At 41.7% G+C, this 62500-nt stretch overlaps 6 protein-coding genes and 1 long non-coding RNA gene across 10 annotated transcripts in view; 5 read left to right on the top strand and 2 right to left on the bottom strand.

The window, feature by feature from the left end:
- The window catches only part of si:zfos-169g10.2, a 10122-nt gene extending 2664 nt beyond the window's left edge, over positions 1-7458 (top strand). Inside the window, exon 2 of the mRNA XM_009302079.5 lies at positions 5127-7458. Within this exon, the coding sequence (XP_009300354.2) occupies positions 5161-6453 (1293 nt within the window). The 5' untranslated portion in view covers positions 5127-5160 and the 3' untranslated portion in view covers positions 6454-7458. The remainder of the gene's footprint in view (positions 1-5126) is intronic.
- Positions 7459-9167: 1709 nt separating this feature from the next.
- Positions 9168-17282, bottom strand: LOC100535353 (protein CutA homolog). 3 transcript variants are annotated; one of them, XM_073953482.1, is made up of 7 exons: positions 17242-17282; positions 16221-16265; positions 15332-15480; positions 14858-14917; positions 14348-14393; positions 12542-12591; positions 9168-9398 (listed from the first exon to the last, which is right to left on the bottom strand). In XM_073953482.1, the coding sequence occupies exons 2-7, from the start codon at positions 16257-16259 to the stop codon at positions 9299-9301; spliced, it is 444 nt and encodes a 147-aa protein (XP_073809583.1). In that variant the 5' UTR covers positions 16260-16265; positions 17242-17282; the 3' UTR covers positions 9168-9298. The 3 variants fall into 3 exon arrangements, with proteins under 3 accessions (XP_073809583.1, XP_073809584.1, XP_073809585.1); XM_073953483.1 differs by having other exon boundaries at positions 17066-17259; XM_073953484.1 differs by lacking the exon at positions 12542-12591.
- Positions 17283-18422: 1140 nt separating this feature from the next.
- On the top strand, positions 18423-23590 carry LOC108190355 (uncharacterized). Its single transcript, XR_012407490.1, has 3 exons — positions 18423-18655; positions 18761-18894; positions 22290-23590. It is a non-coding gene; the product is annotated as an uncharacterized lncRNA (long non-coding RNA).
- Positions 23591-28369: 4779 nt separating this feature from the next.
- cacng2b (calcium channel, voltage-dependent, gamma subunit 2b) lies at positions 28370-42293 on the top strand. The gene is given in 4 exon segments (NM_001199730.2): positions 28370-29382; positions 38514-38597; positions 40242-40382; positions 41350-42293. Coding segments are annotated over 4 exon segments (966 nt in total). The 5' UTR covers positions 28370-29171; the 3' UTR covers positions 41880-42293.
- Positions 42294-42682: 389 nt separating this feature from the next.
- On the bottom strand, positions 42683-45107 carry ift27 (intraflagellar transport 27 homolog (Chlamydomonas)). Its single transcript, NM_001008588.1, is given in 7 exon segments — positions 42683-42871; positions 43397-43506; positions 43695-43812; positions 43899-43958; positions 44053-44112; positions 44812-44891; positions 44987-45107. Coding segments are annotated over 7 exon segments (561 nt in total). The 5' UTR covers positions 45021-45107; the 3' UTR covers positions 42683-42772.
- A 971-nt stretch (positions 45108-46078) lies between these two features.
- On the top strand, positions 46079-50416 carry syngr1b (synaptogyrin 1b). The gene is made up of 4 exons (XM_002662241.8): positions 46079-46462; positions 48093-48330; positions 48512-48657; positions 49166-50416. The coding sequence occupies exons 1-4, from the start codon at positions 46382-46384 to the stop codon at positions 49280-49282; spliced, it is 582 nt and encodes a 193-aa protein (XP_002662287.4). The 5' UTR covers positions 46079-46381; the 3' UTR covers positions 49283-50416.
- tab1 (TGF-beta activated kinase 1/MAP3K7 binding protein 1) lies at positions 49343-59576 on the top strand. Of its 2 annotated transcripts, none has more exons than XM_073953474.1 (11): positions 49343-50578; positions 52377-52507; positions 52597-52747; positions 52894-52980; positions 54046-54175; positions 54654-54770; positions 54944-55055; positions 55313-55457; positions 57734-57947; positions 58244-58397; positions 59044-59576. In XM_073953474.1, exons 1-11 carry the CDS (start codon positions 50546-50548, stop codon positions 59267-59269), a joined length of 1500 nt encoding a protein of 499 aa, XP_073809575.1. In that variant the 5' UTR covers positions 49343-50545; the 3' UTR covers positions 59270-59576. The 2 variants fall into 2 exon arrangements, with proteins under 2 accessions (XP_073809575.1, XP_073809574.1); XM_073953473.1 differs by having other exon boundaries at positions 50522-50578; positions 58690-59576.
- The last annotated feature ends 2924 nt before the right edge of the window (positions 59577-62500 follow it).

Below are 62500 nucleotides of genomic sequence, written 5' to 3'. Positions count from 1 at the left end.
GAGTTTGCATGTTCTCCCCGTGTTGGCGTTGGTTTCCTCCGGGTGCTCCGAACAGTCCAAACACATGCGCTACAGGGGAACTGGTGAACTGAATTGGTCGTAGTGTATGAGTGTGTGTGAATGAATGTGTATGGGTGTTACCCAGTACTGGGTTGCAGCTAAAAGGGCATTCGCGGTGTAAAACATATGCTGGAAGAGTTGGTGGTTCATTCCACTGATAAATAAAGGAACTAACTGAAGGGAAATGAATGAATGAATGAGCTGGTTTTGTTGGAGACATGTTGAAACTTACAGGACGAGCCCTTTAGCTTCTGTATAAATGATTGTGAAGTTGAATGTAAGTCCTCCATCACATCAAGAACCTCTCTTTATCAAGATCAGAACTATGCAGCGAGAGTGTAAATAAAAGCAGATTTGAGTGTGACGCTGCTGGTGTGTGTGTTCATACAGATGATCCTCCTGGGCGAATAAACCCCAGTCTACATGAAGCCTGATGATGGTAATCGTGTGTGTTTTGGTCAATCTTTCATGCGTCAGACTGTGTTTTTCCCCAGTTTTGCGCAGCTAAAGTCGCCCCGGCTTCACCTCCTCCATCCATTATGATCTAAACGCTCTTAACATGATTCACTCTGGAGTTCTGTGCATTATTTCCTCTGCTGACATTTACAGACAAGACGAAACGCAGAGATGCTAAAGGCCTCGACTGATGACGCGCGCTTTAAATGCGTGTGCGGCGATTAACACACACACACACACACACACACACACACACACACACACACACACACTTAAAGCTTGTAGCTGTAGATTTTGTTGTTGATTTACAAAGAGCAGTAACCACACACACTTCTACACACACACACACACACACGTGCACATACACATACAGAGAGAGACACACACACAGATTATAGCAGGGTGTCTCTCTCGTCCCTTGGTCACCGTGAATATGTATTGGACAGCATCTAAATAAACCATAAAAGAATAAAGAAAAACAGAATACACACACACACGCACACACACACACACACACACACGCACACACACATGCATACAAGCTAAGGATTGTGTGTGTGAGAGAGATTAGAGCTGTTCATTATCTGAACACAAAGGCGCTTCAGCAGGACAATGACTGAAGACAGCACACACACACACACACACACACACACACACACACATTATTGGCAAAAACTAACACAAACACAAACCACACAAATACAACTAAACACAAACACACACCACACACTAATACACACACACATACTCAAATGCACACACACACACACATTATCAGCAATAACTGGAGTTATACGCAAGCACACACACACACACACAAACACACACACACACACACACACATTATAAGCAACAACTGGAGTTATATGCAATCACACACACACAAACACACGCACGCACACACATTGTCAGCAATAACTGGAGTTATACGCAAGTACACACACACACACACACAAACACACACACACACACACACACATTATAAGCAACAACTGGAGTTATATGCAATCAAACACACACAAACACACACACGCACACACATTATCAGCAATAACTGGAGTTATACGCAAGTACACACACACACACACACACAAACACACACACACACACATTATAAGCAACAACTGGAGTTTTATGCAAACACACACAAACACATACACAAACAAAAACTCTCTCACAAACACACACACACACACAAATTATCAGCAACCACTGGAGCCACACACACTTTTTCGCAAAAATCCAGGTCTCACACAAACACACACCACTCACAAATACACACACACATATATATAAGCTACAAACATACACACACTGACACACACACACAAATACAACAACTGTTTAATGGCTGTGTGTGTATGTGTGTGTGGTATGTGTGAGTGTGTGTGTGTGTGTGTGTGTGTGTGTGTGTGTGTGTGTGTGTGTGTGTGTGTGTGTGTGTGTGTGAGTGAGGAGTGTTTGATGATGGCAGTTTTATTGCAGCACTTCTCCTCCATCAGTCAAAGTGAATCGAGCGTCTGCAGTGTGAACACACACACACACACACACACACACACAGCTGCGCAGGTTAATGTGGATTAATGGCGCCTCCGGGAACAAAAGCCTGATCTCAGTCAGTCTGCAGACGCTCAAAAAGCCTTTCAGTAACCCGGCTCATACAGCTGCCATCACTAAACACATTCAGCGCGTCTGCAGCGCTCAGCGCTCGCTTCATTATTATTATTATTACACGTCTACCCCAACACAACACACACTTCACCCGCAGCACAGAAATCAACACACTTCATCTGGGGGAGAATGAAGTGCATCTTTAATTGAGGATATTCGGCTCCCTCATTCACATGCAGATGTGTGTTTAGTGTGTGTTACCAGCAGGATCCAACATTCAAGCTGAAGTCAGATTACATCACCCATACACTCCTGCACACACACTCACACACTACGGACAACTTAGCCTACCCAATTCCCCTATAGCGCATGTGTTTGGACTGTGGGGGAAGCCGGAGCACCCAGAGAAAACCCACACCAACACGGGGAGAACATGCAAACTCCACACAGAAACACCAACTGACCCAGCCGAGACTCGAACCAGAGACCTTCTTGCTGTGAGGAGATTGTGCTGCCCACTCCACCACTGTGACGCCCTTTTCTGACATAAACTTTCTTAAAATAAAATTTTTAAAATAAACAATTGTTTATAAGTTTTCAAATCTATAATAAACTAAAGCAGCCCAATTTTGCGGGAAAACTGTGGATTTGGCAACCCAAATGGAGAGATTTGAGTGTTAGCAACACAATTAGTCCAGCAGAAGAGGACAATAATGATCTGCTGCCTGTGATTTCTGATCAGATCTGCAGCTGATCAACAGATGTGCGCAAATATAAAGAAAAATAAAAGTGTTTTCTTCCTGAGCTCCTAATAAAGTGGTTTTTACCTGGAGCCACGAGCTCCTGCTGACCGACTGTACCGCGTTAATTATCCTCCATTAGTGCTGGAGCAGAGATGAGGCTCAGAAACAACGTCAACAAACCCGAACAAACACAATCACAGGCTAGTCTCCATCCCCGCCGCTCATTTCCGCCCGGTCGGGGTCCGGGGCCGCCCTCACGGGGACGTGCTTCAGTTCCTCAGCGCACAATCTATAACACAAGTTCACCATCCAGAACGTAAATAACACTGTCAGTAAACATGAGGACGGCTCACTTTTACTCTAGTAAATACAGAAATTAACATTACATCAAGAAAGCAGATGAGTGCAAATCACATATTTAACATACACGTTCATATGTGGATTACAGAGATATAAAATATAGCATGCTTTAAATACTGTGAAAAATATTGATGTTTTTAATCATTACAGTTAAATATGTATGCTTTTTTCCTGTTTAATTCTGCTTTAGAACTGAATTACGGGAACTTGATATTTCTTTCAACAACTTTTAACCTTGAAAAGTTGTAAAATGTGACATTTATTGTTATTTTTAATAGATAAAATGCAAATTTTAAGATGAAATGATTTGGTGGCAGGACTTATAGCTGCATAGCACCACAGTTATAGAAGTCCCTGCCATTAGATATTCCCCAGGTGGACTATCTCCAATTTTGAATCCTGGGTTAAAATCTTTCTGTTCTTGCTTTTAATGATTTTCTGGTTTAATTTCTGTATTTCATAATGTGCCTGTGACTTATTGTAAGGTGTCCTTGAGTGCTTTGAAGGCACCTATAAATAAAATGTATTATTATTATTATTTATTTAATATTATTTTATATTATTATTATTTGTTATTATTGGTGTTCAATATTACATCTAAAAAACCTTGTAATCAACTTTTAGTACATTTCTGTTATTTTACAGACTAATTTCTCTTCATATTATCATGAATGAATTTTAGTTTAAATTAATAAATATATTTGACCAACAGTTTGAGTCTTAATTTCCTTCATTAATTTTCCTTTGGCTTAGTCCCTTTACTCATCAGGGGTTACCACAGCGCAATAAACCACTAACTCATCCAGCAAATATTCAACCCAGCAGATGCCCCTCCAGTTCCAACCCAGTACTTGGAAACACCCAAACACACTCGTTCTCACACACACTCATACTCTACAGCCAATTTAGTTGATCGATTCCCCTGTAGCACCGGGACTTCTTGCTGTGAGGCCACAGTGCTAACCACTTAGCCGTGCCACCCCAAATCTGCTTATATTGAAGACAAAAACAGCAGGTTCTGGAATGTTCCACTCTATGATGTAATAGTCTGGACAAGCCCCGCCCCCAAGAAAGATCGACTTCTACTCCTCTGTTTGTTTAGCTTGTTAATATGCAAATCTGTCAGCCAATTAGAGCAGAAAGCATTTACTTCTGAGTCTACAATTGGCCACGCCCAATCAAACAGAGTGTTCTGGTGAAGTGCACTTAGCACTGTGGCCTCACAGCAAGAATGTCGCTGGTTTGAGTCTCGGCTGGGTCAGTTGGTGTTTCTGTGTGGAGTTTGCATGTTCTCCCCGTGTTGGCCCGGGTTTCCTCCGGGTGCTCCGGTTTCCCCCACAGTCCAAACACATGCGCTATAGGGGAACTGATCAACTACACTGGCCGTAGTGTATGAGTGTGTGTGTGAATGAGTGTGTATGTGTGTTTCCCAGTACTGGGTTGCGGCTGGAAGGATGTCTGCAGCATAAAACATATGCTGGAATAGTTGGCGGTTCATTCCCCTGATAAATAAGTGACAAAGCCAAAGGAAAATGAATGAATAAATGAATGAATATGTCAAACCTGTAACCCACATGTTTAAAATCAACCCACGGCATGTGGTTTAAATAGCCAAATTCTGCAGCAAAACTGTGGATTTGGCAACCCAATTGGAGACATTTGAGTGTTTCTACAGAAGAAACACAATTAGTCAAACTCCACACAGACACATCAACTGACCCAGCTGGACCTCGAACCAGCAACCTTCATGTTGTGAGGCCACAGTAATAACCACTGTCTTGATTTTACTTTACTAAAATAAACTTAGTGTGTGTGTGTGTGTGTGTGTGTGTGTGTGTGTGTGTGTGTGTGTGTGTGCAAACTCATTGACTAACCAGTGTTCTGTCTCTCTCGTAGATCAGATGGGCAGCAGCTGAGCGCTCTTACAGTGATGGAGATCATCAGAATAACATCCGCACTCTCACATCCATCCACAACTCAACCGTCGATGTGTACGAACACCTCCTCTTCGTCCTTCAACCAAACGTTTATTTCTCCGACAGACAACTGGAGACCTCTGGATTACTCTCCAGGCATCGCTGGGATCCTCATCCCTCTGGTGTACATCACCGTTTGCGTTGTCGGTCTGGTCGGGAACACTCTAGTAATCCACATCGTGCTGCGATATTCCCAAGCGGAGTCTGTGACAAATATCTACATCCTCAATCTAGCTATCGCTGACGAACTCTTCATGTTAGGTCTGCCATTCCTCGCTGTACAGAACGGCCTTCTCTCCTGGCCCTTCGGATCTCTGATGTGTCGTCTGGTCATGACTGTCGACGCAATTAACCAATTTACTAGCATCTTCTGTCTGACCGTGATGAGCATCGACCGATATCTTGCTGTAGTGCATCCCCTCCGATCCTCTAGGTGGCGCCAGCCACGTGTGGCTAAAACTGTGAATTGCACAATATGGGCGATTTCGTTTGTAGTAGTCCTACCAGTGGTGATGTTCGCCGGCGTTCTGCAGGATGACGGAAATTGTAGTATTGTATGGCCGGAGCCTGCCGAAGTCTGGAAAGCGTCGTTTATTATCTATACGGCGACAGTGGGATTCTTCGGCCCGCTTACCGTAATCTGTCTCTGCTATTTGTTAATTGTAGTCAAAGTGCGCAGCTCTGGACGAAGAGTCCGCGCAACGTCCATTCGCCGCAGGAAATCAGAACGCAAAATAACGCGAATGGTCGTAATCGTGGTAGCTGTGTTTGTATTCTGCTGGCTGCCGTTCTACGTTTTAAACATCGTAAACCTGCTGGTTCTGCTACCAGGCGAGTTCAGAGGCCTGTATTACTTTGTCGTAGTTCTTTCATATGCAAACAGTTGCGCAAATCCCATCCTATATGGATTCCTTTCGGATAACTTTAAAAGAGGATTTCGCAAAGCCTTGTGTCGATCGTCTAGACGTGTGGAGAACCAGGATCTGCAGCAGGGAACGGGAATGGTGGCGCTCCCGCTGGAGGAGATCCGAAGGGAGATGGAGGTAAAGGAGCATCTGAAGGCGATGGATGTTGAGGAGCGCGAGGAAAGCGAACTTCGAAATGGTAAAAACGTGGATGAACGATGCGATGGTGCCGTCAGCTCGACCTCTGAACCCGCAGCTGTTCTCAATGGAGCTCGGAGACACAAACACCTGCCGGAGAACGGCGAGGATAAACGCTCCGTCCTGGAGATCAGCTGCTTGTGATAAATATTCATTGATGACTGCTGATGGCAGATCGTCTGGCCGTGTTGGCTGCCAGATAACCTCAGTCTGCTTTATCCGCCACATTTTTCACTCTAAAGTGACGAAGCCATTGTGGCTTAAATATGTGGAAACTTTCGGTGTCACCCGTATGATACTATAAAATACTACAGCAATTGATTGTGTATTTGAACCCTGCTATAGTCAAGTATCTGTTGTGGTGATTGTATAGTTACTATGGTAACACAACGAACGACTATTGTAATTAATCTGTTTTATTCAACATTTACTACAGTAACAAAATATAAACAAATGACCTACAACTATAGGGTGCATTATACTACAATACACCACAGTTAGTACTATATATATATATATATATATGACAGTATTTATTAGTTTATCAGTTCACTATAGTCAATACAAAGTGTTGTAAATACTACTAATACTGCTACTAGTCGTTATACTATAATATGCAGTATGATACACTATAGAATGGTTCAAAAACACTGCGTTTTTTCATGTGGGTATTAATATTTAGCCAAACAAAGCAGCTTGTTTTGCTGTTTGATGTTGCAAACTTGTATTTTTCATTTCATATTAGTTTAAGTTTAATGTATTGTCATGAACACACTGGATGTAAGTTTCAGCGTTTACCGCCGTTTGTTATTTCTAGTCATTAGCATGTAGCGGCTAATGAATCTGAACAATTATGGAAACGAGCATAATAAGGTGGATATAGATGTCTGCGATATCAGCTGAGCTCCAGGGACCAGTCGAGAAGACATGAGTGGTAAAACGTTCAGAAGTTGTGTGAAGTATTTGTGAATGTACGACTGAGAAATCGGCCAGATTCTTATTTTATTCCTGTTGCTCACATTAATTCAGCACCAGTTTCCATCAGAGTCTGTTTCATCAGAATCCTCAGTCTGGTTTTCTACATAATTGTTTTTTTAATGAGTCTGCTGTACATCAATGATTTATTAAAAGTCAAAATACTGTAGTAAATTATAGTGTTTTTTAACCATACCTGTAATATACTGTATAATGCTTACAACTCTTCGTTAATGAATGCTACAGCATGCTATATTAACTGTAGTGAACTGATGAACTAATCAATACTGCAGTAAACAGTGGTGTATTGTAGTATACAATGTAGTATGCAGTTGTGGAAAACTACAGGATTTGGTCATTTGATTTCATTAGTGTTGTGTTACCATAACAACTATAGAATCACTGCAACAGATCAATTACCAATGAAGTTGTTACCATAGCAACTGTAGAATCGCCGCAACAGATCAATTACTATAAAAGTTGTTACCATAGCAACTATAGAATTGTTGCAACAGATTAATTACTATAGGTGTTTTTACCATAGCAACTATAGTATCACCACAACAGATCAATTACTATAGATGTGTTACCATAGCAACTATAGAATCACCGCAACAGATCAATTACTGTTTTGTTACCATAACACCTATAAAATCACAACAAATCAATTACTATAGAAGTTGTTACCAAAGCAACTATAGAATTGCGCAACAGATCAATTACAATAGATGTTGTTACCATAGCAACTTTAGAATCACTACAAATCAATTACTATAGATGTTGTGTTACCATAGCAACTATAGAATCACCACAACAAACTAATTACTATAGAAGTTGTTACCATAGCAACTACAGAATTGCCACAACAAATCAATTACTATAGATGTTACCATAACAACTATAGAATCACCACAACAGATCAATTATTATAAACGTTGTTACCATAGCAACTATAGAATCACCATAACAAATTAATTACTATAGAAGTTGTTACCATAGCAACTATAGAATCACCACAACAGATCAATTACTAGATGTTTTGTTACCATGGTCACTGTACAATCACCACAATCAATGAATAGAAGTAAATTATTATTGTGTGGTTCAAAGCCACTACAGTATTTACTACCCATTACTATAGTATTCTTAATGTGGGTTGGACAGTGTTATGAGATCCAGTGTAACATATCAACCCTCCATTCTTCAGCTGAAGGGCAGAAACCGCAGATGGTCACAGTGGTCAGTGTGTGTGTGTGTGTGTGTGTGTGTGTGTGTGTGTGTGTGTGTGTGTGTTGACATTTGAGGGCTCAAAGGGCGTTCAGTGCCACAGATGCAGTGGTGCATCTCATATTAAAATCTATCATTCATTTTTCCTCATTCTGTGCTCTTGTGTATAATTGACCATCAGCACAGACGGGTGATTTTCTCCTCCATTACTGTTGTAATTCACATCTCTCACAAGAATGAATGTTCTCTTTCAGAGTAAAGTCATTTTTCACTCATCTCACACACTAATTTAGTGTTTGTAATTGGCCATGTGGCTATAATCTCCATCTTAAAGGGCCAGTACACCAAAAAATGAAAATTCTGTCAGCATTTCTTCATCCTCAACTTCTTCTAAAGCTGTTTGTGTTTCTTCTGTTGAAACTCTGGATGCCACTAGTTTTTTTCCAGAATATCTTGTCTTGTTTTTAAAAATAGAAACAATCTCATGAACACTTGAGGGGGAGTTTGTAGGTGGACTGTGTCTGTAACATCAGTACTGTGTTATATTTAGTGGCCTCAACTAAACAAGAGGCTTCCTTTGAGTGGAAACACCCACAGAACTGAAGCGCTCGCACTCCACACCCTGTAATCTTCACAATAAGACAAAAACACACACGTTCTGCTGAGTGTGACGCTTTAATGCAGTGTAAATTATAACAATCTGCTCATCCAGAACATAACCTTGTCCTGATATTCTTCTGCAGCAAAGTAAACAGTAGCATTGAGGAAAAAACACTGGAGAGTGGAGTCACTCCGGCACGACGTCTCCAATCCACTTCAGATACGGAGGATTTCCCTGATCAATGGGCAAACTGATGACCTCGGCCACTTCATAGGGATGATTGGAGCTACATACACACACACACACACACACACACACACACACACACACACACACACACACACACACACACACACACACACACACACACATTCGTTATTCTGGTGTTGTTAAAAGTACAGCTATGTTTCTATCCAAAGATAATTAGATTTATCTGCATAATGTGTATAATTCGTTTCTGAAGTGTTTGTTTAGCACAGCCAGATATCTGTAGATCCCCCTCAGAGTGATACCAATTCAAGAAGAGGAGGTGTTGCAAACTGTAACATTGCATAACACATTTCTGAATAAAGCAGTGTTTCCATCTAATGAGAAACAAGAGAGTGTCGTGTCCTGCAGCTGAGAAGCCTTTTCAAGTGCATTTTCAGGATTGTCACACATTTTGGCATTTCTATTAAGCATGTGTAGTGCAATTCTCCAAAATGCTCATATAAAATAAAAACACAGCTAAAGTCAGTCAAAATCACTGTTATTTTTTTTGTTATAAAACTCTCATTATATTAACAGTAACTTAATATTCACATCATAGTCTTATTCATCTCTGTAGACAGTGGCTGTTCTAGCTTAAATAGCACCCTGGGCGAATTACCCCATGTACACCCCTCAACACTGATTTGAGTTATCTTAGTTACCGCTCACAATCGTTTGACCCAATCACATGCGCTGGGAGAGGAAGGGTAAATGTGAGAAGCAAAGGGCATAGCAAAAGACTTGCTCTGTTGATAGTAGTGTTGGGTGATGTTGACCAATTTGGCATCGTACGAAGTCTAATGTGAAACATCACGATGGACGAGGGCATCATCATCATCGGGGATGGGGGTTGTTAAATACCAATTTATTCATGAGGAAAAAATTAATAGCAGTCTACCATTTTCACAACCTGACCCACATGGTGTTTGCTTTACCCATAACCAAACCATAAATAAATAAAGTTACACACAGATTACCACCTGTCAATCACTTTTCCCGCGGGACTCTGCATGAACAGAGTGATCTGTGTCAGTGTATTGGCTTTTCCCACAGCTGCTGGAGGACACGAGAGTTGGGCTGGAGTTCACTGCAATATGTATTGTGATTGATGATAACTTCCTTATTTTATTATTATTATAAGGAAATAATAACAAGTTAAGATGCTAGGCCTCGACCGTTTTGGTCAAATATGCGCCTGAAGTTTTATCTATGCGACCTAAAAAAATATAGTTGGAAGCATTTGGGCGAGTGCACACATTTTCACTGTTTTCACGGCAGAATCGTCACGGCGTGCGCGGATTTAGGAGACATGTATGCAGAATGCATTATTGCACCTAAAAATGCCAAACGGGAACAGATAAACAGCTGTTATGCGGAAAAAAAGCCTGCAATGCTTGCTCCGCCTTTGTGCTCTTCTTATTGGCCCACTGCTCTAGAACTGCGAATGGATTGGGTAATATCAGCTGTCAATCAATCATTCAATGCCTTCTGCCTTCAGATGACAGGAGCTACAACCGCCAAAATGTGAAGCGCAGAAGATGAGAGAATGAAAACAACACTGACAGATTTTGTTACACACACACACACACTCATACACTATGGCCAGTTTAGTTCATCAATTCCCCTATAGCGCATGTGTTTGGACTGTGGTGGAAACCAGAGGAAACCCACGCCAACACGGGGAGAACATGCAAACTCCACACAGAAACACCAACTGACCCAGCTGGGACTCAAACCAGCGCCCTTCTTGCTGAGATTCCACAGTGATAACCCCTGAGCCACCATGCTGCTCCCATTTTATCACTCATATTCCATTATGATGATGCATTACACACAGATATGGAATATTAAGTAAGGGGCGGGGTTTAATTCAAGTTTCTCTGTGCTTCATTTGCAGCACACTTGTAGGGGCGTGGCTAAACATATTTCGCCCAAACTGATGTCATTAGAGAAGTTAGGTTATGTCAGTGAAAACAGCACTGTGCTAAAAGAAAGCCCTATGTTAACAGTGTCCAGAAGCGTCATTGACTCGGAAGCATCTAGGATGGAGCATCACACAGTGGAGATGTGTACTGTGCTCAGATGGAGCAGTGTTTCAGGTGTTTTTTGGGAGAAATGGATGCTGTGAGCTCCGGACCAAAGGAGAAAAGGATCATCCAGACTGTTACCAACCAAAAGACTTGTTACCGAATCTAAAAGCCCGGCTCTGTCATGATATGGGGTTGTGTTGGTGTCCTCGGCAAAGGTAACCTGCCCTTCTGTGATGCTCCAGTAATGCTGTACAGCACAGAGAGGTTTTGGAGCACAATATGCTGCCAATTTAACCGGGGATACCCATGCAGAGTTCAACACGACAATGCAGGACCACATTCAGCTCACATTACAGAGTCCTGCTGAGGTGGACTGATTTGGGGTTGGGTTACTATAGCAGCGATTCCTTAATGAATTAACTAATAAGTCGAATTTCCGGTTTTATGTTGAAGGAAATAAATGAAATATGCAATAATAACCTCGAACTGCTACTTGCATATCATTTCTATCCCCATTTAAATGTCAAATAAATGTAGTCAAAGACTCACAGTCATATCTATTGATCATGTGACCACAGTGGCCAGTCAGGGGTGTTTGAGAACCTGCACTGGACGGTGAGCAGGGAATGGATGTGTTTCAATGTGGGCTCTGATTGGTATTGCAGACAACACTACATTATTCAACACTGCTGTGTTTCAGACGGAGTGTGTCGCTTCTGTCACGAGCAGCACAAACAGAATCACAAAACTGATGGAGAGTTTCACTGGAGGACCAACAGGTTACATCACCAGCCTCAAACACTGCCTTCAGTTCAGTGTGTGTGTGTGTGTGTGTGTGTGTGTGTGTTTTTCTGTCTGTCTGTGTATATTTGTTTATGTGTGTGTCTGTATGTGTGCCAGTCTGAGCATCATTCATAACTTTCTTTCCTCATCTGTCTGTAGGCATTTAAGGGAATTATTAATGTTTGTGGAAAATCTCTTAACTTGTGCATTTTATATGACAAACATGAAAACATCAGCTCATACTAGACTACTGGAGACCCAACATGTTTCTGTGCTTGACCTGTGTGTGTGTGTGTGTGTGTGTGTGTGTGTGTGTGTGTGTGTGTGTGTGTGTGTGTGTGTGTGTGTGAGAGAGAGAGAGAGTTACCGGACATATTCAGCGAGTTCAGGAATCTTTGAACTTCTTGTCTTGATCATCTGAGAAAAATGTTCAACACACTTATTACAGAACACAGATTATGTTGACATGTGTACATGTAGTTTCTGTGTGGAGTTTGCATGTTCTCCCCGTGTTGGTGTGGGTTTCCTCCGGGTGCTCCGGTTTCCCCCACAGTCCAAACACATGCGCTATAACTGATCAACTACACTGGCACTAGTGTATGAGTGTGTGTGTGAATGAGTGTGTATGGGTGTTTCCCATACACTGGATTGCAGATGGAATGGCATCCGCTGCGTAATACATGCTGGATAAGTTGGTGGTTCATTCCACTGTGGCGACCCCAGATTAATAAAGGGACTAAGCTGACAAGAAAATGAATTAATGACTGAATGAATGTGCTTCAAAATATTGAAACACTCAGTATTATTCTCATTGTGTGTGTGATTATTAAACACCCGGGTCAGACCAGCAGGGCTTTGGAAAAGGAAGAATTCAGTAAACCGGGACTGAGAGGAAAATTTAGGAAGAAAATCTGAGTTTTTACATGTTTCCATTGTCAGAACATTAAATAAAAATAATAACATTAAAATCGAGCAAAGCGTCTTCTAACTGTACAAAGATCATGTGAAATCATGTTAATAACACACAGTTAAAACCACAAGCTTACATAAAATCTACAAAAAGGAACAAAACCATTTTTAAAAAGATGTCTTGTGCATTGTGCATGTTTGCTAAATGCCAGAATAATGAGAGAACTTATTATTAATGTCTAGACAGTCAGAAGTTTACACACATTACCTTGCTATTTTTTAGCTTTACCTCCTGGCAGAATTGCTGTAACCGAGTCAGATTTGTAGGCTGTCTTGCTCGCAGAAGCTTTTTCAGCTCTGCCCACACATTCTCTATAGGATTGAGATCAGGGCTTTGTGATGGCCACTCCAAAACATTCACTCTGTTGTCCTTAAAGCACATGTGAACTCATTTGGCAGTATGCTTAGGCTCATGATCTGTTTGGAAGAGTCATGTGGCCAAGTTGTGGCCAAGTTGTAATGTCCTGGCTGATGTGTTGAGATGTTGCTTCAGTATTTCTCCATAATGTTCTGTCTTCATGATGCCATCTATGCTGTGAAGTGGACCAGTCCCTCCTGCAGCAAAACAGCCCCACAACATGATGCTGCCGCCCCCATACTGCACAGTTGGGATGGTGTTCTAGGCTTGTTCCCCTTTGTCCTCCAGATGTAACACTGCTCATTATGGCCAAACAGTTCAATCTCAGCTCCATCAGAGCACAGGACATGTCTCCACACATCAGTCTTTTCCCAGTGTCATTCAGCTAATGGTAATCTGGCTTTGTTGTTGATTCTGGCTTGTTGATTTCCCCATGTTGTCACACAGGGAAGCAGTGTGTTTGAGCTTTTCCTTCAATACTATTCTACAGTTGTGCCTCACATTAACTCAAATGTTGTCAATCAGCCAATCAGAAACTTCCAAACCCCTGACATCATCATCTGAGCTTTATTAGAGGCAGAATAATCTTACTGTGTGTAAACTTGACTATCAAGAAGAGTTAGAACAATTCCTCAAACAATCTCTGTCATTATTCTGCTATTGAGCAGAACAGAAACACACGTGATCATCCTCACTTACCTAAAAGAGGAAAAGTTTACTCACATTAACATCGGACTTTATTAAAAGGTGCCATTTTATAGTGTGTGTAAACTTCTTTCAACTGTAAATGTGTGTGTGTGTGTGTGTGTGTGTGTGTGTGTGTGTGTGTGTGTGTGTGTCGCTCACCAGCAGAACTTCATTGTCCTCCTCGATCTTTCCCTGCCACTCGTACCTGCAGCACATACACACACACACACACATTAGACCTGCATCATATTACTGTATATCACACACAGACAAAAAAAGACACACACATCATATCTCTCACATACACACTCATCTACTGACAGACACACGCACCTTGCACAAACAAATCAGATGCATGACTTCATGCACACACATCTGACTTTCTGACCCGCACACAAACCGGCCACTTTATTAGGTACACTTTACTAGTACCAGGTCGAACCCACTTTTACCTTCTGCCTTAATCCTTTGTGGCATAGATTCAACAGGGTACTGGAAATATTCCTCAGAGATTTTGCTCTTGACTATGTCTAGATGCCTGAATGCATTGAGCTGCTGCCATGTGATTGGCTGATTAGAAATTTGCATTAACGAGCAGTTAGACATGTGTACCTAATAAAATGGCCAGTGAGTGTATAAACACACACACAAACAAACACACACACTCACACAGATGTGATCTGCGGGACGATGTTCACACACGCCGCCAGCTTCTTCTCCACGATTCCTCTGAGGAGAGAACAACATCTTATTCATAAATCAAGACAGAAACTGAAGACACTGAATATTTGGAGACGCACCAAACACACACAGCGGAGTCACGTTCACACAACAACATAAACACATGACGCTCAACACTGCTGCTTATTACTCTATAATGTTCAATATCTGCAGATAGTTATTCAATTTAATTATGTCTTGTGCTCTTTTGTTGAAATTTACCACTTTAAAATGCTTTGATTACGTATTATTACTATTATATCAAACATCCTGAAAGTATTTCTCCACAGTGATCATCTGAAAACACTGACATCTGCCTGAACACTACTCTTTCAGTCTGTATCTGCAAACGTGTGTGTGTGTGTGTGTGTGTGTGTGTATATGTGTGTGTTTTGTACTTTGAGTTTTTGTCATTTTCTCTACCTGGCGAGCTGTTTGGCCACGGTGTCGTTGGGGCAGGTGACGAACGCTGCTGAATGAGTGCCGGAAGAATATGTTTGAGACGCCATCGAGAACATCCGCAATCCAGACCAGCGCAACACTGACACCATCAGAAGAGCAGACAACACCGTCTGAACACACACACACACACACACACACACCATCAGGTATAGCAGACAACATCATCTGAACACACACACACACAAACACACACACACACATATATATGCTTCCACTAAAACTATTTGTCTGGGGAGCTTCCTCCAGAAGCGGCCCACCCTGACTACTGATGCCCACAGTGAAGCATGGGGGGGGTCACTGATGGTTTGGCCTCATAACATGGCATTCCAGAGGCCTAATACTGGTGCTAGATGGGTGCTGGGTCACTACCAAGAACTACCCAACCATTCTGAAGCATCATGTGACCCATTGGGTCAAACACTGTATCCTGATGGTGGTGTGTGTCAGGATGATGATGCAGCGACACACACAGCAGGACTGGCGGTCCGATGAACATGACAGTGAAGTTGAACATCTCCCATGGCCTGCACAGTACCCAGATGTAAACATTATTGAGCACTTTGGGGTGTTTTGGAGGAGCGAGTCAGGAAAGGTTTTCCTCCAGCAGCATCAGCAGTGACCTGAACACTATTCTGAAGAAGAACAGCTCACAACCCCTCACAGGACTCGAGTCTGTCATTCACTACAGCAGCTGATGCTGGACTGAGGAGGAGGAGCTACACCAGCTGATCGACTACTGAGCTCCAACACCAGTTTCTGTTTCACTGTACAACACTGGACAACTCTGTTTTAAACACACACACACACACACACACACAGATCATCATGGGAAGATGTGATGAAGACTCACCAGACAGAAGATCTTGATGGATCCTGCATCAGTGAACATCAGCTGCTGCACACGCGCACACACACACACACAGGAGAAACACACAAACACAACAGCTTGATAAACAAACAAACACAATATCACACACACACACACACACACAACATTAGACAAAGACAACAACGATTTCACTGTAGTAACATTATAGTAACAAGGGTTACCCTACTGAAAAAACTGCCTAAACCAGCCTAGGCTGGTTTTAGCTGGTCAATCAGGCTGGTTTTAGAGGGGTTTAGGCCACTTCCAGACTGGTTTCCAGGCATTTCCAGACTGGTCTTATAAGCTACAGCTGGTCAGGCTGGGAGATGATGACCAGCTAAAACCAGCTTAACCAGCCTATCCAAAAACCAGCTGTGTCCAGCTTAAACCAGGCTAGTCAAGCTGGTTTTAGCTGGTCATTTTCTAGCCTGACCAGCTAAGACCAGGCTGGAAATGGCTGGAAACCAGTCTGGAAATGGCCAAAACCCCTCTTAAACCAGCGTAGGCTGGTTTTAGCTGTGTTTTCAGTATGGTATGCTATGGTTAGTGTAGTTACACCTTTAAACAACACAAATACACCATGCTTTACTCTATTCTACAGATGTATTACTGTAGTAAAAGAGTATTGAGCATCTTTGTCGACATATTCACCACTGTATAATCACAGTTGATTAACTCTGGTTATGTATCATGATATTGCATATACCATAGTGAAGTTGTCATACGGAGCTTCACAGCAGTAAAGTTTAACATAACGTGTTCATAAGCTGTAAAAGTGTGTTTTTTGCCGTAATAGGGAAATTAATTATCGTAAAGTCATTAATTACTGTATATTAGACGTTCACATTCGCCACAGTGAGTAACTCATGATGAGCATCTGTGCGGGTGTGCATTGAGCTCCAGCAGATCTGTTAAGAGTCTGAACTTGATCACTGCAGCGCTGTTTATGCCTTATTAATCCTCATGTGTGTTTCTGAACATAAATAAATAAACTCGTGCTCACCTCTCAGCCACAGGATCTGCCGGAAAACGTGCACGACTGTCGTGAGACTGCAGTGCCAGAGCCGCTGAGAGAGGCGAGACTACAGAATCTTTCTTTCTTTGTCAATGAAGTCATTTCACAATACTGTTATGACGGTCATCAGCCTCTTAAATCCTTGAAGTTTTTTTTTAATATTTAGATTCTTTAAAAAGTTAGTTAAATGTATAACATAACGTGTGTTGTGTGTAATAAAAACAAACAAGCAGAAGTAAACAACGACTAGATCAGCATGCAGCCTGCACTCCATTCACCTGAGAGACACAAAAGTGCTTTAGAATCTAAAATAAACTAAAATCAATAGGTTTTTATTATGAAAGCCAAATTAACTATACAGATTTAGAAATAAACAGCATCAAATCTAAATTCACATATTGATTGTGCTACAGTGCTGTTTTCTCAATATGTTAGTGTTGTTCTATTTGCTGTGCATTTGAGCTTTCCTAGACACTGTATTGGCAAAATGCCTTCAGTAGTGAGTTAGTCTGTCAAATTGGAACAAACTAAAAACTTAAAAAGTGAAGATGACATTCAGGTGAATTAAAGCAATGTCTATTTCTAAAACAACTGCATAGATTACTATTCATGTGGGAGTGTATTGGTGAATTGTCATTTGTAAGCCAGTATGAATCAACTAAACATTTTTATAATATATAGCTTGTCTACGACCCATAAGTATTTATTCAGAGATTGACGTTAAAGGGTCATCTGTACGGAACATGGTTATACTATGTTAGCCAAGCTGGGAGCTCAGCTAAAACCAGCTATGTCCAGCTTAAACCAGGCTGGTCAAGATGGTTTTAGCTGGATTTAGTTGGTCATTTTTTCAGCCTGACCAGCTAAGACCAGGCTGGAAATGGCGAAAACCCCTCTAAAACAAGGCTTGTCAACCAACTAAAACCAGCCAACCAGCCTAGGCTGGTTTAAACTGTTTTTTTTTTATTTATTATTATTTATTTATTTATTTTTGGCAGGGTTGAATTCTTTAAATTATTTAATTATTTACTTATTTTTGAATTATTTAATGTTCTACCACTCAAACATCACTACTTCAATCCCTAAAATAAAATCATTTTCTAATTCAGCGGAACATTTCCGTTCAGCGACGCCAGAGCTGATTGGTTCTCGAGCAACACGTGACCCGTGTTTTCTCCTTGAGGCCGCAGTCTTCTTATGATATGAACATCTCTGGCTGCCAGAGCCGGTAACGCAAATCCTCCTCGTAATGCTCTACATTTATACTAATGATAAGCATATTTAAATATAAACATAACAAAAGTGTGAGTTATTAAATAAGTAGCGTGTAATCTCCAAAAACTGCTTAATCCTTCTGTAATTTATGAAGTCTCTTTTAGAAGGGATACAGCTGCGGCCAGAGGTGACGAGCATTATACATATTGTTTATTAAATTATCCATTAAATTAACCCAAACTCTACACCTAACCGTCACAGTAAAGTAAAAATATTAATTATTGTTGTACAGTCTCACAAGAATTATATGAGTATCCGCAGCTGTATCCCATCAAAACTTTACCCGGAACTGTGCTGTTAGCGGATGAACGTCTTCCGGTGTGGCGGGAGGAGAAGAGCCGCGTGGGAGAAGAGTCCAGCAGAGAGGTAAATAAACGAAGAAAAATACTAAAAATCTTTATCTAGTTGATCTGCAGAGCCGATTAATTACACAAAGACTCGATCACTGGGTTAAAGAGGATTTATTTAAACAACTATCGTAATCTGGTGGAGTTCTGTGAACTGACCTCGCATTCTCCATCTGTGTGGAGCCAAAAACTAAAGCAAATATAGAAATAAATGAGTAAATAAATCCACAAAGCACTGCATAAATAAAACAATAAATAAATTAATAAATGTATATATAAAATCCACAGATTCCTGCTTAAATAAATATCTAGATAATAAAGCAGGTCAACATTTAAATAAAATAAAAAATTAAAAAAATTCGTGTAAAAAACTTACACGAATGGTGACGGGATAGAAATGCTGAACTGAAAGTGTATTTCCCTCTTCTCAAACGTTTATTCACTAATGAAGGTCAATATGCTAATGAGAGGCTGTCTGTCAATCAGCAGAAGGCGGTGTTTATGCCATTATTGGTTGATCGTTAGAAAAAAATTTGCATTAAATTTTTAGACCGCCTTCTAATGACTGACAGACAGCCTCTCATTAGCATAGTGGCCTGGGGAAAAGTAAATGCGCAACAGCATTCAATAATAAGTAAACCAACACAGGCTCTTTCTGAAAACGTAGCCCTATACACGTTTCTGGAGAGCGCAAATAATGTAGCCAGAGGTGCGTATGGCTGCGTTTCATTTTGTAAATAAGCGCTACACATGGCGCCGTTCCTTTTCGCAGTTATCAGCTGACCGCTTGCCTCCGTATGGTCGGCTTTTCCGTTGTTATCAGTTTGTCCTGTTAGTTTGCCATGTACATCAATGGAGTTGAAATGCAGAGAGGAGTTGACCACGACGACAGGGTTCGAGTCCAGTGAAGAACGATTCCAGAAAGCAGGTAAGACAAAAGCAGAATCCAAAAAAATAAGTAAACAAGGTAATAACAGGGTGAGGGTTTGGTAAAATGTGGTAAAAATCAGGTGAGGGTTTTTCTTTTGTGCACTGCTTTTGAATATTGTTGGCTTGGTTTAGGGAAGTCAGTGGGCGGGTCAATTTAAAATCAATTAAGTCAGTCGATTGGTCATTCAGTCAGTCAAACAGTCAGTCGACAGCGCCCTCTGGTGGATTTACGTGAGAACAGCAGGTGCGAATGTCACTTGTGAGAGAAATTTGCAATCTCAAATAGCACACACAGCGCCCTCTGGTGGATTCGGGAAAACAAAAACTGCATAAAAAAACATCCCCCCTGGGACGTATTTCACAGTCTTCAGAAATGTATTTAGAGGTACGTTTTAAGAATGAGCCTGGGTTGTAATAAACGTTTGAAAGGTGGGGAAATACACCTTCAGTTCAGCATTTTCTTGTTCCGTCACCATTCGTGTAGTTTAATTAATTATTGATTTGCCTGCTTTATTTATCATCTATATATTTCTTTCTGCAGGAATTTGTGGATTTTATACATACGTTTATTCATTTGTTGTTTTATTTATGCAGTAATTTATGGATTTATTTACTCATTTATTTCTATATTTGCGTATTTATTTGTTTGTTTTTGGAGGTTATGTGCTACATCCAAAACAACAGTATTCATTTATTAAGAACATTAACTTTCATATTTTATAATTTCACTGAAACTAAATGTGACCCTGGAGTGTGTTTTCTTAATTAATTTTCATTAAGCATTTATGAATTATTCCACAATGCTCATAACAATAGGCTGATGTAAAACAGCTGTTGAATATTACGTTCATGATGGTGGTCAATGATGACTAGTCCACTGCGCAAACTGACACGCGAATCCCTCGCAGTGTGAAGAAAGCAGTGCTGATCTCAGTCTGAGCTCCATCCATCCAATCACTCTTTAGATAATTAAATGTATATCCATTCATCCATTTATTCCTTGATTCATCCATGTATCTATTTATTTATTCATTCATCCATTCATTTGTCTATTATTATAGTCATTCATTCTTCTACACACTCTTTCATCTATTCATCCAATCATTCATTCATCCATCCATTTGTTCAATTATTTATCCATTCATAATCTGATTCCGTCATTCATTTATTGCAGATTGCACTATCATGTTTTTCTCTTCTTCTTCATTCTTTTATATCACATTTTACATGTTTTTATGTTTTGTTTTGTTTTTACGCATTTTTATTATTTGTTTTTATTTTTATTTTACTTGTTTCTTTTATTCCTGTTTATGTAAAGCACTCTGAATTGCCACTGTGTATGAAATGTGCTATAGAAATAAGCTTGCCTTATACATTCATCCAGTCAGTCTCATTCAGTCATCGATACATCTGTTCATTCACCCACTAAATTAACCTAGTTAATTAATCTAGTCATTCATCCATTCATGCATCCAACCATTTTTAGATAATTAAATAATATATTCATTCATTCATCTATTTAATCATCCATTTATCCATTAACCCATATATCTATTAGTCCGTACGTTTTCATCCATTCAGTTGCCCATTCACTTGTCAATTATGTCAGTCATTCATCTGTTTATCCATATATTCGTTCATCCATTCACTCATCCATTTATTTGCTCTAATTTATCCATTGATTCAGTCATTCATGCATTTGTCCAATCATTCATCCATCTATTTGTTCAAATATTCATCCATCCATCTACTCATTCATTCATCAGTTTATTTGCTGAGTAATTTATCCATTGATTCAGTCGTTCATCTGTTTATTTATTAATTCATCCATCTACTGGTTCATATTTATCCATCCATACATTTATTCTGTCAGTCAGTCAATTATTAATTTCTACATTCATCCAGTCAGTCTTATTCATGCATCTATACATTCATCCATTCATTCCCTCATTAATTTAACCATTAGTCATTCATTCATCTGCACATTCATTCATCCATCCATTCATTCAACTATCTATTTATCCATTCCTTTAGTCATTCATTCATCCAATCAATCCTTTTTAGATACTAAAATATCTATATATTCATTCATCCATTTAATCATTCGTTCATCCATTCATTCACCCATATATCTGTTAATTTGTCATATTCATTCATCCATTCAGTTGCCCATTCATTTATCCATTATTTCAGTCATCAGTTCTTCTACGCATCCATTCATCTATTTATCCATCTATTCATCCATTCATTCATCCATTTATTTGCTCATTAATTTATCAATTCAATCAGTCATTCATGCATTTATCCAACCATTCATCCATCTTTTTGTTCAAATTTTTTATCCGTAAGTTTATTAAGTCAATCATTCATTAATGTATACATTCATTCATTCATTTAACCATCTGTTAATCATTCATCTAGTCATTCATTGAGTCAATAATCCATTCATTCATCCAGTTTCTGTGTTTTCTCCTCTGTCTTCAGGTGACTGTGTTTCTGCTGCGTGTGGATGAGTTGCTCCTCTGTCAATCATGTGAACATCTGCAGGATCTCACACACACACACACACACACACACACACACACACACACACCAGAACATGAGTGACTGAAGCACACATTAAACACAGGAGCAGTTTGAGGACAAAAACCTGACGAATATCTGAAATGCAACATCTGGAAACTGGTATAAGCAGAATAATGCATGCGGGATGGTGGATTATTAAAGAATAATACACACCTAAAGGGGTAACGGCATCACCATTTCAGCTGTGTATCATTTTTCTAATAAATCATCAGCCCGTTGTCTATTTCTTGTGTAATTTATCAATAATGGTTCAAAGAAATGTACAGAAAATATCAAATAACCCTGCAATTATGTCCATCTTAATACATAATAATGGATAAATTAGTCACGGTGAATTAAAGCTCATATTCTGAGCTGCACTTATTAAAATACGTCTCACAATAATGGCTCATTTCCACTGAGTGGTGCAGTTTGGTGCGCTTTTATGGCCGTTTCCACTGTCAAAAGGCGTACCGAACCACTATTTTGGCACCCTTTCGAAGAGTGACTCAAGAAAGGGTACCAAAAGGCGGAGCTAGACGCGCAGCTGAACGCTATTGGTTTACAGAGATACGTCATCCGCTTATGCAACAAGCCAGAATGAAAACAAAAGCCCGCCATGTTTAAAACACACAGCCGAGAGATATTTTACTGTGTAAATATGTATATACATATAATAACAAGCCATGGTCGACCCGGCTCAATCAAACCTTGTCATCTTTATGAACAGCCACAAAGCCAAGAAGAAGTCTGCAGTTATAATCATGTTCAGAGAAACGTCAGTAATAAACATTTATACACGAGTGTGTGTGTGTATAAAGCATCTGTGTTGTGAGAAGTGCTGCTCATATGATATGTGAGCGACGCGTACAGCTTTACTGTAGACATTTATTTAAACGAGCATGACGTCGACTGAAACTTTGTCATTCACCTCGCCCACCAAAAGGTAACCTTGGTGATGGAAACGCAAGCCTGATAAAGGTGACCCGTACCGACCCGAACCATACTGTACCACTCAGTGGAAACCAGACAGTATTGACCATAAATGTGATTCTGTTAGAAGTTGTAAAGATCTTATGTGTTTTTGAAGGACAGTGCTGAAGAATGAAGATTTCTGCCCTCAATAATAAGTGTATTGGTCAAACTATGATGATGAATCTGTTTTATTATGGTCTGGACAGTTAATGATGCTCAATAAAGCTTCTGATGTGCTGAAAACATTCCTGTGTTTACTCTTTACTCGTTCATGCTTTATTCATTTGTGTGGATTTTATTTTCATATTTTTGATTTGTTAGTGTGTGTGTGTGTGTGTGTGTGTGTGTGTGTGTGTGTGTGTGTGTGTGTGTGTGTGTGTGTGTGTGTGTGTGTGTCAGCAGATGGCAGCATTGCTCTACAACACAGTCAGTTGATCTGATTAGCTGTAATGCCATCCACATTCATTGATTAAATAGTTCATTAAAATTCACATTAGCAAGTCAATATTAAAGTCACATTAAAAGTTATATTCTGCAGTGGTCAGCACTGTGGCCTCAGCAAGAAGGTCGCTGGTTTGAGTCTCGGCTGGGTCAGTTGGTGTTTCTGTGTGGAGTTTGCATGTTCTCCCCGTGTTGGTGTGGGTTTCCTCCGGGTGCTCCGGTTTCCCCCACAGTCCAAACACATGCGCTATAGGGGAACTGATCAACTAAATTGTCTGTAGAGTGTGTATGGGTGTTTCCCAGTACTGGGTTGCAGCTGGAAGAACATTCGTTGCGTAAAACATGCTGGAATAGTTGGTGGTTTATTCCACTGTGGCGACCCCTGATAAATAAGTTACTAAGCCAAAGGAAAATGAATGAGTTTGAGTCTGGAGTTCCCCAGAGATGGTCCTGCTGTCGTTTACCACAGCTAAACCTCACATATTCAGTCTTCTGTGTGTTGGAAATGAGAAATATTTGTGTAAGTCGGACTTTTGCATGTATCGACAGTTAGCAGTTGTGTCTGGAAGTGGAAACTAAGGCCTGAATGTGATCAGTGATGTCAGAAAACTGTATAGAATACATCCCAAGAGCTGTGTTTGTGATGTGATGAAGAACTAAGAGTCCTGTTATCTCCTCTACAGGATTAAATAATCACAACTTTGAGTCTCTGCCAGTTAGAACAGCTCTCTGTGTGTGTGTGTGTTTGTGTGTGTTTGTGTGTGTGTGTGTGTGTGTGTGTGTGTGTGTGTGTGTGTGTGTGTGTGTGTGTGTGTGTGTGTGTGTGTGTGTGTGTGTGTGTGTGTGTGTGAGTGAAGAACACACAAATATGACACTCATATCGGACTGAATGAACTCTGCACAGATGAAGATGTTCCCATGGAAACTGGGCACTCAGCACATCTGCAGCCGCACATTGATGACAAACACACACTAATACACAGACACACACACACACACATAGACACATTAATACACAGACAAACACACATACATAGACACACTAATACACAGACACACACACACACACAGACACATTAATACATAGACACACACACACACACACATAGACACATTAATACACAGACAAACACACATACACAGACACACACACACATACATGGCTTTCTTTTAACATCATTCCCTCATAGCAAACTAATGATAAGAGAGGCGTGGCTAAGGATATTAATATACAGTTTCTATGGAAACCCTCAAGTTGACGTCAACAAAGGAAATGTCATTCATTCATTTTCCTTCAGCTTTATCCCTTTATTCATCAGGGGTCGCCACAGTAGAATGAACCATCAACTATTCCAGCATATATTTAACCCAGCGGATGCCCTTCCAGCTGCAACCCAGTACTGGGAAACACCCATACACACTAATTCACACACATACACTACGGCCAGTTTAGTTGATCAGTTCCCCTACAGCGCATTTGTTTGAACTGTGGGGGAAACCCACGCCAACACGGGGAGAACATGCAAACTCCACACAGAAACTCCAACTGACCCAGCCGAGACTTAAACCAGCGTTCTTTGTACATTTCACGCTGACTTTACATTGGAAAAACATTGAAACCTTTTTTGAAAGTGAGATGCTAACGGTCTAATCTGATTCAATGATTTATGCTAAGCTAAGCTAAAAGTGCTCTTAGTCTATGCTGAAACACTCTAATGGCTAATGGACAGACGGCTGCTTCTCACTCAGGGCTGCTGTTTATGCTAATGAGATGGAGAGATGGGCACTAGTGGGCGGGGCTTTCCCTCTCTGATGACACGTACAAAAGGGAGAATGTCAATCAAAGTGTTCCTGCATCAAGTCTGATTAGAACAAACACATTTCTGCATAACAGGTGCTCTATAATCGTCTCTTTATACTTCATTTCTCATCAAATCTTCTGACCAATCAAATGCTCTCTAGTGTCTGACATGCCCCGCCCCCTTCTTCTCATTGCCTATTCATTTGATTACACTTGAGCTCTCATTGGCAGAGCTGTGAGAAGAACGCAAAGCTACTGGCTGTTTTTATAAAAGGGGAGGAGCTACTGTATGCCCCGCCCTCTCTTCATGTTTCAGGTGAGATTATGTGAAACATGCTCAAAGCACTGGAGGAGATGTCTAATATGTGAGCGATGATCAGTGATGGATGCTGATGATCAGTGGCGCTGAGCGGGTGTTTGCTCGGTGTTGTAATCGTCTGATGTCTGCTGTGTTCTGTGTGCCGAATGAATGAATCAACAAATACAGCAGCATGTCAGAGCTGCCAGAGCTGCTGATTGAGCCACACACACATGCTTACACAGCTAATTACACACTTCTGCCGCTGTATACACACATCCACATGACCAGACCAGGACACAAACTATTTCAATATCATTTAGAGCTTATTTAATTATGCTTTAATAGACTTTATTATTTATTTATAGTCAAACTATGAGGATGGGTGTACAATGTGCTTTCTGTTTACTGTGACTACACACAATAATAGCAAATGACGAGCATCACGGTGGTACAGTGGGTGGCACAACTGCCTCACAGCACTCAGGTCTCTGGTTTGAGTCTCGGCTGGGTCAGTTGGTGTTTCTGTGTGGAGTTTGCATGTTCTCCCCGTGTTGACGTGGGTTTCCTCCGGGTGCTCCGGTTTCCCCCACAGTCCAAACACATGCGCTATAGGGGGACTGATCGAATACACTGGCCGTAGTGTATGGGTGTTTCCCAGTATTGGGTTGCAGCTGAAAGGGCATCCGCTGTGGAAAACATATGCTGGAATAGTTGGCAGTTCATTCTGCTGTGGCGACCCCTGATTAATAAAGTGACTGAGTTGAAGGAAAATAAATGAATGAACCAATGAATCAATGTGTGTGTGTGTGTGTGTGTATGTGTGTGTGTGTGTGTGTGTGTGTGTGTGTGTGTGTGTGTGTGTGTGTGTGTGTGTGTGTGTGTGTGTGTGTGTGTGTGCGCGTTCAGTATGTGTGTGTGTGTGTGTGTGTGTGTGTGTGTGTGTGTGCGTGCGTGTGTGTGTTTGTTTGTGTGTGTGTGTGTTCAGTTTGTGTTCACAGTGTGTGTGTGTGTGTGTGTGTGTGTGTGTGTGTGTGTGTGTGTGTGTGTGTGTGTGTGTGTGTTCAGTATGTGATTAGTGTGTGTGTGTTCAGTTTGTGTTCATGGTATGATTAGTGTGTGTGTGTGTGTGTGTGTGTGTGTGTGTGTGTGTTCAGTTTGTGTTCATGGTGTGATTAGTGTGTGTGTGTGTGTGTGTTCAGTTTGTGTTCACAGTGTGTGTGTGTGTGTGTGTGTGTGTGTGTGTTCAGTTTGTGTTCATGGTGTGATTAGTGTGTGTGTGTGTGTGTGTGTTCAGTTTGTGTTCACAGTGTGTGTGTGTGTGTGTGTGTGTGTGTGTGTGTGTGTGTGTGTGTGTGTGTGTTCAGTTTGTGTTCATGGTGTGATTAGTGTGTGTGTGTGTGTGTGTGTGTGTGTGTTCAGTTTGTGTTCATGGTGTGTGTTTGTGTGTGTGTGCATTAAATATGTGTTCAGTGCTCAATGTGTGTGTTCTGTATGTGTTCAGTGCGTGTGTGTGTGGGTGGTTGTTCAGTATGGGTTCAGTGTGTGTTCAATGTGTGTGTGTGTGTGTGTGTGTGTGTGTGTGTGTGTGTGTGTGTGTGTGTGTGTGTGTTGTTTATATGTGTTCAATGTGTGCATGTCTGCATATGTGTACGTTCAGTCTGTGATTTGTGTGTGTGTGTGTGTTCAGTTTGTGTTCATGGTGTGTGTGTGTGTGTGTGCATTAAAGATGTGTTCAGTGTGTGCTCAATGTGTGTGTTCTGTATGTGTTCAGTGCGTGTGTGTGTGGGTGGTTGTTCAGTATGGGTTTAGTGTGTGTTCAATGTGTGTGTGTGTGTGTGTGTCGTGAGACATGAGGAACAGACACATCAACCGCAGCACCATCAGCGGAGCCGCAGCCAATCAGCGTCCTCCTCCTGCGTGACGTCATCGCATTGTATTCTATATTCATAAATCTTGTTGATCTCCCGCTCTCCTGCCGCACTGGCTGCTGTCTGCTGCGCTGAATGTAAAGTGTGTCCTCTGCTCTGCTCTGTGCGAGCGCGCGCGCACGTGTGTGTGTCTGACGCCGGGATTACAGCAGAGCCCGTTATTAGCGTTACACACGGCGCGGTGATCTGCTGCTGACATGTAAACGAAGGTTAATAGCCGCAGCAGCGCCGCTTATAAGCATCCACAGCGCGCAGAGCGGGGAGTCAGGCAGTCGCCATGGCAACCGCAGCATCCTCAGCACCATCCATCCATCACTGGAGAGATGAAGGAAAACAGTCAGAATCATCATGCATTGTGTTTTCATCACACACACACACACACACAGATGAGATGATCCAGATGTTGATGTCATGCGCACACGAAATCAGTGTTTAGCGTGTCGTGTGCTGGATTGGAGTGTTTAAGAGTGTTTCTCGCGCAAGCAACAAGCGGCTGCACCGACAGACAGACAGACACACACACACACACACACACACACACACACACTGCACACACACATCGGAGATCCTCCGTGCGCTGGAAGCCGGGAATATCAGATGTTCTCCGGTGTCCGTCCGCGCGTGCTCGCTCGGGCTCTTCTTCCTGATCCTCCGCCGTCGCTCGTGCTCGTGTTTTTCCGCGGTGGATGGCGCCGGCGGGCTGCGGATCGGGCACCGGGAGAGATGTGAGCGGATCGGCGGAGCGGAGAACAGCAGGGCTGCGGTGGAGCGGCGGAGACCGGATGATGATGCTCGGCCGCGCGCTTCCTCAGCACACACTCGACGGCGCAGAGACCCCCTATGGAAACGGCCAAGCAGAATATTAGGAAGAAGAGAGCGACTCGTTTATTTCTGTTTATTATTATTATTATTGTTGTTTTCAATCTCTGATCATCGTCAGGATGGATTGATCTCACCGACGCCTCCGTGTGTGTCTCTCTCTGAGAGTGTGTGTGTGTGTGAAACAATGACTTTGAGCACAGAGTGTTCGCTTTCATCACTTTAGTTTTGTTGATCTGACTCTCCCCTGTTGTGTTCATGGATATGTGGATGGAGGATGCTCGGCACAGGCCACACTGGACACTGGAGACTGAAGATGAGCTTATGTGATACCAGAATGCTCCAATTGTGCGTGTGGAGGCTCACTCGAGCTCAGACTAGTGCACTAGTTAGTATGTAGTGCAGGCTGGAGTTCCCTGCACGCTCGTCTTCCTCCTGTTGGATTCTTCTCATCGTCGTGTCCCCTAGAGTTGTCAAATATTTATTTCCTGTACATCAAGCGGAAAGGGGGCTCCCCTCTGGTGGAATGCGGCAGTATGGGGGTGTTTGAGCGCGGGGTGCAGATGCTCCTGACCACCGTGGGCGCCTTCGCAGCCTTCAGCCTGATGACCATCGCGGTGGGCACTGACTACTGGCTGTACTCGCGCGGCGTCTGCAAGATCAAGAGCACCAACGAGAACGAGACCAGCAAGAAGAACGAGGAGGTCATGACCCACTCCGGCCTGTGGAGGACCTGCTGTCTGGAAGGTAGGAGATCTGCGCTGTATGGGTGCTGTGTTTCTCAACCACGTTCCTGCAGGAGCACCAGCACTGCATGTTTCGGATGTCTCCTCTGTCTGTTGCTGCCATTCTTTCAGTCTGAATCAGTTTGATTAAGGAGACATGGAGAATGTGCAGAGCTGGTGCTCCTCCAGGAGCATGGTTGAGAAACACAGCTGTAGAGAGATATTGTATTATTGACTGAAACTCTTCTGGACTTGACTTAGAGGCGTGTGAAAAAGTTTGTACACCCTGTTGAACTTCAAGGTTTTCAGTGTGAGGGTGTACACTCAAAGAACCCAACCGTCAGGATGAAGTGTCATCTACATTTCAATTAAAAAACAACCCAGGGGTTGACTTTGTCCATATTTGACTCAACATTAGTTTACGACATCCCAGCATGTTAGTGTGTGGGTCATGCTCTATGTTTTCTACATTTGAGAGAATTTGACATTATTATTGACTGAAATGGGGCGGCACGGTGGCCTCACAGCACTCAGGTCACTGGTTGGAGTCTCAGCTGGGTCAGTTGTTGTTTCTGTGTGGAGTTTGCATGTTCTCCCTGTGTTGGCGTGGGGTAGGGGAATTGATAAGCTAAACTGTGTATGAGTGTGTGTGTGTGAATGAGTGTGTATGGGTGTTTCCCAGTTCTGGGTTGCAGCTAAAAGAGCATCAGCGGTGTAAAGCATATGCTGTGATAGTTGGCGGTTCATTCCGCTGTGGTGACCCCTGATAAAGCTGAAATAAAATGAATACATTTTTCTATAATTAATTTATAAAAAGTGGTGTGAAAAAGTTTGTACACCCTATTGAACATCATGGTTTTCAGTGTGAGGGTGTACACTTAAAGAACCCAACCGTCAGGATGAACGTGTCATTTACATTTCATTTAAAAAACAACCCAGTGGTTGACTCTGTCCACATTTGACCCAATGGGTTTACTTACTTATTAAGTGAAGTGACTAATCTCTTAATACAGTGTGCTGAATTTTACCACAACATTAATAATACACTCACAAACGTGCTGGGCTTGGGTTGAGCACTGGGTTAAATGTGCAATTTAAATTTATTCCAAAAAATTAACCCAATGTTGGGTTTTACGACAACCCACCATTGTTTTGTGCATGGGTCAAGCTCCATATATCTGAGAGAAATGTACATTATTATCGACTGAAACTCTTCTAGACTTGAGCTGTGTGAAAAGGTTTGTACCCCCTGTTGATTGTCATGGTTTTTCATATGAAGATGTAGTCATTAAAAGTACAGCTACAATAATGCAGCACTGGGTCAAATATGGACAAACACCACCGAGTTAAAAGTGTCATTTAAGTGTAATTTAAATTCAACTGAGAAAATGTAACCCAATGTTGGCTTTGTCTATATTTGACTCAACTTTAGTTTACGACAACCCAGCATGTTAGTGTAGGGTCACGCTCTATTTTTATACATTATTTGACATTATTATTGACTGAAATGGGGCGGAACGGTGGCTTAGTGGTCAGCACGGTGGCCTCACAGCACTCAGGTCGCTGGTTGGAGTCTCGGCTGGGTCAGTTGGTGTTTCTGTGTGGAGTTTGCATGTTCTCCCCGTGTTGGTGTGGGGTAGGGGAATTGATGAACTGAATTGGCTGTAGTGTATGAGTGTGTGTCTGTGAATGAGTGTGTAAGGGTGTTTCCCAGTTCTGGGTTGCAGCTGAAAGAGCATATGTAAAGCACATGCTGGAATAGTTGGCGGTTCATTCCGCTGTGGTGACCCCTGATAAAGCTGAAGGAAAATGAATGAATATTTCTATAATTAACTTATAAAAAGTTTGTACACCCTATTGAACGTCATGGTTTTTCTTATAGGGACATAACGAAAACTGGTACACTCTAAAAAAAGCCGAACCAATGGGTTCAAAGTGTCATTTAAATTTAATTGAAAAAAATAACCCAGTGTTGGGTTTGTCCAGATTTGACTCAACATTAGGTTTTGTTTAGAGTATGGGTCATGATCTATATTCTGTATATCTGAGAGAAATGGACATTATTATTGACTCAAACTCTTCTAGTCTTGACTTATAGTTGTGTGAAAGAGTTTGTACACCCTTTTGAAACTTATGGTTTTACTTTTGAGGGCTTGATAATTAAAAAGTACAAAATGCAGCGTTGGGTCAAAAATGGACTTAACATTAGTTTACGACAAGCCAGCTTTATGAGTCTCTGGGTCATGCTCTGTACATCATCTGAGAGAAAGTTGCATTATTATAGACTGAAGTCTTCTAGAGCTGACTTGTAGTTGTGTGAAAAAGTTTGTACACCCTGTTGAATTTCATGGTTGTCCTTTTAAGGATGTGATAAAAACAAAATACACTCACAAAAATGCAGCGTTGCATCAAATATGGACTTAACATTAGTTTAGGACAATCCAACACTTTTAGTGTATAATCTACAGTATATTCCAGATCATCAGAGAGAAATTTACATGAATACAGTGAACTTAAAGACTCCGCTACAGCTGTTTCTGACAGCCTCCTCAATCATACGTTCAGCTTCAGTTATCATTAAATTAATTAGGGCGATTTTTCATCTTTTGTGTGTGTTTACGAAGTTAAAGCTGCTGTATGTGAGTGTTTGACTCGTCTAAAGCGTAATACAGCATCATGCGTGTGCAGATACTCAGAAACATGCTCAGGGAACATTCTTGTTTATCTGAAACTCAATGCTGAAATCAGAAATTCTGCTGTGAACATGTGCGTCACCTGCTTTGTTTTGGTCTCTTTAATCCACCCAATGCCAGTTCAGCCAATTATATTTAAGCATCCTGGGTTGCCAGACGGTGGGAAACAGTGTATTTAATTCATTTAGTCAGGAAGACTCTTAAAGCATGCGTCCATGACTAAAACACGACCTCTGGTGGACAGCAGCAGACTCCAAAATGAGATGCAGATTCAGAGTTCCACATGAGGTGCTTATTCTAAATATTGGTAGTGTAAACATTAGCTGAGCAGGTCACATTGTAACCCCGTGTCCTAACAACATGCTGCATGACGAGATGCGCAGTGATGAGCAGTTTGGTTGTTTACAGCAGACGAAACAGGACAGAAATGTAAACACAGCCATTCAGAAGCACAGAATAGAGCACTCACTGCACTCCAGCACAACGCTGAGCTTCATCATCTGATGAACACATATTCAAGCTCTTGAACATGATTAATGTAGATGCTGAATCACTGATATGTGTTGGTTTGCACTAAGTCTCAGTTCTGAAGTTCAGTTTCAGACGCTTTATTTTATTCTCCAGATCTGAGCTGAACTATCTGCTTTCAGTAGTATGGCAATAAATGTGATGTGAAACAGCATTCAGACTCACATGATTAGCATTTAACACCTTAATATGGTAAATATTCCTCCTATCATTTGCTATTTAACAGAACACAGTTTAAATCAGCCTTTAGGCTCGACAGTCAGGCACACTCCTGTTGGTGTCGTCAATCTGGCAACCTGCCCTTGCATGTGTTTTAAACCAGGTGTGCAATACCTAGTTCAACCACTGGGGGTCACACTTACACTCTTCACACTCAATGGATGTAGCGGAAGGGGAGAAGCTTTCGGGTACTGTTGGATTTATTTATTTCGGATTGCGTAAATAAAACTCCTATGAGAGATATTATAGCGCCTCCCAATGGAGAATGTGGTTATACTCACGGCAGGTATTATTTGGTAGTTTGATAATTTATTTCACTAATTTGGCAACCGTCAAACATCATCAGGAAAACGGGCTGAATCGCAGATGAAACTGAAGAGGGGGGTGGTGAGGGGTTGCGCGGGCCTTTGAGGGCCCCTTAAATGTATTGGCCCTTAGAACCATCCTAACTTTCTCCGCCCTAGTGGTGCCCCTGCACACACATACTGTGTAAATATGAGCTTTTATTTTGTAACTGTTTAATTGTCACTTTAATGCTTTGACAGTAAGATTAGAGAATATTAGAACAATATTTGATATAATTTTCATATCAGGCTCTGTTATATCCTTTATCCAAGATGTATGAAAAGGTGAAGCACAAACTGCCCACATAGTGTCATGCATCCAGCAGAATGGACTGTTAAACATTAGATTTCAGCTGTGGGATTAATAACCTGTGTAGTTGTCACTGAACTGGACGTATTGTATTCTCTGACATCGGACACTCGGGACTGATGAATGACGGATCTGAAGAGTTCATCTTGAAGAACACTGTGTTTAATGTTCAGATCTGATCTAATGAATAATTCATCTGTTTATGTGCACAGTGGAGGTGTAATGTGAAGCAGTGCTGTTCAGATTATACAGGTATTACTGTGCAGACTGACCCAAAGTGAACTCACACACACACACACACAGTCAGACAGATACATACACAAAGGTAAACGCACACAGAGACACGCTCACTCACACACATAAACACACACACTTTAACATTTTCTCCATTTTGAATGTTCTTCTATTGGCCATGTGTCTACAGTGTCCACATGGTCATCACCACTGACCTCTGTGACCCCTGAGACAGGTGATGATGGTGCAGTGAGACAGGTGATGAAGGTGCAGTGAGAGACAGGTGATGATGGTGCAGTGAGACAGGTGATGATGGTGCAGTGAGACAGGTGATGAAGGTGCAGTGAGAGACAGGTGATGATGGTGCAGTGAGAGACAGGTGATGATGGTGCAGTGAGACAGGTGATGATGGTGCAGTGAAACAGGTGATGATGGTGCAGTGAGACTGGTGATGATGGTGCAGTGAGACAGGTGATGATGGTGCAGTGTGATGATGATGCAGTGAGAGACAGGTGATGATGGTGCAGTGAGACAGGTGATTATGGTGCAGTGTGATGATGATGCAGTGAGAGACAGGTGATGATGGTGCAGTGAGACAGGTGATGATGGTGCAGTGTGATGATGATGCAGTGAGAGACAGGTGATGATGGTGCAATGAGACAGGTGATGATGGTGCAGTGTGATGATGATGCAGTGAGAGACAGGTGATGATGGTGCAGTGAGACAGGTGACGATGGTGCAGTGTGATGATGGTTCAGTGAGACAGGTGATGAAGGTGCAGTGAGAGACAGGTGATGATGGTGCAGTGAGACAGGTGATGATGGTGCAGTGAAACAGGTGATGATGGTGCAGTGAGACTGGTGATGATGGTGCAGTGAGACAGGTGATGATGGTGCAGTGTGATGATGATGCAGTGAGAGACAGGTGATGATGGTGCAATGAGACAGGTGATGATGGTGCAGTGTGATGATGATGCAGTGAGAGACAGGTGATGATGGTGCAGTGAGACAGGTGATGATGGTGCAGTGTGATGATGATGCAGTGAGAGACAGGTGATGATGGTGCAGTGAGACAGGTGATGATGGTGCAGTGTGATTATGATGCAGTGAGAGACAGGTGATGATGGTTCAGTGAGAGACAGGTGATGATGGTGCAGTGAGACAGGTGACGATGGTGCAGTGTGATGATGGTTCAGTGAGACAGGTGATGAAGGTGCAGTGAGAGACAGGTGATGATGGTGCAGTGAGACAGGTGATGATGGTGCAGTGAAACAGGTGATGATGGTGCAGTGAGACTGGTGATGATGGTGCAGTGAGACAGGTGATGATGGTGCAGTGTGATGATGATGCAGTGAGAGACAGGTGATGATGGTGCAATGAGACAGGTGATGATGGTGCAGTGTGATGATGATGCAGTGAGAGACAGGTGATGATGGTGCAGTGAGACAGGTGATGATGGTGCAGTGTGATGATGATGCAGTGAGAGACAGGTGATGATGGTGCAGTGAGACAGGTGATGATGGTGCAGTGTGATTATGATGCAGTGAGAGACAGGTGATGATGGTTCAGTGAGAGACAGGTGATGATGGTGCAGTGAGACAGGTGACGATGGTGCAGTGTGATGATGGTTCAGTGAGACAGGTGATGATGATGCAGTGAGAGACAGGTGATGATGGTGCAGTGAAACAGGTTATGATGGTGCAGTGAGACAGGTTATGATGGTGCAGTGAGACAGGTGATGATGGTGCAGTGAGACAGGTGATGATGGTGCAGTGAGACAGGTGATGATGGTGCAGTGAGACAGGTGATGTTTGCGCAGTGAGACAGGTGATTATGGGGCAGTGACAGGTGATGATAGTGCAGTGAGACAGGTGATGATGGTGCAGTGAGACAGGTGATGTTGCAGGGACAGGTGATGATGGTGCAGTGTGATGATGGTGCAGTGAGAGACAGGTGGTGATGATGCAGTGAAACAGGTGATGATGGTGCTGTGAGACAGGTGATGTTTGCGCAGTGAGACAGGTGATTATGGAGCAGTGACAGGTGATGATGGTGTAGTGGGACAGGTGATGGTGCAGGGACAGGTGGTGATGGGGCAGTGACAGGTTATGATGGTGCAATGTGATGATGGTGCAGTGGGACAGGTGATGATGGTGCAGTGAGACAGGTGATGATGGTGCAGTGAGACAGGTGATGATGGTGCAGTGAGACAGGTGATGAGTATTACTATGTCAATTAATTTTCAAATGGGATTCATTTTCAGAGGCTGTATATTTGAGTGTGTTTGATAAAAAATTAAGTAAATATTGGGCTTTAAGGTGACAGTGTAGCTGTAGAAGACAGACAGACAGACAGACAGACAGACAGACAGGCAGACAGACAGACAGAGGTATTGAGATGTTTTCTGCTCCACTGAGAACATTTCACACCTGCTTAAAGGTGGCAACAGTTCACAACATAACACACACACATACACACACACACACACAGCAGGGCTAGCTTGTGTGTGCTTCCTTACATATGCAGGGAATGCTGACAGTGTGTTTGTAGAGCAGAGGATGAAGATGAAGATGATGATAATGATGTCGTCATAGCAACTGAATACTAACATGAGCAAAACATGCTGCTTTATCCTACAGATATCAGTGTTGTGTGTGTGTGTGTGTGTGTGTGTGTGTGTGTGTGTGTGTGTGTGTGTGTGTGTGTGTGTGTGATCTCAGAGATCATTGCAATAAGAGTAAGACATGCTCCTAATCACTTACACACACACACACACACACACACACACTTGCAGTCTCTCACGTGTGGGGAACAGTGAATTATGTAAGGCAGTTACGCAACATACATGCGTAGAGCAGCAGAAAGCAGAGCGAGAGTCTGTTCAGAGCAGCGCATTCATCCTACAGGGCAAGACAGGTCATGTGACGGGGTCAGGGGTCAGAGGTCACAAACCAACATCAGCAGCGGCAGCATCTATAATCTGAGGCTGGAGGGGTCATGCTATTGATCAGAATGATCTTGATATCACATGACCTTCCAGAAACCACTCTGATTTGATGATCAAGGCATATTCATTATTATTATTATTATGACAGTAACAGAGTCGACATTCTCCATCATGTCATGCTTTAGCTCCAGATGCTGACCTCACAGCAGACTCCACATGCTGCAATAATGAATAATGACAATTAGCCTTGATTAATTTGATGATGACTGAAGCTGGATGTATGACTGAGGAGGCGGAGGCTGTCAGATGCAGCTGTATTGGACTCTTTAAGTTCATATTTTCAATACAAAATGTCTTTAAATGCACACTGCAGCATCTGTGTTCCATTAACTCTAGTTTGGGCTGTAGGTTTTTGATCAGTAATTGAAGGTTTGTGTGTTTCAGGCTTCACAGATTAATAAAAGCTGAAAGAGCACACGTGAATTGATCTTGTGTCTCATTATAAGTGTCTTTGGTGTCTTTCATCAGTTTAATCCTGCTTCCCTGATGAATAAATCCATTAATTTCCTAATAAGCGCAGACGAGACTCGGTGATGTCATTCAGAATACTTTACGAGGTCACCATGGAGCCGTTCTCCATCATTTATGTTTCCATGGTAACAGTGTCTTCTTTGATCTCAGGATTATGGATAGTTTCTTTCTTTCAGACAACATGATGACGTTATAATCTCGCATGGACAGAGAGGGTGAAATGTGCACACCATAAGACATTATTGTGTTTATTCTATTAATATCAATATAATCCATATTCTATTTTTATATTTAAAATGCTTTGGCAGCACTGTAAAAGACATGCCAATAAAGCAATTAAACTGAAAAATAGAGAGATTTAGACTCTCTAGGATTTATTATTTACTTTATTTTATTTGATGTATTTTATTTTACTATTATTTTTATTTATTTTATTTATTTAGCATTTTATTTTATTATTATTTTGTTACTTCATTTCATTTTATTTTTGTTTAATTTTATTATATTAATTTTAGTTTAATTTATTTTAATTTACTTTATTTTATGAAAGTAAATGTATTTTTTTACTTTGTTTGCATTATATATATATATATATATATATATATATATATATATATATATATATATATATATATATATATATATATATATATATATATAGCTATTTTATTAGTTTTTATTTTATTTGATTGATTTTGCATTTAATTTTATTATTATTTTGTTATTTTATTGAATTTAATTTTTGGTTTAATTGTATTTAAAATTATTCTATTTGACTTTATTTTGTTTTATATTATATTATATTATATATTTTTATCCTTTTTTATTTTGTATTTTATCATATTTTTTATTTTATTTTATTTATTTTGCATTTTATTTTATTATTTTTTGTAAATTTTATTTTATACATTTTTATTTTATTGTAGTTTATTTTAAAAGTAAATTTATTTTTTACTTTGTTTGCATTTTATTATATATATATATTTTTTTATTTTGCATTTAATTTAATTTTATTGTTATTTTGTTTAGTTTATTTAATTTAATTTCTTTTTATTATTTTTGTTTTATTTTATTCCCACTAAAACTTTTTTCTGTTTCATTATTTGTTTATTAATCATATTTGTCTTTTTTCTTATTTGTGTGTTTTTGTGTTTGTTTGTTGTATTTATACACGTTAAGTAATAACTTTATGAAATTATTCAAGTTGTGCCAATAAAGCTTATAAGAAATGAAAATAATGGAGAGAATTCACCACTGAAAACTGTTTACTATTGTCTCTCTCTCTCTCTCTCTCTCTCTCTCTCTTTCTCTCTCTCTCTCTCTCTCTCTCTCTCTCTCTCTCTCTCAGGTAATTTTAAAGGCATGTGCAAACAGATCGATCACTTTCCTGAAGATGCAGACTATGAAGCAGATGCATCAGAGTATTTTTTACGTAAGTCAAGTGTGTGTGTGTGTGTGTGTGTGTGTGTGTGTGTGTGTGTGTGTGTGTGTGTGCGTGCGGTTTTCTGCTCAGAGCTGCTGCTGCTCTTTAAAGTGTTTAATTAGGTCACTTATTTCTATAAATATTTCAGTGCAGTTTAAATGGGTCAAAACTCTGAATGGCCTGAACTCATCCTCCTCTCCTCATCATGCTCACACTGCACAATGCTGGAATATTCAGCACACACACACACACATATATACAAATGCATGTGTGTGTGCGTGTGTGCGTATATGTGTGTGTGTCAATTTGTGTAGGCATGTGAATTTGTGTATGCATGTATGTGTGTGTATGTCTGTGTTTGAGTGTGTATAATTTGTGTGTGTGTGTGTGTGTTTGTATAAATGTGTGCATTTACGTGTGCATATGTGCGTGTGAATTTGTGTATGCATGTGTGTTTGTGTTTAAGTGTGTATAATTTATGTGTGTGTGTGTAAATGTGTGTGCATATGTGTGTGCATGTGTGTGCATATGTGTGTTTGTGTGTGTCTGTGTTCGAGTATGTATGATTTATGTGTTTGTGTGTATATATGTGCGTGTGAATTCGTGTATGTGTGTTTTTGTGAGTGTGTGAGTGTGTGCGCGACTGTGTGTGTGTAATTTTGTTTATGCATTTGTAACTGTGTTTGTATGGGTTTGTGTTTGTTTGATTTATGTGTGTGTGTGTGTGATGGCCAGAGTAGTGCAGATGGAGCAGGACATGTGTTTCTGGCATCAGCAGTTTCTCACACACACACACACACACACACACACGCGCAAACTGCAGATCTGGAGAGTTTCAGAATCGGAGATGTGGATGTGTGTCAATCAGACGCGCAGATCAAGGTCACCGCTGCGCTCTGTGTGTGTGTGTGTGTGGGTCTGTGTGTAGTGTTTGAGTGTGCGCAGGTGCTCGTATGTGTGTGTCTGTAAGATGCATGTGCCTCTGTGTTGTATTTGTGTTTCAGTGTATGCGATAAAGAGAGTGTGCAAGTGAAAGGGTGTATGTAAGTGTGTGTGTGTGTAAGAGTAACCCACTGGTCCTACTGGACCCATCCTGTTCTGAGCTGGGATTGAACCGGCGACCTTCTGCATGGGAATCAGTTGCTCTAACAAGGAGGCTAAAGACCAAGGCCCCCTGCGCCTGTCACTAGAGCATATTTTGAGGAAGGAGGAGTGAGATTTACCTGCACAGTACTTCACTAGCTGGCCTCCGTTACACTCGCCATCCTAAACCTCACTCCCATCCCGGACGAGCCCCCACATATACCCTACAGGCCTTACTGCACCCATCCCGTCCTGAGCTGGGATCGAACCCACAATTCTTTGTACGCACCTTTACAGGTCACAGGAGTGAGGCGCTAGCTGCCCTCCGTTACACAAGTGTACGAGTGTTTATGTGGTGTGTGTGATCTTGGTACAAACAAATGTCCCCACAGGTATAGCAATACCAGTAAAGTTTAGACCTTCTTTTGGTCTTTATGAGGGAAACGGCTTATAAATCAGACAGAATTAAATAGCAAATGTAAAACTGCAGCCTTGTGAGGTTTACAACTACAGAGAGACCACACAACATGAAAACCCAACATCAGTGTGTGTGTGTGTGTGTGTATGCAGGAGCGGTCCGGGCCTCCAGTATTTTCCCCATCCTCAGTGTGATCCTGCTCTTCATGGGTGGTCTGTGTGTCGCCGCCAGCGAGTTCTACAAGTCTCGACACAACATCATCCTCAGCGCAGGGATCTTCTTCGTTTCTGCAGGTGCCTGCACAGCTTTATAACACACTCAGATTTAGCAACGTCCAATCAGGCATTCAGGGAGGAGCTATCAGGCATTTGAGGAGGAGCTATCAGGCATTAAGGGAGGAGCTATCAGGCATTAAAGGAGGAGCTATCAGGCATTTGAGGAGGAGCTATCAGGCATTCAGGGAGGAGCTATCAGGCATTTGAGGAGGAGCTATCAGGCATTTGGGGAGGAGCTGTTAGTCATTTGGGGAGGAGCTTCAGGGATTTGGGGAGGAGCTGTCAGTCATTTGGGGAGGAGCTATCTGTCATTTAGGGAGGAGCTATCAGTCATTAAGGGAGGAGCTATCAGTCATTTAGAGAAGAACTATCAGTCATTTGGGGAGGAGCTATCAGGTATTTGGGGAGGAGCTGTCAGTCATTTAGGGAGGAGCTGTCAGTCGTTTAAGGAGGAGCTGTCTATCGTTTAAGGAGCTGTCAGTCATTGAGGGAGGAAATATCAGGCGTTTGGGGAGGAGCTGTCAGTCATTTAGGGAGGAGCTATCAGGCATTTGGGGAGGAGCTGTCAGTCATTTAGAGAGGAACTATCAGACATTTTGGGAGGAGCTATCAGGCGTTTAGGGAGGAGCTGTCAGTCATTTGGGGAGGAGCTGTCAGTCATTTAGGGAGGAGCTATCAGGCATTTCGGGAGGAGCTATCAGGCATTTGGGGAGGAACTATCAGTCATTGAGGGAGGAGCTATCAGTCATTTAGAGCGTAGCTATCAGGCATTTAGGGCGGAGCTGTGATGCATTATGCGGAAGTGACGATCTGTTTTGGACGTGTATATTAAGTTTATATCTTGTAAATTCAAAGTTTGTGACTGTTTTGAATCACACCAGCTCTCAGATATAACATATTGAAACTAATGTAAAAACTATTTTAACTCCTCGTGAGCTTTACACCATGTGTGTGTGTGTGTGTGTGTGTGTGTGTGTGTGCACAGGTCTGAGCAATATCATCGGGATAATTGTCTACATATCAGCCAACGCCGGCGACCCGTCCAAGAGCGACTCCAAGAAGAACAGCTACTCGTACGGCTGGAGCTTTTACTTCGGCGCTCTGTCCTTCATCATGGCCGAGATGGTGGGCGTTCTGGCCGTGCACATGTTTATCGACCGCCACCGGGAGTTACGTGTGGCGCAGGCGCGAGTGCGAGGAGCAGATTATCTACAGGGAGCGGCCATCACTCGAATTCCCAGCTATCGATATCGTTATCGGCGCAGCTCGCGATCCTCCAGCCGCTCCACGGATCCTTCACACTCGCGGGACACCTCGCCTGTCGGCCTCAAGGGATTCGCCGCATTACCGTCTACCGATATTTCCATGTACACGTTGAGTCGCGGCGGCGGAGATACGTTGAAAACTCCGCACGGCACACCACCGATGTACAACTCCGACAGAGAGGCCGAATTCCTACAGGTGCACAACTGCATCCCGAAAGACTCGAAAGACCGCCGCACCACACCCGTATGAGCGCCCCCTGCAGGACTCTCAATAAACACTGATGGTGACCAGTTTACATGTCGAATCCAAAAAAAAAAAAAAAGAATTGCATGATTTTCTTATCTTCCGTAAAAAAATGAACAATTCGGAGCCGATGAGGTGGACGCCGAGAGCTCTCGAAGTGTCTTTTTATTTATGATCATTTCATTTCGTCGCACATTGATACTGTGAACGTGACGGCAGGGAAGAGGACAAACCGTCCGACAAAAAAAACAAACAGCCGCGATTTCTATATGTCATAATTAACGTACTACTGATACATGAGTATATATAAACATATGAAGATACATACATCTGTTAATAAGCCACACGAGCAGACTTCTTGAGTCAAGAAGACGAGAAACAAAAGAGCAAATCAGAAGTCAATAAAGTCATCATGGGTAACACCAGTGCGTGGATTTATTTCTGTTGGTTGATGATCCTGAATTGAATTAGTCTCCAGATTACGCTACATTTATCTAGAGCTGAACGAACCATGTCTATATCAGACTGTCCTCAGATCAGCGTCACGATGGAGATATGCAGCATGAAGATTAAACCAGCACCCTCTGCTGGCCGTCAGAGGAACTGTGTGTGTAAGTGTGTACAAGCTTTTATATCCCAGTGGGGACTTGATATTGAATGCATTCACACTCGGGGAGACTTTGTGGCACAAATGCTCCTGAATCAGGCAGAATGAAGTAGTGTGAAGATGTGAAGTGCAGTGTGTGTGCGCACGTGTGTGTGTGTGTGTGTGTGTGTGTGTTTAATCATCACACTGAAGGCATTTTTTTAGATTTATAGAAAGCTTTATTTGATTGAGAACAGACATGCTCATATGTACACAGATGATGATGATGATGATGATGAAGATGGCGCTGGTGTCAGATGAGGCTCAGTATGCTGTTCTTCTGCTCCTGATAGAGGGAGTGAAACGCTGCAGCCAGACTGAGGAACGGAGCTTCATAGTGGCCAATCTCCTTCTGCACACACACACACAGACAAATGCATAAACACAAACACACACACACACACACACACACACAAAACAAGCATAAATAAAAACAAACAACAGACGAACACACACACACACACACACACACCAGCACACACACACATACATGAAAACACATGCATACACACAAACACACACAAATACACACAAAAACATGCATACACATATCACACAAACACACACAAACAAACACATGCATACACACAAACACGCACACAGATGGATACAGACATGCATACACACCAGCACACACACACGTATACATGCAAACACATTCATACACACAAACATCTAAACGCACACAAAAACAAGCATAACAACACACACACACACACACACACACACATATACATACACAAAAACAAAAACATGCATACACACATCCAACACATGCATAAAAATGCATACACACACACGCATAAACACACACACACAGCATTGTCAGCCACACTGCATTGCTGATGATGATGATGAAGGTGTGTGTGTGACCCACCGCACTCGTCTCGTGATACTGCAGTGTGTGTGTCTGAGCGAAGGCTTGAGCTGCAGCAGCGTCCACCTCACGCCTGGAGGTCAGGTCACACTTATTGCCCACCAGTACACCTGCACACACACACACACACACACACGAATGCACGCATACACATTCAAACACACATATGCGCACACACACTGTAAGATTGGAAGATGAGGAATATTGTGTTCTCTGTGTGTGTGTGTGTGTGTGTGTGTGTGTGTGTGTGTGTGTGTGTGTGTGTGTGTGTGTGTGTGTGTGTGTGATAGACCTGTACCTGGTGTGTGTAGTCCGTGACTGTGTGTTTGGACTCTGTCGATCCAGCGGCTGCAGTTGTTGAAGGAAGCTTCACTGGTGACGTCAAACACCACACACACAACTGACGGCTGACTCCACTGACACACACACACACACATCATGAGACACATACCGCAGGTCATGTGTGTGTGTGTGTGTGTGTTTGATGTGTTTTAAAACTCACCACATTCTCACAGGCGTCTGAAAACAGCTCCCGTCCAGCAGAATCATAGATGAACAACTCCTAACACACACACACACGCACGCACGTGCGCTTATTAATCAACTGATTGATCTGTAAGCAGGTATGGTGTGTGTGTGTGTGTGTGTGTTCATACCACAGAGTCACTGGTGTCTGGGATAGGGACTGTTTTCTCCAGTAACTCCACGCCAACATTCTGTAAAACACACACACACACACACACACACACACGTGATATATTACGTTACCATTTATAATTGATGAAGCTATTATTTAAACCCCACTGTATGTTGTGTATTGTTGTGTGTGTCTGTTTTATGTGTGCCGTCTATGTGTGTATCATTGTGTGTGTTTTGTGTATTGACATGTTGGTGTGTGTTGTGTTGTTTGTGTGTTGCTTTGTGTGTGTTTTTGTGTATTGATGTGTGTGTGTGTGTGTGTTGTTTTGTGTGTATTGATGTGTGTGTGTTGTTTTGTGTGTATTGTTGTGCGCGTTTTTGTGTATTGATGTATGTGTGTTGTGTTGTTTTGTTTGTGTTGTTTTGTGTGCGTGTTGTTGTGTGTGTTTTGTGTGTTGGTGTGTGTGTGTGAGTGTTTTTTTGTTTGTGTGTTGTTTTGTGTTTTTGTGTATTGCTGTGTTGGTGTGTGTGTGTGTTTGTGTGTGTGTGTTGTGCTGTTTTGTGTATGTCTGTGTTGTGTATTGTTGTGTATCTGTAGTTTTGTGTGTGTATTGTTTTATGCACTAGCTTGGTGTGTCTGATTCTGTGTGTGTGTGTGTGTGTGTGTGTGTGTGTGTGTGTGTGTGTGTGTTGTTTTGTGCATTAGCTCGGTGTGTCTGACTCTGTGTGTTCTTGTTGTTTTGTTGTGTGTGTCTGTGAGTGTGTGTTGTGTTCACCATAGTGTAGTTCTTCTGATACACAGCTCCATCACTGCAAAACATCTGACACAGTGTGCTCTTGCCTACAGCAGCGTCTCCTACACACACACACACACACACACACAGAATAAGTTCACGCACTCTTGATAACACGTGATGTTCATTGCGTATATAATCTGCATAACACACTTACCCACAACCACACACCGCGCTCTGAGTTTCACCATGAAGCTGAATATTGATTACTGTTGGATTAAATATGGAGGTAATAGTGTGTGTCTACGTGTGTGTGTTATTACAGATTTAATGCATCTGCGTTATTCCTCCGTCAAGGCAACCCGAACCTACAGCGTCGCTTAGCAACTGAAATAAAGCACTGCTATTGGTCGAGCCGCTCTACGCCACTGATTCTTGCAATGCGATTGGCTGGACGGCCTGACGCAGAGCTGTACGTCACTCTGACGTTGACGCAACTGTTGTTTTACGTATGCACCGCTAGAGGCCGCGCTTATATCTTCATTCACCCTTAATCATTTATATAAGAGGCCGTGGGCGAGCTCATATATATATATATATATATATATCTCTCTCTCTCTCTCACTGTTTAATTCAGCAGAGTGAACAGGCAGAGCAAGCGTCACTGTATTTATTCAATCCAATTACACAAACATGACGTGCTGTATGTGTGATCAGCTCCTGCCTGCTCACTGACAATAATCATCATTCTGGGCTATTTTAGGAGTTGATATAAGTATATATCTTTAATAGTTTACACTTATCATTATTTTTTGCATGCCTACTTTGTTAAATAATTATTATGATATGCATTAAAGGCGACGCAGTGGTGAAGTAGGTAGTGCTGTCACCTCACAGCAAGAAGGTCACTGGTTCAAGCCTCAGCGGGGTCAGTTAGTGTTTCTCTGTGGAGTTTGCATGTTCTCCCTGCATTTGCGTGGGTTTCCGCCATATACTCCAGTTTCCCACAAAGTCCAAACCAATGACTGCAACGCCTGGGTGATTCTTGCTACTCAGAACACCCTAGCAACCAACTAGCAATACCTTAGTAACCCCTCAGAACACCATAGCAATGGCCTAGCAATACTTCAGTAATCACTCAGAACACACTAGCAACAACCTAGCAACACCTTAACAACCGCCAAGCAACCACTCAGAACACCCTAGCAATGGCTTAGCAACTACTCAGAACACCACATTTAAACACCCAAGCACACCTTAGCAACCCACTTATCAGCCTACTTGTATCAACTCTTTTAAACTTCTTTATTTTAAACCGTTAAACTAGGCTACTTCAAACGTTCAGATTAACTTTCTCAAGCCGCCATGAAGTTGGTCTACGAACTTTACTTTTCTAGTGTCAAGTTGTTGTACATTAACTAGCTATATATTCAATAAAATAAAAACATGTAGATGTTTGTTCACTCACTGAATCGACTCTGAACTGACTCGATTCTGAATCTCGGAGCATGCACGCACGAAGAGAGAGAGAGAGAGAGAGAGAGAGAGAGAGAGAGAGAGAGACATCTGTGTGAGTGTGAGTGTGTGCGTCTGTGTGTGTGTGTTTGACGGGATGCAGCAGCAGAGCATCGGATCCTTTGAGCTTCTCACTTTCATCCAGCAGCCGCACACCGGCCTCCGGATCCTGTGCTGGGTACAGTAGCGGTCAACATCTCTCTCTCTCTCTCTCTCTCTCTCTGTGTGTGAGGTTCTGCACATGCTCAGAGAATAACTCATCTTTTAGTATACTGTTTTCTATTCAGTTGTGTTGGTAAATGTAGTTGAAAATCTGTAAATAATCAGATTAGTTGAGGTATTCATAGTGTAGTGTGCTTAACAGCACTAGTGTTTATTATACATGTCGACATGTTCATTTGACAGCAGTTGGTTTGAGTGAGAAAGAAGAAGTGAGTTCTGCTTCGTCTTTAACACCTGTGTGTCTCTATTTTCAGCTAGAGGACAAACTCTTACAGTTTCACATGGTTATGCTGTTCTTAAGTTTTCCCCTCATCTCGTACACTTTTATTACCCTTTGACATGCGCTATATGAAAAAGATATTTTCTGGAATCAATAGTGTTCCTGACACCACTGACTTTGAGATTGTTCAGTTGAGTTTTTGTTTTAAATACATAATCACACACACACACACACGCACATATACATATATTACAGAACAGTTATTTTATTTCAGTCATTTTTTAAGTTTTGTTTACTTTAAGTGTTTCATTTATTATTTTAGTCATTTTCATTTTATTTCAGTCACCGAGAATGTTTTAACCAGTAGTTTTAGTCTTCAGTTGTAAGTCTTATTGCCGGTTCACACTGCGATTTTTAATGATCCTAAATGATAGTAGCATGTCAGACTGCACAAACATGTGTCCCATGTCACACTGTAAGATCTCACCTGTTAGAATGTCAGACTGAACGACAATGAAGACGCACCAAGCATGGAGGAAAATGCCCCTGGAGTTCGCCATCATCCACCCGTGACATTTTCACTATCCTGCGTTCTGAAATATTTCCTCACAGCAAACGTAAACAATCTGTAGCGGCAAGTTTGCACACAGCATGTCTCAACAATAAAACTAGGATGAAGAAAACTGTTTTAAGTTTTAGTTTTAAGTCTCGAGTCGTAGTCTTTAGTTTAAGTCTTTTGTTTTAAGTCTTAGATATTAAGTATTAAGTTTAGTCTTTAGTTTAAGACTTAGTTTTAAGTCTTAGTCTTTAGTTTTTAGTCTTAGTCTTTAGTTTTAAGTCTTAGTCTTTAGTTGTAAGTCTTAGTCTTTAGTTTTAAGTCTTAAATATTAAGTATTAAGTCTTAGTCTTTGGTTTAAGACTTAGTTTTAAGTCTTAGTCTTTAGTTTTAAGTCTTAGTCTTTAGTTGTAAGTCTTAGTCTTTAGTTTTAAGTCTTAGTCTTTAGTTTTTAGTCTTAGTCTTTAGTTTTAAGTCTTAGTCTTTAGTTGTAAGTCTAAGTCTTTAGTTTTCAGTCTTAGATATTAAGTATTAAGTCTTAGTCTTTAGTTTAAGACTTAGTTTTAAGTCTTAGTCTTTAGTTTTAAGTCTTAGTCTTTAGTTGTAAGTCTTAGTCTTTAGTTTTAAGTATTAGATATTAAGTATTAAGTCTTAGTCTTTAGTTTAAGAATTAGTTTTAAGTCTTAGTCTTTAGTTGTAAGTCTTAGTCTTTAGTTGTAAGTCTTACTCTTAAGTCTTTTATTTCAGTCACTAAAATAACTTTGCTCAGAAGTACACAAATGTGACTAATAATGATTTGTTTGTCCTCAGTTGTTTTCTCTAGTGATTTTGGGATGTATCGCTAACGAAGGCCAAATCAACAGGCCTGACGAGGTCCAGAAGTTTTGCATCTTCAACCGCAACCAGAACGCCTGTAATTATGCGCTGGGCATGGCCTCGCTGGCCTTCATCTGCTGCCTGCTGTTTCTGGCTATAGACGTGCATTTCCCACAGATCAGCAGCATCAAGCACCGCAAGAAAGTCGTGCTGGCTGATGTGGGGACGTCAGGTACAGAAAAGCACTGACGCTGGTCACTGGTTTATTTAGACTTCAAGTATATGTGTTTATGTGTGTGTGTGTGTGTGTGTGTGTGTGTATGGACACAAACAGTACTGCAGTGTACCATGGAGTCTGAAGTATACACTGTATGTGTTTATGTGTGTTTTTTCTGAAATGTGTGTTTCTGCAGCGTTCTGGTCATTCGTCTGGTTCGTGGGCTTCTGTTTTTTGGCCAATCAGTGGCAGGTGTCAAAGGTGGAGGATGACCCGCTGCGTTCAGGTGGAGACGCTGCTCGTGCCGCCATCACCTTCTGCTTCTTTTCCATCTTCAGCTGGGTGTGTATGGAGAACAATATAGACAACATATAAATATTGTCCAGCCTGAAATAATTCCTACATGACAAATTCTGATGTAAATGAGACCTGTTGTGGCCGTTTATAAGATGTAATATGCATCTCTGCTGTCTGTAGAGTGTGTGTTTGAGTTTGAGCTGAGAACAGCACACAGATAATGCTCTCCAGCTCTCTGAAACTGACCCTTTTAGAGGCTTTGATCCTAATTGTGGCATTTTGGTGACTGTCGCTTTAAATGCAAATGAGATTGTGCTCTTTTCAGAAGAGGGCGGAGCTTTGGTTTGTATTTACATTATGTTAGTGTACTCACTATGCATAAATATTGTGTATTTATAAATAAAAATATATAAAATACAAAACCTGAATATTTACAAATATTTTATTATAATTTGTATCAGATACAAATATTTAATTTCTTAATATAAATAGACATTCTCTGAAATATACAGTATATATAATGTTTTCTACCATATGTGATGTGTGTTTTCAGGCCGCCCTGACGCATGTCTCTCTGCTGAGGCTGAGGAGCGTGTGTTTCCAAGAGGAGTATGAGCAGCTCTGCACGCAGCAGCACACACACACACACACTCCCTCGCATTGTGTGTGAGCATGAAGAAGCTCATTAAAGACACATTGATCAGATCTGAGAAGCTGAACTAACATTTACCAGCAGGTGTGTGTGTGTGTGTGTGTGTGTGTGTGTGTGTGTGTGTGTGTGTGTTTTTGTCACACAACATTCAGCTCAATTTATTAGCATATTTTAGCATATTTCCAAATCAAACTGAATGTTGACGGGAGGAGAGATGTCCTCATGTGTCGCTTCTGTTCCAATGAAAGTCAAGGATTGACACCTGTAACATTACTTATGTTTTAATTATCAGTCTAATTATAGAAGATTAAATGTATTCCAGAATGTTTATGTTAATAATAGAGCAAACATATTACTTTGTTTCCAGCTCATGATTAATAAAACAATGAAAGCCAATGAGAAAAGATCTTTAAAGGAGATCTGTGTGCTTCAGTGTGAGTGTGTGTTCATGCTTCTGTCGCTGCTTCATCTAAAACTCCACATCTATAATCCTCTGAGTCTATGCTGACATCATCTTCAGCAGCTCAAACACTCTAACGGCTAATAGACAGACGGCTGCTTCTCACTCAGGGCTGCTGTTTATGCTAATGAGATGGAGACTAGTGGGCGGGGCTTCCCCCCTCTGATGACACGTACAAAGGGAGAATGTCAATCACAGTGTTCCTGCATCAAGTCTGATTATAACAAACACATTTAATCCATGATCTGGTGATATTCACACACTGCTGTCACACACAACTGAGGGTTTTGCATAATAGATAGTTACAGATTATATTTTAATATATTTCACATTTGATTATTGTATTGCTATACCTGAGCTAGGCTATGCAAGACATTTGGTGAAAGTGTATCGCAATACAAATATTGCAGGAAAACAAAATCTCACAATATCATCTATTTTTTTTTCCTGGAGACCGTTCATGTTTTTATACAGTCTACGATTCATACACATCACCACTTTTTTACTCTTCTGATTGACAGAACTGGGTCAAACTCTGATTATATACGTGTTTGTGTCAATATGCTGTATGTAATGTACAAATAAAGGTTGTATGTTGACGATATATGTCTTTTAAATGAAAGTGAATCGTTTTGCAACTGTATTTGATGTGTCTGATTGTGCTTATTATACGTTAATGTTGATTAAAAGTGAAAACAGACGCAGCAGGCTGATCTCCGTGAAGACTAGCACTGATCTCCAACTCATGCGCCTGTCTGAAGCGGGCTCGCGCATGCGTGCAGATGAGCTATAGTTCTGAATGACACTCTCTTCCGCTCAACATGGCGGCGCAGCGAAGGAGTCTGATGCAAAGCGTAAGAAAGTCATTTTTTCCTGAGTATCTGCTTGAGTTGTTTACTTGTTTATTTCAGGACTGGCTGTATAGTTTACACCACATCTGAACGAGTAAGTGAATGTCCGGTTTGAGAGAGATTTGTCTGTGTTAAGCTGCCCGAGCCCGTATTTACCCTGTTTACCACAGTGTGCTCAGCATTAATGCAGCATCGCCACAGTGCTCAGGCGAGTTTACCGTCAGAACTAATGCTCTGGTGTCATACACAACATGCCAACACAACTCACCACTGTCATTAATGAGTCTAATGTGGCTAAATCTGCTGCAATATTTACTGTTTTCCCGTCATTTGTATAGTTCTGTCCTTAAAGTAGAGTTTGATAGTGACTGGACCTGTCACATCTTAAACCGACATCATATTTATAGGCGATAACTTTGATAAATATGACACAAATGCAAGTGTCAGACTGGTAACTTGTTTTCCTTTGAGTTTGGCAGATTTTGTCTGGTTTTAATGATGAATCCCAACAATATTTCCATATTTCTCTATTTCATATTCGAGTTAGTTCAAGTTTAGTCATATAAAGTTGTGTGATTGCAGCTTTCACTCATTTACATTTGAATTATTTTAGCACTTCAAGTTCAACAAAGTCGTAACAATGGGTATTTATTCAGAAACTAGATCATCAAAAGAGGGATGTGTGTTGTGTGTGTTTGCTTTTGTTTTGTGTGTGTATGTGTATGTTTACGTGTGCATACGTATGTGTGAGTGTTTATATATGTGTTTATGTGTCATTATTCCTTTGTGTGTGCATGCATATGTGTGGATATGTATGTATGTGTGTTTGTTTGTTGGTCTGTGTGTGTGTGTGTGTGTGTGTTTGTGTGCTTATTTGTGTTTGTGTTGTATGTGCATGTTTGTGTGTGTGTGTTTGTTTGATTGTTTGTGTGCAAATATGTGTGTGTTTTTGTTTATGTTTGTCTGTGTTTATGTGTGCATATATGTGTGTGCATATGTGCCTGTGTGTGTGCACTTATTGGTGTATGTGTGTGTGTGTGTTTATGTGTGCAATTTGCATATGTGTGTGTTCATTCCTGTGTGTGTGCATGCATATGTGTTTATGAGTGGATATGTATGTTTGTTTGTTGGTCTGTGTGTGTTTATGTGTGCATGTGTGTGTGTTTATATTTGTCTTTATGTGTGCTTTATGTGTGTGTTTGCTTATGTTTTTGTTTGTCCACATGCATTCATGTATCTTTCTGTGTGTGTTTGCTTGCTTGTGTGTGTGTGTGTGTGTGTGTGTGTATATTTTTATGTATGTCTGTGTTTATGTGTGCATATGTGTGTGTGTGTGTGTGTTCATTCTTGTGTTTTTTGCATGTGTGTTTGTTTGTTGGTCTGTGTGTGTGTTTGTGCATGACTGTGAATGTGTGTGTTTATGTTTCCATGTGTGCATGCATGCATGTGTTTATGTTTGTTTGTGTGTGTGTGTGTGTGTGTGTGTGTGTGTGTTTGTGTGTGTGTGTTTATGTGTGCATATATGTGTGTGTGCGTGCACGTTTTTGTGCTTATGTATGCATGTATGTGTGTGTGTGTTTGTTTATGTTTGTGTGTGCGTGTGTTTGTGTGCGTGTGTGTATATGCATATGTATGTATGTATGTATGTATGTATGTATGTGTGTGTGTTTATGTTTTCATATGTGTTTGTTCATGTTTTAACATGTAATATACATTTAATTTTAACATTTAGTGTGTGTGTGTGTGTGTGTGTGTGTGTGTGTGTGTGTGTGTGTGTGTGTGTGTGTGTGTGTGTGTGTAGAATCAGAGCTGGACAGATGACCTTCCTCTCTGTCAGCTGTGTGGTGTGGGTTCGTCTCCTAACTGTGTGTACGGCCCTGACGGCAAAGGGACTCAGAGTCACCCGAATGAAGACGGACACTTCCGCTTCAGGTAGAGTCACACACACACACACACACACACACACACCTCTGCTGACCCCGCCTACTCCAGTGCTGATGTCACTTCCTGTTGGCCCCCAGCACAGAGTCCTGCTTCCTGTACGGTGTGTTTAACGGGTTCGAGGGCAGCCGCGTGGCCAGTTTCGTGTGTCAGTGTCTGACGGCGGAGCTGCTGCTGGGTCAGCTGAGCAGCGGGGACACTGACGCGGATGTGCGCAGGATACTCACACAGGTGAAGGAGAACACACACAGCTCATGCTCTGTTACTATGTTCATCTGCAGCACTGATGCAGAGCAACGGGAATAATGAGTGTGCGTGTGTGCGTGTGTGTGTGTGTGTGTGTGTGTGTGTGTGTGTGTCTCTTTGTGAATCGTCAGGCCTTTGATGTTGTAGAGAAGAGTTACTTCGAGACCATTGATGATGCTCTGGCGGAGAAGGCCAATCTGCAGACACAACTGCCTGAGGTCAACACACACACACTTCAACACACACACACACACTCAACAGAAACATTCAAACTAACAAACAAACACACACTCTCGTTCACACAGTGAGTGACACAGTACAGAGCACATGCACATACTCACACACATACACACTCACAAACACAGTTACAATCACACACACACACACACACACACACCCTCACAAACACAGTATCACACTCAGAAACACACGCCCTCACAAACACAGTTACAATCACACACACACACACTCAGAAACACAGACATTTACAAACACAGTTACAACCACAACCACGATCACACACGCACACACACACACACATTTACAAACGCACACTCACAAACAGAGTTACACCACACACACATACTCAAATACAAACACAGTTACAATCGCACACACCCTAACAAACACACATTTCGAACACACACTTACAAACACAGTTACAACCACAAACACACACACACACACACACACATTTACAAACACACACTCACAAACACAGTTACAACCACACACACACTCATTAACAAACACACACTTACAAACACAGTTACAACCACAACCACACACACAAACACACACACACACACACACAAACACACACACACACACACATTTACAAACACACACTCACAAACACAGTTACAACCACAAACACACACACACACACACATTTACAAAGACACCTTCACCAACACAGTTACAACCACACACACTCATTAACAAACACACATTTACAAACACACACTCACAAACACAGTTAAAACCACACACACACTCATTAACAAACACACACTTACAAACACAGTTACAACCACAACCACACACACAAACACACACACACACACACACACAAACACACACACACACACATTTACAAACACACACTCACAAACACAGTTACAACCACACACACTCCCAAACATACATTTGCAAACAAACAAACACACTCACACACACATACTCACAAACACACGTTTACAAATAAACACACACACACTCACAAACAGTTACAAACACTCACACATTCAATAGTGTGTGTGTGTGTGTGTGTGTGTGTGTAGGGTGCGTATGTGTCCGCTCAGACACAGAAGATAGCAGACCGTCTGAAGACTTTAGAGCAGGAGGTTTCAGGAGGAGCAACAGCGATAGTGGCGCTCATCCTCAACAACAAACTCTACATCGCTAACGTAGGTATGTACACACACACACACACACATTTTAACATACATACTTTTACACACATGCATACATGCTCTTACACATACACACATTCTGTCATTCACACACTAACATACACACACACAAATACACACATAGTTTTACACACAAACAAATAAACTGTTTATTCACACTACACACACACACTCTTACACATGCACTCCTACACACACATTCTAACATACACACATGCATACATACATACACACACTATTCACACACTCTAACATACACACACAAACAAACACACACAAATACAATCAGTTTGAAACACACTTACACACAGAAAATAAACACACACTCTTACACACACACACACACACACACACACGCACACTACAGTTGTTGATGTGTGTAAGCGTCTACTGAATGTGTAACTGTAATGTTCTGTGTGTGTGTGTGTGTGTGTGTGTGTGTGTGTGTGTGTGTGTGTGTGTGTGTGTGTGTTCAGGCACTAATCGAGCTCTCCTGTGCAAAACCACCAGTGATGGTCAGAATCAGGTGATCCAGATCGGCCGAGCACACACCACTGATAATGAAGACGAGCTGACCAGACTCGCACAGCTGGGTGAACACACACCACACAGCACAACACACACAGAGTCAACACAACATAACACAACTCATTCATTAGTCTGCAAGTAACAGCGTGGGCAGAAATATGACGAGTGTATGTGTGTGCGTGCGATCTCAGTGATGTTTGTGTGTAAATGTGTGTGTGTGTGTGTGTGTTCTGCGCAGGTCTGGATCCGGTGCGCTTGAGACAGACAGCAGTGATCTCAGGTCAGAGCAGCACTCGCCGCATCGGAGATTATAAAGTCAAGTTCAACTACACAGACATCGACGTGCTCAGGTGTGTGTTCATCTGTCAGTAATCACACACACACACACACATTAAAGAGATGTATTGTTTATAATCACACTGTGATTGACATTCTCCCTTTGCACGTGTCATCAGAGGGGGAAAGCCCCGCCCACTAGTGCCCATCTCTCCCTCATTAGCATAAACAGTAGCCCTGAGTGAGCACAGGGGCGGAGAGGAGGAGGGGTTAATATTTGTTTTTATTAAAGCAGCAACCAACCGAACATGTGTTTAACTAATGTTCACAGTGCAGCAAAGCATAAGCCAATCATCGCAGAGCCTGAGATCCACGGCGGCCAATCACTGGCAGGCGTGACGGGCTTCTTGCTGCTGATGTCAGAGGGGCTCATCAAAGCCCTGGAGGCGGCACACGGACCGGAGCAGGTCAACCAGGTAGATCAATAACCAATCATCAGCTCAAGATGCTGCACAAACACAGAGGGTGCGTCTCAATCAGCGCTCTTGTTCACTAGTCAGTGCACTGAATAAGGCGTCAGCTGTCTCAATTGCAAAACTCCTCCAGTGCACTGAAACATTCGCAGGCTAAAGAGTACCACAGTGCATGTGAAAATAAGGGCGGATGGATACACACTACATGCACCCTAACAGACATTGGGAAGTGTGAATATTATTAATGTGACCCAAATCATCAAACGGAACGACAATATATGTATAAAGAATACATTATTTATTTACTATTAGCATGAACCCACATAGCTAGATAGGTTAGCAAACATTCTATATTCCCTGAGGGGGTGTGGTGCCTGTTCATATTCCAAGTGGGTGTGGCCTAAAATATCTGTCTATTGATTCCTCAAGTGGGTGTAGCCTAAATTATCTGCGTCTATTGATCTCCTGGGTGGGCGTGGCATAAGGGCACTGTTTCTATTTATTCCCAAGTGGGTTTGACCTAAATGCTTTCTGTTTCTTGATTTCCTGAGTGGGCGTGTCCTAAATGCATGGTTTCCATTTATTCCTTAGTGGGTGTGTCCTAAATGCTTTCTATCTCTAGTAATTCCCTGAGTGGGAGTGTCCTAAATGTAAATGTTCTATTTATTCCCAAGTGGGTGTGGCCTAAATGCTTTCTGTCTCTATTGATTCCCTCAGTGGGCGTGTCCTAAATGCAATTTTTTTATCCCGAGTGGGTGTGTTCTAAATACATGGTTTCTATTTATTCTCAAGTGGGTGTGGCCTAAATGCTTTTTGTCTCTATTGATTCCCTGAGTGGGCGTGTCTTAAATGCACATTTTTTATTCCCAAATGGGCGTGACCTAAATTCTTTTTCTCTATTAATTCCCTGAGTGGGCGTGTCCTAATTGCACAGTTTCTATTTATTCCCAAGTGGGCGTGGCCTGATTGCTTTATCTCTTTTGATTACCTCAGTGGGTGTGTCCTAAATGTAAATGTTCTATTTATTCCCAAGTGGGTGTGGCCTAAATGCTTTCTGTCTCTATTTCCTGAGTGGGCGTGTCCTTAAAGCACATTTTCTGTTGATTCCCAAGTGGGTGTGGCCTAAATGCTTTCTGTCACTAAAGATTCCCCAGAGGGGGCATGGCCTAAATGCTTTGTCACTAATGATTTCTGAGAGGGTGTGGCCTAAATTATTTATATCTCTATTGATTCCCTAAGTGGGCGTGTCCTAAATGCACAGTTTCTATTTATTCCTTCGTGGGTGTGGCCTAAATGCTTTCTATCTCTATTAATTCCCTGAGTGGGAGTGTCCTAAATGTAAATGTTCTATTTATTTCTCAGTGGGCGTGTCCTAAATGCAATTTTTTAATCCCCTGAGTGGGTGTGTCCTAAATGCACAGTTTCCATTTATTCCCAAGTGGGTGTGGCCTGATTGCTTTATCTCTTTTGATTTCTTCAGTTGGCGTGTCCTAAATATAAATGTTCTATTTATTCCCAAGTGGGTGTGGCCTAAATGCTTTTAGTCTCTATTGATTCCCTGAGTGGGCGTGTCCTAAATGCACATTTTTTATTCCCAAGTGGGTGTGGCCTAAATGCTTTCTGTCTCTATTGATTTCCTGAGTGGGCGTGTCCTAAATGCACATGTTCTGTTGATTCCCAAGTGGGTGTGGCCTAAATGCTTTTAGTCTCTATTGATTCCCTGAGTGGGCGTGTCCTAAATGCACATTTTTTATTCCCAAGTGGGTGTGGCCTAAATGCTTTCTGTCTCTATTGATTTCCTGAGTGGGCGTGTCCTAAATGCACATGTTCTGTTGATTCCCAAGTGGGTGTGGCCTAAATGCTTTTAGTCTCTATTGATTCCCTGAGTGGGCGTGTCCTAAATGCACATTTTTTATTCCCAAGTGGGTGTGGCCTAAATGCTTTCTGTCTCTATTGATTTCCTGAGTGGGCGTGTCCTAAATGCACATGTTCTGTTGATTCCCAAGTGGGTGTGGCCTAAATGCTTTCTGTCACTAAAGATTCCCCAGAGGGGGCATGGCCTAAATGCTTTGTCACTAATGATTTCTGAGAGGGTGTGGCCTAAATTATTTCTATCTCTATTGCTTCCCTAAGTGGGTGTGTCCTAAATGCACAGTTTCTATTTATTCACTTGTGGGTGTGGCCTAAATGTGCTCTGTCTCTTTTGATTCCTGAGTAGGTGTGTTAATTCCCCATGTAGGCGTGGCCTAACTGCTCTGTCTCTTTGATATGGCCTGCAGGAGGTGGTGGCGATGGTGGCGGCGGAGCTGGCGCAGCAGGGCAGTCTGGAGGCCGCGGCGCAGGCGGTGGTGGAGCGGGTGAAGCGTCTGCATCATGATGTGTTCGTGAGCGGCAGACAGAGGGCGCAACACTGCGCTCACCACGAGGACATGACCCTGCTGATCAGAGTCATCAACTACACACTCGCTGACGGATCGCTCACACCAACACAAGGTACACACACACACACACACACACACACACACACCAACATCATTTCTGTTCAGTACATGCAGCAGAATATTAGCCCTCCAACTCCTGTTTAACACAGAGAAACTGCTGCTTTCTGTCTTTACCATGATGACAGTACATAATATATCACTAGTAATGAGCATTTTAAAGGCTTAATTAGGTTTACTAGGCATGTCACGTTAATTAGGCATGTCATTGGACAACAATGGTTTGACCTGTGTATATGTATATATATATATATTCAATAATGTGTGTGTGTGTGTGCGTTTGTGTTTCAGGAGGCCGGATCTACCCAGTGTCTGTGCCATACTCAAACCATCAGAGCACCAGTAAAACCAGCGTGACTCTGTCTTTGGTCATGCCGGCTCAGGGAACGCTGACCAATGGCTCCAGCACCTCATCCACACTGGAGGGAGACACGCCCACTGCTGGGTAACACTCACACAAACACACACACACACACACACACACTGCCAAGTAATCAGGTAACAGGCTAGGGCCATATATACTTGCAAAATAAAAGAAAGTTTTGCAAACAAAAGACAAAGTATTAAGCAAAACTTTCTTTTATTTTGCAAATATATTGGCCCTAGATTGACTAGAGTGAAGTACAGCACACGTCACTGATGTGTTGTGGAGCTGCATGTGTTTGTAACTGTACATAAAGCTGTGGGTCATAAATCAACTCATCCATCTGTCTCTGCGGCCCCTTACTTAACTGTAGTCTAATGACTCCTCTGATCCCCCTGACCATAGACACCTTACAGCCTATCAGTGAGCTTCCTGACCACACCCCTTTACCATTCTGTCACTCTAACCCCGCCCCTACCCATATATCTGACCCTCCCCCCATCCTCACCCTTTATTCTGAACCCACCCCCAATCTGACCCGTCTCTCTGACCCCTCCTCCATCCTCACTGGTCTCTCTGACTCCACCCCCATCATCACTCATATCTCTAACCCGTCCTCCATCCTCACCTGTCTCCCTGACCCCGCCCCCACATGTATCTCTGATTCCACCCCCGCCCTCACCTGTGTCTCTGACTCCACCCCTCCCCCTGTCTGTGCTCCGCCCAGCAATCAGAGCCCCTCGACGACGCTGCAGTCGACGAACACACACACGCAGAGCTCCAGCTCCAGCTCGGGGGACGGCAGCCTGTTCCGGCAGAGGAGCAACCAGGCAGCGCAGCCGGACGAGACGGGCCGTGTGCCGCCATACGTGGACTTCACCCAGTTCTTCCGGCTCTGGGGGAAAGACCACAACGACAGCCAGACTGTGAGCGCAGAGCTAGGGCCGCAGTGACCACACACACACACACACACACACACACTCATCTGTGAGCGCAGTCCGTTGTCTCTGACTGTGTGGTGGATGGAGGAGCTGGACTGACTCTATAAAAGGGAAGAGACTGTGTTCACTCACGGTGACGTCTGCTCATTACTCTTCAGTTTTACCCCTTCACGTTCTCTGACCTGCTTGTCTGCTTCATGTAAAGTCACCGAGAGCAGTTCTGCAGTCGTCTGTCTGTCTGTCTGTCTGTCTGTTTCGGTGTGTTATTGGAGTTTTAGTGCCTTCCTATAATAAACATAGAAGCTTGATTAAAAATCTACATCTGTGTGAATACAGCTGGATGCACACTTCAGCGTTTGGGTCTTCTGCTGCATGAAATTATACTATAGTAACTCATAGTAAATACTAGTGTTGTAACCATACTGTAGTGAAGTATTTGACTTAATCTGTTGTGCTGATTCTACAGTTGCCGTGGTAACAACATCTAGAAATTACTTTCTGTTGTGCTGATTCTACAGTTGCTATGGTAACACAACTGCAAATCTGTTGTAGTGATTCTACAGTTGCTATGGTAACACAACTGCAAATCTGTTGTGGTGATTCTACAGTTGCTATGGTAACAGCATTTATAGAGAATACTCTGTTGAGCTGATTCTATAGTTGCTATGGTAACACAGCACCAAATCGTTTGTGGTGATTATAGTTACTATGGTACCATTTATTTTCTTTTCGGCTTAGTCCATTTATTCATCAAGGGTCGCCACAGCGGAATGAACCGCCAAGTTATCCAGCAAATGTTTTATGCAGTGGATGCCCTTCCAGCTGCAACCCATCATTGGGAAACACCCATACATTCTCATTCACGCTCATACACTACAGACAATTTCAATTACCCATTTCCCCTATAACCAGAGAAAACCGGAGAACCTGAAGGAAACCCACGCCAACACGGGGAGAACATGCAAACTCCACACAGAAACACCAACTGACCCAGCCGAGACTCAAACCAACAACCTTCTTGCTGTGAGGCGAGCGCGCTACCCACTACGCCACTGAGTCGCAGCCATGGTAACGACATCTATAGAAATTACTCTCTGTTGTGGTGATTCTATAATTGCTATGGTAATACAGCAGCAAATCTGTTGTGGTGATTCTACAGTTGCTATGGTAACAACATTTATAGAAATTGTTGTTCTGATTGTATAGTTGCTATATATGGTAATACAGCAGCAAATCTTTTGTGGTGAATCTACAGTTGTCATGGTAACAACATCGAGAAATTACTCTATTGTCCTGATTCTTTAGTTTCTATGGCAATACAGCAAAACTGTGTTGTGGTTATTCTATTGTTGCTACGGTAACACAACATCTATTGTATTATAAACAAATGAGCCAATACTGTAGTTTTCTAGAAATGTAGTGTATATTATACCACAATACACCAGTTTACTGCAGTACAAATAAAGTATACTACAGTATTTAGTGCTTAATTATAGAGCATGCTGCAGCATTCATTACATAATATATACTATAGTATATACTGCACAATACACTTTACTACTATAGTACAGTTCAAAAACACTTTGGTATTTACTATGAACTTATTATAATAGATTATTATAACAGCATGTTTTAATTTGATGTTCTTTTAATTTTATTAAAATGACAGAATATTTATAGATGAGTCAGAACTGCGGTGTTCATCATATTTGATGTTTCGCTGTTGTATTTTGCACATCTGTGGATAAAACTCTCCAGACGCCTTTGTTTCAGATGTGCATGGCTTCAGGACACATTCCCAGTTGTTCTTAGTTTGACTGAGCAGTAGGTGGCGCTAAAACAGTGAGTGTTTTTCTTCAGGATTTCCGGGAAAACACATGAGACTGTAATGATGTTATGAGCAAGAGAGCCGGATGCAGAAGTTTATATAAACGCTCTTTCCTGGATTCACAGCCTCACCTCAACACAACTCAGCTCTGTCCTGCATCTGCTTCACTGACTGCAGATCAGGTTTCACACTGAAACACAGCTGACCAGTGAACATCTGCTGATCTGAGGCCTGCTGGGAATGCAGACTGATGGTCAACACACAGCTAAAAAAGACATTGTAAAAAGTATGGAAGGAATGTAAATTAAAAAAAATTTGTTTTTAAAAAGGTTATTTAAATTTACGCTGATTTTTTTGTGCATTTTATTGTTTTTTATCATTTATTTTACTTTTATTGTCAGTTTTTTAAAGCAAATCTTTACTAACAGATTCAAGTGAATATTAAGCAATTTATTTATTGTCTTGAATCAGTTCTCTCTTTTTTCAGAATATTTTTTCACAGATCAGACAAGGTTAAACAGCAGATTTAGTTTTTTAAAGCACTCCTGTTTACACGATTTTAGTAAAGATTAGGTAAAGATTTTATTTAGTATTCCTCAATATGAAATATAATATTTTAATTTATAATTATATTTTATTATATTTTATTTTATTACAAAGCTTAAACAAAAGCAGGGAAATAATATCTCGTTATGTAGCTCTTACAGAAGAAAAACACACTGTTAAGTTAAATGTTTTATGTTCAATCTACTTAAATTTATTAAAATGATTAACTTAATAGATTTGTGTTGATATTGTGAGGAAACAAGCATTTTATATATTGTGTGTGTGTGTGTGCGCGCGTGCGCGTGTGGCTATATGTTGTTTGTTCCGCATGATGTTTGAAATGTATGAATATATTTGAATAATAATTATTATTAATGCAGTTGAGGGCGAAACTATTCTTCCTTCTTATAATTATTTTTCTTTTTAAAGTATTTATGAAATTTTCACAGTATTTCTGATGATATTTTTTCTTCTTTTATTGGTTTTATCGGTCTCAAACTCAATTCCTGGAGGGCCGCTGCTCTGCAGTTTTGCTCCAACCCTAATCAAACACAGCTGATCAGCCTAATCAGAGTGTGTCTCAACCACGTTCCTGGAGGAGCACCATCTCTGCACATTCTCCATGTCTCCTTATCCAAACACACCCGATTCAAAATATCAGATTAGACTGGAAGATGGGTGTGACAGACAATGGAGACATCCAAAACATGCAGTGCCGGTGCTCCTCCAGGAACATGGTTGAGAAACACTGTTCGAGACTACTAGAGACTATTAAGCAGGTGTGAGTTGGAGATGGTTGGAGCTGCGGCTCTCCAGGAATCGAGTTTGAGATCATGTAAAGCGATGATCTCGTCTGGTTGTTGCACTTT

Source organism: Danio rerio, chromosome 6 (genome assembly GCF_049306965.1).
Source record: "Danio rerio strain Tuebingen ecotype United States chromosome 6, GRCz12tu, whole genome shotgun sequence".
Taxonomy (NCBI): Eukaryota; Metazoa; Chordata; class Actinopteri; order Cypriniformes; family Danionidae; genus Danio; species Danio rerio.
Note: the sequence above shows the minus strand (reverse complement) of the source record. Positions and strands in the feature narration are given on the sequence as shown.

What these genes read in the sequence shown, in the direction of transcription:
- LOC100535353 (XM_073953482.1), bottom strand. Translation starts at nt 16,259, where the DNA reads ATGTTCACTGATGCAGGATCCATCAAGATCTTCTGTCTG. An exon ending in GTGGCCAAACAGCTCGCCAG is followed by an intron (nt 14,918 to 15,331) that starts GTAGAGAAAATG and finishes TTCTCTCCTCAG; the next exon opens with AGGAATCGTGGAGAAGAAGC. An exon ending in AGGACAATGAAGTTCTGCTG is followed by an intron (nt 12,592 to 14,347) that starts GTGAGCGACACA and finishes CATTTTTCTCAG; the next exon opens with ATGATCAAGACAAGAAGTTC.
- syngr1b (XM_002662241.8), top strand. Translation starts at nt 46,382, where the DNA reads ATGCAGCAGCAGAGCATCGGATCCTTTGAGCTTCTCACTTTCATCCAG. An exon ending in GCCTCCGGATCCTGTGCTGG is followed by an intron (nt 46,463 to 48,092) that starts GTACAGTAGCGG and finishes GTTTGTCCTCAG; the next exon opens with TTGTTTTCTCTAGTGATTTT. An exon ending in TCTTTTCCATCTTCAGCTGG is followed by an intron (nt 48,658 to 49,165) that starts GTGTGTATGGAG and finishes GTGTGTTTTCAG; the next exon opens with GCCGCCCTGACGCATGTCTC.
- tab1 (XM_073953473.1), top strand. Translation starts at nt 50,546, where the DNA reads ATGGCGGCGCAGCGAAGGAGTCTGATGCAAAGC. An exon ending in GAAGGAGTCTGATGCAAAGC is followed by an intron (nt 50,579 to 52,376) that starts GTAAGAAAGTCA and finishes GTGTGTGTGTAG; the next exon opens with AATCAGAGCTGGACAGATGA. An exon ending in GACCGGAGCAGGTCAACCAG is followed by an intron (nt 55,458 to 57,733) that starts GTAGATCAATAA and finishes TATGGCCTGCAG; the next exon opens with GAGGTGGTGGCGATGGTGGC.